Below are 67,427 nucleotides of genomic sequence, written 5' to 3' on the forward strand. Positions count from 1 at the left end.
GAGAAATGCAGCGCAAAAAACCCCAGCGTCCTCTCCTACATCCCCATCTATTCTGCGGTATTAGCCAAAGCAGACAGATGCCCAGGCATCATCCTGTATCAGCTCATCCCGAGAGCTCGGAGCAGCACTAACAACACACGAGTAATTGTAAGGCACAAGGTTGTTTTGTTTTGCATGGAGCGTATCTCCAGTTGATAGTAACCATTTTAAAGTCTGGAAGAATTTTGCACTCACTAAGCTGATTTCACAAGCAAAGAGAAGTGCTTGTCAGCAAAGGTTAATGTAGCTGTCACTGCAGGAGAGCCCTGTGGGTAGAAAGAGTCTCATCTGGCTGTTTTTTAAAGGGCAAGAGTCATTACTGTGAAGGAGGAATTTTTCCATTTCTAGGACCCTTTCACGTTGCTGTAGTGAACTGCTGCAGAAGTTACCATTTCTCTATAGCTTTTCTATTTTCATGATTACCAATATTAGTTTCTATTACTTCTATTTTAAAGTCTTACAAGACGTTCTTGTCAAAAATGAATAAAATCTTTATTTGAGAAGAGGAAAAGAGAACTTCTGGGTGTTTCTATGGCTTGCACTGGTACAATATCAGAGTGCTGTGAAGTAGGGAAGGACTGTCCCCATTTTACTGTTGGAAACAGGGGTAAGGAGAGACTAAATCCTGAAATCAGACTATGTCCTCCAAGCTCAAGCCTTGCATATCACAAGCATCTTTAATACATGGTGGCCCCATTACAAGGGAATTCAATCCAAATCTTCAACTTTCAGGCCACCCCTTCACCACTGGCTGGACTCAACCCTCCTTAAAGCATCAAAGGTGAGATCCATGCAGGTATGAGGTGAATACCCCTAAGTTGTAATAGAGAGAGGTTTGGCCATTGCAGGCTGGCTTGACCATGGGAGGGTCTCACACTGGAGGCATTCCAGCCCTGTGGTGAGCTCTGATTTACATCCCCAGGATGTCACCAGCACAGCCAGGGGACACCCACGCTCCATGTATCAGGAAAAGCCCAAGAGTGATCCCAACTCCCAAATAGCAGCTGGCTTTACTTACCCCTGGTTGCCAGGAGATGGAGTCATGCAACATGAAGTATAAAGCAGAAAACATTTTGCTTCTTAGACAGGTCCTTTAGTCAAGATATTCAGGAAATCTTCTCTTGGAGCATCCAGAGAAGCAAGCTGGCAATGCTGTGCACCTGGATGAAGAGGCATGGAGGGGGAAAAGATTAACCATGGGCATTCTCTTGTGTGGATGATGCTGTGGACAAGCCAGTTCCCCATCTGCAGCAAGCTAGAATTGAGGTTAATAAAGATACCATTGGATACAGCCCACACGGCAGCTATTTGTGCAGTAATAGCTCTTAGATGTTGCTGAATTTGATTTGAGGCAGACACTCTAAGGTGAAACCTAGATTTAATTCTATCAGAGACTAAAACTCTGTACACATGCTGCATAAAAAGCAGGGGGGGAAAGCATTAATACTAGACCCAAATCCATCCTTTTAGCTCTGCCATGTCAGATACAGACAAAATCCATACAGTAGCCAGCTATGCATTGTTTGGCATCTCCATAGCCTGCCTGAGCCTCTGCTGACAGAAGTGGTTGTACCCTGGTGGAGCTTCATGCATGAAAGCCTGGCATGGCTACAAGATTTGCATTATCCAAACAGGTCAATCGTTTCTTCCAGTGCAGTCCAGAGACAACCCATCCTGGAGCACATCAAGGCCTGCCTTGGGCTTTGAGTGACCCTGCAAGGCCACCTCCTCTGCTCCCCATACAAGACCATTTGGGGGTATGTGCTGGTTTGGGCTGGGATAGAGTTAATTTTCTTCACAGTAGCCAGCATGGGGCTATGTTTTGGATTTGTGCTGAAAACAGAGTTGATAATGTAGAGAAGGTTTCATTATTGCTGAGCAGTGCTTATACAGACTCCAGGCATTTTCTGCTTCTCACACTGCCCTACCAGTGAATTGATGGGTGACGTGGTGGAGGACACAGGAATTTGGAGGGGGACACGGCTGGGATAGATGACCCCAGCTGAACAAAGGGATATTCCATACCATATGACATCAGCGTATAAAGCTGGAGGAAGAGGAAGGAAGAGGGGGGTGTTCAGGGTTATGGCATTTTGTCTTCCCAGGTAACCATTACATGGGATGGAGCCCTGCTTTCCTGGAGATGGCTGAACACCTGCCTGCCCATGGGAAGCAGTGAAAGAATTCCTTATTTTGCTTTGTTTGCATGTGTAGCTTTGGCTTTACAAAACCTTGCGTTGAGGGCTGACTCCCAATAGATCACAGATAGTGAGTTGCTCTGCTGCATACGAAACCCTGGCCCAGAATCAGGTCATCTACAAATCATAGAATCATAGAATGGTTAGAGTTGGAAGGGACCTTAAAGATCATCAAGTTCCAACCCCCCTGCCATGGGCAGGGACACCTCCCACTAGACCAGGTTGCTCAAAGTCCCATCCAGCCTGGTCTTGAACACCCCCAGGGATGGGGCATCCACAATTCATGTGGGCAACCAGTTCCAGTGTCTACCCACTTTCACAGTAAAAAATTTCTTTCTAGTATCTAATCTAAATCTCCCTTCTTTCAATTTAAAACCCTTACCCCTTGTCCTGTCATTACACTCTCTGACAAAGAGTCCCTCTCCGGCTCTCCTGTATCTCCCTTCAGATATTGGTAGGCTGCTATAAGGTCTCTTGGGAGCCTTCTCTTCTCCAGGCTGAACAACCCCAGCTCTCTCAGCCTGCCTTCATAGGAGAGGTGCTCCATCCCTCTGATCATCTTCATGGCCGTCCACTGGACCCGTTCCAACAGTGACCCCACAATGATTTGGTGCCAGGAGCCCCACAATCATGTGGTACACAACAGGGGAGAGATGGCACCATATCTATCCACCCCTCTGGTCCCGACCACGAGCAGCGCTCCGCACCGAGCTTGCCCCGCAGGCCTCCCCCCCCAATAGCTTTTCCTGTTAAACCCAAAAGTTTTCTCATTTTCAGTCTTCCAATTCTCTCCCCCATCCTGCCGTGGGGGGAGTAAGCAAGCGGCCACGTGGTGCTTGGTCGCTGGCTGGATTAAACCCATGACAGGGTAGTAAAGAACTGAGGGCCCCTGAGGAGCTATTCCCAGTCAAGGGATAAACGGTGGCTATTTCATGGAGCATTGCCTGGGTTTTGTAAAACAGGGTCATGGTTTAGAAACGGCACCGGATGCTCCGCAGCTGATGAACAGCCAAAGCACCAGAAGCAGCGATGCTTTTTTCGCTGCTGATACTGCTCAGAGGGGATTTCCTTCTGCTCCTCACCCAGATGTTGGCACAGTGAACCAGGCTGTGCTCGTTCTAGCCTGGGTTACCCCAGCACGCCCCAGGGGCATCCAGAAATAGCAATGCTGTGTGATCTCCAGTGACCTCTCCGTTATCTCTGTGTGTAACTCGGGCTGTTAATTTTGACATATATTAGCTGTAGTTAGCTCAAGACCTCCTTACCTCACCTCCTCCTTGCTGTGATGGCTTGGCCATTGGGGCTGTGGGAGGAGATCAGCCCATCATTTCCCAGTCATGACCTGCTCGGGGCTGGAGGCAGGTCGCTGCCAAAGGGGAAAACCCCTTTGCTCCTGAGCTTTGCTCCTTCCTGCCTGCAACAGCCAAAGCTGCTGACCCAGGACACCCCCCAGGCCCCCCCTGAAAATGCTGCAGCCAAGGGGGAGGCCAGGGAAGAACCAAGGCTAGAAACTACTTTGAACACATGTACTCCTACAGCAACAGATACTATTTCTCATGAATTAAACATCAAATAAACACAGCCTCTCAATTTATGGTTCTTTCCAACAGATCTTGGAGAACTCTGCGAACATAAATATTCTGTACAGCACTGAGAGTTTCTACCTGAGCCTTGGACTGTTGGTGCAGCTCTGCCTTTTGGGCTGTCACTGCTACGTCGCTGCGTTGCTTTGTAAGTGCGTGGCACGTTTGTTTTAGCATCTTGAGCTACGTCAGGTTGACTCATAAATCAGAACTGAGATACGGAACTATGAGATTATGGAACTTTTTGATTATGGCAAAATAACTCTAAGTGTCTGAACACAGGATTTTTTTTAAACCTAGGCTTTAATCCTTTAAGTTAATAAGAGTTTAGAGCTGGATTTGCAAAGGTCTAAAGGCAAATATGGAGAGTAGGAATGCCAAAGATGCTGAAACACGTCAGACACTGAGCCCACACAGAGACCAATGGAAGGCAGGAATCTAACCTGCTTGGGACTCATTATAAAGGGCTTTTTCATCATGAATTTAACCAGATTTAGGCTATGAGAGAATTTAATGATCCGCTGTACTGCTGCTCCATTACAGCCTTTTCTGCAGGGCAGAACAGACAACAGAAAGGGAAGGAATCTGAACCTGTTCAGAACTTCCCTTAAGTTTCCATTTATTGCACCCAGAGTGGGTTTAGCCTGAGGCTACGAGCCCCTCCGAGGCTACGAGCCCCTCCAGTGGCCCTCCGAAGCCAGCCAGCAAGCTCTGCGATGTCCCCAGACCACTGTGGCACTTGCTGTTACTGGGAGAGATGCTTGATGGTACCCTGTGGTGGCAGATAACGGTTCTGGGGCCAAAGCCCTCCTCAGCTCTGGGGAAGGAGGTAATTGCACGCTTCTCTTCTTGACTTTTCCCAGAGAATGTGAAAGAAGAGTCACAAAATCAGTGGGTAGAGGAGTGTGATCCCCTTGGCCTTCTTTAAATGCCATACTTCTCTAAATAAACTGAAAATTTGCATATTCCCTTCGCAGAAAATGTTGTTCCTTGCATATTTCATGAAGACACTGGATTTGATTGGAAACCAGTGGCAGTGTGGTTACTAGCTGCTTGCTAGTACTGGGGTAGTTATGCAAGGGACATAACTACCCCAGAGCTGCCAATTTGGGTCAGGATTCTCTGGGGCTCCTACGCTGCACATGGTACCGGTCCCTCCAGAGGAGAGCCCACTAAGTTGTCCTCATGGACTTGTGTAATTTCTGCTTTTTTCCTTCCTCTTTTTCCCTTCCCTTCCCTTCCCCAGATAGGTCTTTTATGAAACACGTGGCTGAGGGCTTTGGTAGAGCTGGCAATGTTATGCACCTCATTGCTCAGTCAGAAAGGTGTCACAAATACTCCATTTGCAATCTCTGTTTCTTCACCAGCACTGATTCTCTTTTGCCTCAAGACTTGATTACTTTGGCGAAGAATTTTTTGAGTTACAGCTTGCTTTTACTGGCTATGCCTTCTATTTTCAGCTATTAGAAAATATCCAAACAGCCCATTTATTAGCTCCTTGTCCTCCAACAGGGGTGGAGCAAATGGCAGCATTGGCTGCAGCTAGCTTTGTTCTATAAAAGTAACATTTTTTGTGGTTGTTAATCAAAAAAAAAACCCTTGCTATCTCCAAACTAGAGATGGGACTGAATGCTCCTGGGACAAAGGCATGGATCCAAACTGGATTTTTCCTTTTCAGAATGGGCTCAATCTACGATTAATCACCGTTTCTTTCAGCGGAATATACTTGCTTCTGTAAGTGAGCTTTTTCACCTCTCAGAAGGAACTAAAAAAGCAGTGTATTTTATTATGCCTTGGATCACTGATGAGGAAAGGCTCATTTGTACAATTCACTGAGCAAGTCTTTTGGTCTATTTCTTGTTACAGACAAATTATATGGTTATATGTAATCTACAACACAAAGCATTCAGATGTTACATAAAAATCAATACAACACTTTCTGAAAAGAAACGTACATTTTAATGCCTTCATTATTTTTCTTGTGACCAAAAAGGGGAAAAGATCCTTGCGCTGTAAAATAGACAGAAACCATTCAAGGGTTGTTACTTATTGTTCTATTGCTGTTACTGCAGGGAAAATAGTAGTGATTTTAAAAAAAAAATAATTTCTGCATGATCTGCTGTTGCGAGAGCCGATGAGAAAATATGTTCTTTCTGTACGCGTGACGCATAGGGAATGTTTACTGCCCATATGGTCTCTGTAAGGCCCTTATGATGGCATTTCTAGGGTAGGAAGTTGTGAAGCAGAGTAAGTGAGGGAGTAACTCGATTGCTGCAAAACCGTGACATTTACATCCTGCCTGTGCATCAAAGGAGCATAAGGAGGACAGGAAAAGCATTCAGGAGCAGGTCACCTGTATGGGAATGCTGGATATCACAGGCGAGGCCAGGGCTGAGCTCTGCTGATGGACACCATCCGCGGGGCTCCATACGAACATTTGCTGTGACATACGACACAGCCCAGGAACGTGCACCGGAGGGGATTGCTGCAGCAGGAGGAGGTGCTTCATCACAACAGGATCCAAGGCTAGGAGGGACTCTGCGTGGTTCCATTACCGGGAGAAATGAGGTCTTCTCTGTGGCAGCGGTGCACTTCATTCCACATCTGAGTCACCCCAGCATGTCCAGAGGCAGCAGGATCTCCGCTTATCGAATCCTCTGACAGGATTCTCCATAGGACACGTGATATCTCCTGCCCTGGGCTGGCTCCTCGGGCTTCTTGCATTAAACGCTTCCTTCCTGCCCAGCATGGATGCTGTTTGCTGAAAGGCAGGAGACACCTTGCTCGCATCCGTGGGTCTGTGTGTACATGCTATATACATACACACACACACATCTTCTTTCTCTCGCTCTCATAATCATAATCTGTCCTCAGTATCTCCGCCCGTAAGGAAAATAAAAGAAGACAAATGAAGAACAGAAGGGTTTCACGATCAGATGCGTAATGAGAAAGCAAAGCCTAATTTCCTCTACAAAGAGTTATAGCTCTGCATTTAACTCCTGACTGTTATGTTTTTAGGGATGGTGTTCACACTTGGCTTGGCTGTGAGCAGTGTGTCCTTTGGCTATTAAAGCTTAGAGCATTAAACTCCTCTTAAGGATGGAGTTCCAGACACTGGGTCAGACATTGGTCATTTGATCAAATGCGATTTGATGACATTTCTAAGCAATGTGCCCACATTCCCTCTGTCCCATGAATGCTAACAAATTCCAACACATGCAGAAAGAGTGAGAAAATCCAGATGTTGCACATTCAAGGAGCTCAGCTTGAGGGAGATAAGGCTGTCATTTTGAGCTGCAGAATATCTGCAACTATTAGTTCCTTTAACCGTCTCTAAGGATTTCAGGTTTGATACCTCAAAATGACGGATTTTTTTTTAAATGTAGGCTTTTTGTGTCCTAATGTGGTGTTGTTTGCAAGAAAATACTGCACTCTCATGCCTGGCTTCTTCAATTTCATCCAAATTGACGGCATTTACAAATGCTGATTGTAAGAATTAATTGAAGTCAGCTACTACAAATCCCATGGACTTCAGTGTGAATAGGAGCAATCCAACACCTTAACAAAAAAAAACAAACCAGAAACAAAACAAAAAGACATGTTTTCAATAGCTGATATACAGTACAAAATATTCAATGGATTGGTTTAGGTCATTAAGCACATGGATGAATGTTTGAATTATCCGAATTAAAAACAAGTCACTTTAATACGAAACCTCCTGAGTGACAAGTTATGAAACTACAATGTGATCTTGGTGAATGTTGCCTAAATCAAACCTCATCCCCACTCTGGAATCGCTCCACAGATGCATGTTACTGACCCCAGGCAGCAACAAGGGTAACTTCAAATTTAGCACGTCGGGTCAAGGGCAACAGTTCCCCTCCTGAGCTTAGTTTCTAGCGCTGGCTCAGCAGAGAACTCATAAAGACTAACAAAGCAGTGATTAAAATTATCAATAAGCTACACCTTGAAAGGTTTCCAAGGGGTGGGTGAGCATGGACTATCCTCATTTTAGGAATGGGAGAATCTAGGCAAAAAGGTAGGAACTTGGGAATAGACTAAATTAAGATTCCGGGCAGGGCAGGGAAGAAAATAGAGAGCTGTGTGCTCCCGTCCACCACAGCACAGATCCCTCAAACACAGCCCATGAGCTCCTACCTGTGGCCTGGGAAGCCTCAAAATACAGCTGACGAGATGTAAAATAAGCCATCCTTGGCAGAACCAGCTCGTTATCGAGGCCAAGGCAGCTACAGTCTCCGTTTCAGCAGCGCCGTGCCCAGGAATCGCTGTGCAGTCCCAAGCCTGAGGGGTAACCAAAAAACTGCCCTGCCTGAATGAACAAAACAGTGGGAGTCCTGGCCTGGGGACATGTGGTGTAAATGCACACAGAGGAATTCTATGCCGTTTTGCAGTGATGAGCTGATCAAATCTGTAGTTCTTGTTCTACAACTCACTGCAAAATACGCCCAGCATTTAATTTTCCTTTTATTTCTGAAATGTTGCACGACTGCCAAACTAATCAAGAGCTGTAATAGCAAATCAAGAGGCTATACGATAAATCTCATTATCACAGAGTATGTTTCGTTACTGCGATCCATTCTTTGTATATTAAGCATTGTTGCAATGTTAATTAGCGATGGTTAAAAACCATCACAAACACTGTGACAACACCCAGTGGTAACCACAGGAATAAGGCATTAACTGGGATGAACAGGGACACGCATTTACATCGGTTCTTTTTACACAAATATGGAATTGCCTGACTGCGTACTTGGTTTTTTTTTGGTGGCATGCAAAGTTTTCAGGGGCAGTGGCTAGATCACATGCTTTCCAACGGGCTTACCAAGGTCACCCATGAAAAAGCGGTTTTAAATGACCAAAAATAAAAGGGCAGAGAATTCTCAAGCGAGATCATCAGGTATTCCGGTTGCCTACGCGTATGCAAAGTTTGTAGTGACCTTAGCAGCAGTTACATAAGCATATGGAGAGAAAAACAAACTCGTATTAAGTGCTGTAACACATATGGTCTCCTGACGGGATGTTCCAAGCCGTGCAGTGATTTTACAGTCCATATGCACTGTACAGCACTTCTTTGGTCTCAAAGCAGGAGTCAAAAATAGCATATCAGCATGAACTCTACATTCTTTGTCTTTTATGGGCAGTCTGCATGTTAATAATGAAATACCCAACACACTGTGGGTAGCTGCGTTTCACAGGGAAAAAAATGCCACCTACTTGGGACTCGATCATACCAGCTGATAACGTCACATATGACGTACAAAAAAGCCCCAGAATTTGGAGTAAATATTTTCCTGGGGCACACCTTGAAGCACTTTAAGGTAAGGGAAGTATCATCAGTAATTTTATTTTGTTTGGGTGAGGAGTACCTGGAGAGCATGGAGGGAGAGCCCTTCTGAATGGGAAGAGTATCTTCATAAAGGAGAATATGTCTCCCAGGCTATCTGGGGCCACCCGGTGTAACAACTACATCAGAGCTCTCCTTTCCAGCCTCAAAGCTGAATCTGATCAGAATCTCACCCCAGGCTGAGATTGCCAGAGGATGCCAAAGGACCTAGAAGCACTAATTGTGCCAAAGCTGTTTTCTTGTTTATAAATATGTCTGTTGGCCGTGTAAACGCAGAGGGCTGTTAGCTGAATCTGACCAGGATCTCATCCTAGGATGAGATTGCCAAAGGACATGGAAGCACTAGTTGTACCAAAGCTAAGTTTTCTTGGTTATAAATAGACAGATGGAGTGATTTAGGCTGGAAGGGGCCTTAAAGAACATCTAGTTCCAACCCCTCCCACCAGATTAGGTTGCTCAAAGTCCCATCCAGCCTGGTCTTGAACACCCTCAGGGATGGGGCATCCATAGCTTCTCTGGGCGACGTGTCCCAGCGTCTCACCGCCCTCAGAGGGACAAATTTCTTCCTGATGTTTAATAGAAATGTACCCTCTCCCAGTTTGAAGGCGTCACCCCTCGCCGTATGAACTCGGGAGTGCTACTAGTTGTCATGTTTGGGTCCTTCAGAAGATCCAACACCCGAGCCCAGCGGCCAACACGCCAGGCGTCAGCCTAAGAACTGGTTCCCAGTATGACATCGTCCAGTGTTATCTGCCCCAGTGTGACACCCCGCGCCGGGTGCGCGGCCAAGTACCTGCCGGCTGGCGGGAGGGGGGGGGGAATCAGACCCAAAAAATCCGCCTTTCCAAACCCGACACCGCGAGGGTGCAGCGAAGGAAGCGGCGGCCCCGACAGCCCAGCGCTGCCCGGCGCCGACACCTCGGGGCGGCCGCTCTCCGCGCCCGGACGGGGACGGGGACGAGCGGAGTTCGGGGCGGCCACTGCACGGGGGGCTGCTGCTGTGCAGGAGAACTCAGCTGTGTAAGGGGCTTCCACTGCACGGGGGGCATCAGCCACACGGGAGGATTCAGCCACACAGGAGGATTCAGCTGCATAAGGGGCTTCCACTGCACAGGGGGCTTCTGCTGCACAGGAGGATTCAGCTGCATAAGGGGCTTCTACTGCATAAGGGGCTTCCACTGCACAGTGGGCATCAGCCACACAGGGGTATTTAGTCACACAAGGGGCTTCCACTGCACAGGGGGCATCAGCCACACAGGAGGATTCAGCCACACAAAGGGCTTCCACTGCACAGGGGGCTTCTACTGCACAGGAGGATTCAGCTGTGTTAAGGGGCTTCCACTGCAAAGTGGCATCAGCCACACGGGAGGATTCAGCCACACAGGAGGATTCAGCTGCATAAGGGGCTTCCACTGCACAGGGGGCTTCTGCTGCACAGGAGGATTCAGCTGCATAAGGGGCTTCTACTGCATAAGGGGCTTCCACTGCACAGTGGGCAGCACGGGGGGCATCAGCCACACGGGAGGATTCAGCCACACAGGAGGATTCAGCTGCATAAGGGGCTTCTACTGCATAAGGGGCTTCCACTGCACAGTGGGCATCAGCCACACAGGGGTATTTAGTCACACAAGGGGCTTCCACTGCACAGGGGGCATCAGCCACACAGGAGGATTCAGCCACACAAAGGGCTTCCACTGCACAGGGGGCTTCTACTGCACAGGAGGATTCAGCTGTGTTAAGGGGCTTCCACTGCAAAGGGGCATCAGCCACACAGGAGGATTCAGCCACACAGGAGGATTCAGACGCGCAAAGGGCTTCCACTGCACAGGGGGCATCAGCCACACAGCAGGATTCAGCCACACAGCAGGATTCAGCCACACGGGGAGATTCAGACACACAAGGGGCTTCCACTGCACAGGGGGCATCAGCCACACAGGGGGCTCCCACTGCACAGGAGGTGTCATCCACACAGGGGGCTTCAGCCACACAAGGGGCTTCCACTGCACAGGGAGGATTCAGCCACACGGGGAGATTCAGCCACACAAGGGGCTTCCACTGCACGGGGGGCATCAGACGTGTAGGGAGCATCTGCCACACAGGGGGCTGCCACTGCACAGGGGGCTTGCACAGCACAGAAGGCATCACCCGCACAAGGGGCTTCTGCTGTGGAGGGGTCATCAGCCACACAGGGGGTTACAGCCCCTGCACCGAAGGCATCAGCCACACAGGGGGCTTCAGCCCCTGCACGGCACTTTGGTCACACAGGGTGCTCTGGCCCAGGTGTGGGTGCTTCAGCCCCATCACGGTGCTCTGTGGGTGCTTCAGCTGTGCAGGGTTGCCTCAAGCCCAGGTATGGATGCTCCTACTACCCAGGCATGGGTGTGTTGGTCCATGGTGGGGCACTGGTCCAGGCACAATACTTTGGACCTCACAGGGGTGTGTGAGCCATAACATGGGCACATCAGCCCAGGAATGACTGTGTCTACCCATGCAGGGTGGCATCAGCACAGGCACAGGGGCCTTGGACAGCCCGGGGGGTGGTGAACCGTGGCATTACGCCCAGTCCAGATAGGGTTACATGGACCTCCCCACAGGTGCATGAGCCATGGCATTAGTGCCATCAGGGGTTAGAGCAGCAGCCTAGACGTGCCGAAAGGCACTGTGAGGAGCAACTCTCCATCACCTGTTTTCCCAGTGGACTTTTCCACCTCTGGCAGAGGTTTGAAAGAGGAGTAGGGATGTTCTGCTTTGATTTATGAGCAGCAGTACTCTGAGATGGGTGTGTGGGCACTTACAACCGCAGACTCCTCTCACCCTGCCAGGGTTAGATCCTTGGACCTGGTGAGGACAGCCAAGAGGGTTCCTGCCTGCAGAAAACATGTCCCTTGTTACACCCAACTCATGGGATCAGGTGTTTTTTTGTACTGGGTTACAGCATCTTGGGATGCTTTTAGCACGTGCCAGGTGCTGACAGTCCTGATAATGGGTGCAGAGTGGTGCCTGAGGATGTGGCCTGGGTGGCCATCCTGCACAGGGGAAATTTCCACTCGAGGTGGCTGCTCTGTGGCCAGATACGGTGGTAGTGGGATGATCACAGTCTGCACAGAGCAAAGCGTCTGACCCTGTCGTCAGCGGTGGCCTCGCATGTATGAAAATGCCCCTGAGACAGAGCAGTGGCAGCTCTGTGCTGTGCCAAGTGTAAATCTTAAATTAATTCAGACAGTGGAGTCTCGTCTGCTGTGCTCAGGAGGGATCAAAGTGGCTTTGCAGAAATCCTGCTCTTAGCATTTTGCAGGGTACCTCTTGTGGTCCTGAAAGCGTGAAGAGAAAGACAACCCTTTTCCACACCACCTTCTAGAGATTTGACTTTTATTTCATCTCACATTTTACTGGAAGCAAAAAAAAAATAATAAAAAAACACCCTTTGAATATATTCCTGAAACAAGCAGTGTCCAAAAGTCCATTTGCAGAGGGGAAACCAGTTAGCAGTGCCTGCTAAGCGCTCCTTCTGCCACTGGAAGAGATAAGTAAGTCTCCTGCGTACATCAGAAAGCCGACCGTTGAAAATTTGTTCAGAAGCGGTGAAATATTTCAATGTGGGGAAAGATGATTCACTGAAATGTTCTGATGAGCTCAGTGCATCAACCAGCCCAGACGCGGCTGCAAACCACCGCCTCTGGCCACACGAGCATGAAATGGAAGTTCAGGCATTGCAAGCACTCTGCTTCCATTCATTCATTATAGATACAATTTATATCCTAGCCCTGAATTAATAAGTGGGTTTCTGTGACTTATATAGCACACTTCTTGCCTCTTTCTGCTCACAATTCGTGATTTCTCTCAAACGTGATCAAATTATTTTGACAAGTGTCTCAGCTTGTGCTTGTGGTGAGGATTCTTATCTTCTCTTAAATCATGATTTGCTACATGGTGCTGTTCCTGTTCCTTGTGGAAGGGCAGAAACATCCTTTCCTTAGTGCTGCCCGTCATCCCCCGGCCCCAAAATAGGGTTTCCCCCCACAGAAGCAGGCTGAGAGGATGCCTTTGGCCATGGGGGAGAGGAGGGCAGTGGTGGGACATCCCCCTGCCTGCCCCACGGCCTCAACACCAGGGAGGAGTTTGATGGGGGCAGCAGGTCTCGGGGACGTGTGTGGATGTGGATTACTGTGGGGTGGGATGCAGGACACCAAACTGCAGGAGAGCAGATGCCTCATCCTGTTTCCAAGGAATAGCTCGCCTAAAGGCTTGAGTTTCCAGATGGAGGTGGACAGGGAATGTCAGGGATTACGTGCAAGTTAGATGCTTTCCTGAGGAGTCCCGTTGCTTCCTCCTGGCTGATAGCAGCAGTAAATAAGCCATTGTTTGATGTGGGTGTTCTTCCAGGTTCAGACTTCCAGATTGCAATTCCTCAGATAAATAGCTGCCTCTGAATTCCTGGAACAGATAGGATGGATTTGGCTAACTTGTCTTAATGTTACTTGTTTTGTTTTCTGATGGGTTGTTTTCATGGTATGAGCTTGTTCCAGCCCTACTGAAGTTACTGGTCACCTGCCCATTAGTTTCCTTGGTCTTTGGACCACATCAGAATTTAAAATGAATGAACAGTCCATGTCATTTGGAAATGAGAATTTAGATCTATTAGTGATGCTGACTGTGTTTTGAGTTAGTGAATGTGACACGATGATGCAAAGGGTGAAGGACCACAACATTTCATTCAGAAGCGGGGAAATTCAGAATCAGGTGTCAGGCTCCATCTCTTGTGGAATAAAAGTTGGAAGATATTCCAAATGTGTCCAGAGACTACCCTAGACACACGCTTGGGCACAGTCTGGCTAGTGGTAGATCTCTGTACATCACCACCAGCCTAATGGCACTGTAAATAGCTGTGTGACACCAGGAAGGTGGTGAGGAGTGAAAAAGTCCACAACTGCTGCTCAAACACATCTGATGCTGGGGTAAACAACCCGCAGCAGCAAAGGGACAGGGAAACCATACTCTGTGCTATTTTTAATTCCGATGCTGAAGCCAGGAACATTGCTTTATAACGCCTAAGATCACTGCATGCTTTGAAGGAGGCTTTCAGAGGACCAGGTACACCCTGGTACTCAGGTGGTGGTCTTTCTTGCTGAGTGTGAAACCTCCGTAGGCAGCAGCAGAGTGAGCTCCTGCCCAGCCCTGCCTTCACCTGCCCTTTCTGGCTCCTTTCAGTTTGTATTCTAGGGCCAAATTTTTAGTCATAACAGCTGCATCGGCCAATGCTCCATCTCTTTCTGTCCCTTGTCCCACCTTGTGTATCCGACCCCCGTGCCGTTACCCAACCCGCCTGAGCCATTTCACTGTCCTGTGTCACACGCGGTCTCCTATTTACCACATTAATTGCTGCTCATTTGAAGGCATAATAACCTTCATAATGAATGGCTTGACATTGCAGGAGGAAAGCTTATTGTGCACTAATGATCTGTTATATAGCCTCTCAGGTTATTATGGTATGTAAAGAAAAATAAAATAAAAATTAAATATTGTGTGTACTTACCAGCTAATTTAAATACTTCATTATCTTGGATGTTATATCTTTCCAGCTATTGAATAGTGCTCCCTATATTTTTTTTTTAACTAAGCTGGTTTTGCTTGGAAGAAATACCATCTACGAATTAAAAAAATGCAGAATTTATTCAAGAAGGACAGTTTCTCTTCCTACCTTTCTTGCCTCTGTTGTTTATCTGCCCTGTGAAAATAACCCAGCCTCAGTTGAGTCATGTTACGTTATTTGGAGAGCACACTGGAGATGCTTGTCGGGAAGATGCAGTACAGCTGGAAAATAGTATGTGTTTGTTACAGGGGAAAGTCCTTGCAAAGCAGAACTGAGTCACTTTGGTCAGTTTTTTGTTTATAGACAGATTTACTGAATTGCAGTGGCTTTTTACATAAGGAAAATGTGCTTGTCGGAGATCTTGTCATGGAGAATATAATGAACTACGTGATCTTGATTCAGCCCTGAGGTAGATTTCCAGGGCTGCACCTTCCATAAAGCAGGGCTGTGCTGCAGCCGCTGCCAGTGGATCTTGCCTTGGATTATGGCCAGTTGGTGCTCACCATCTGAAATCCTGTAGCCTGAGCATCCCCTGCAGAACTTGGTGAGCAGTGTCATGATCACGAGGTTCATTTCACCACTTCTGATCAGGTATAGAAAGTGTCTGTAGGCAAATACCCACCAGCAAAGGCAGCTGGTCACCAGCAAGGCTGGTTTATGCACTGATGGCATCCCAGGGCTGGGTGCACTGTGGGGTACGAAGGATGGGTGTCCTCCTCTCCTACACCTTCTCATCCCGCTTCTTCCAACCTTCCTCTGTGTTTGAGGTGCACATCTCAATTGTCAGAACGATGAGGTGTGGAAGTCACAGGCTTTCACCCCACCAATCTTTCCTGTTCTCTCCTCAGTGTGGAAATGCAAGACCTGGGTCCTCTCAGCTAACTCCTTGGTTTCGCTGCTTTGCTTTGGTGAATCTGCTTGTTATTTCATAGATAAAGTCAGACCATCCAAGATAGAAAAGTCTCTTTTTCCCCAGTAGAGTCTACCAGAGTGGTGTAGCAAGATACATGTCATCGCTGGTTTTCTTGTGCTGATGCTATGGTTGGAATAAATGAGTAACAGGATGAGGAAGCCAGCTTTCACCAGGAAAGCTGAAGATAATTTCTGTGAATGCTGAGATAAACCCCGTTTCTCAGATCTTTTCCGCTGTTAGTATATCTTTAGAATAAACCGCAACATATGTTGTAATTAAGGTGAAATTTCTCCAATTAGTATTGCTGCTCAGCTGTTTCAAATCTTCTGCAAGAAGTAACTTGAGGCTTTTTCTCTCTCCCTCTAGGAATGTTCTCCATATGCTGCTCACTTGTACGACGCGGAGGATCCCTCCACCCCCGTGCGGACGATACCAGGGCTTTGCCAAGACTATTGCCTGCAAGTGTGGCAAAAATGCCGCTCCATTTTCCGCTCTCTCTCCTCAGACCCGGAGTTAATTGCACTGGAGAACAACGTGGCAAAATTCTGCCGCTACCTGTCCTTGGAGGACACAGACTACTGTTTTCCACACCTGCTGGCTAACCAGAACCTTAACCAAAACCTGGGGTTGGTGACCGCCGACGCGGAGGGCTGTCTCCAGCTCTGCCTCGTGGAGGTGGCCAACGGGCTGCGCAATCCCGTTGCGATGGTGCACGCCAACGATGGTACCCACAGGTTCTTCATTGCCGAGCAGGTCGGCCTGGTGTGGACCTACCTCCCTGATCGATCCAGGCTCGAAAAGCCATTTCTGAACATCAGCGAAGCCGTACTTACCTCACCTTGGGAAGGAGACGAGAGAGGTTTTCTAGGTATTGTCTTCCATCCTAAATTCAAATTTAATGGTAAAGTGTATGTCTACTATTCAGTTGAAGTTCGTTATGAAGAGAGAATCCGAATCAGTGAGTTCAGAATTTCTCCTGCTGACATGAATGCTTTGGACCATGGTTCTGAAAGGTATTGTACACACGTTTCTCTGGCAAATGTATTTAAGATCTCAGAGGGCAGCTTGTGCATTTTTAAAGGCTATTAATTAATGAGGCTTATTTAGCTTCATATTGTTCTCGCATTCCAGTGTGGTAGCAAGTTACTCCAAGTCCATGTCTAGCATATTGAGGTAGAGAATATGCCTGTCCTCCGTGGAGGAACTGCAAGTGCTCAGGGATGAATCTTCTGACATGTCTCAATTCTGCTATGTCAGAAGATTTAACTGAGCATTGATTAAACTTCATTTACAGTTAGTATTTGGGGGTTTGGCTTTTGGTTGGGGGTTTTTTTGGTATTGTAATGATTACCCTTTAAAATAGGCTTGTGCAATTCATGAGTGAAATTCATTCCAAAGCCAAAGGTTTCCAAAATCATTATAAACAAACGCAGTGGTACCGGGCCAAAGATGGGTATGACTTCACATTCCTTTATCTGAATGACAGCTCAACCCTGTCACATTACAAATTTAATATAAAATTAGAGAAAATGCAAACCGCTGTGCTGTTACTGAGTGCATTTTGATTGGAAATGTCATTTGTTTGAGTCTGATCCTGCAGCTGATCCCCGTTAACGTGGACAGACAGTGGGAGGTTTGTTTGTGGAGTCAGTCTATAGATTTATAACTTGTTGCAGAACCATGGAATAGAATCGCTATTTTAAGAGACTCTTAAATATTATTAATGTTAAGATTTTTGCTTTGTTTACATGGGTTACATTAGGGACTTTCCAAATACTCAGCAGTGGATGATTCTAGCTCAAAAATGCATGTAGCCCAATGATAGAAAGGAGATGTTGGTTTATGGAGCAGTCACAGCAGTTCAGTGTAACCAGCACTGTGGGTGACAGGCACGGGGAATTCAAATGTGGTCCTCAGGAAAGCAAGTCAGGAGCTTAAACCTGCAGAACTCAGGGCCCGTGAGCTGTCTGGTTTAAAAATCCTCGGGCTCTACGCTGGTAACATTTTCTGTGCTTATTTAGCTGATGGTTAGTACGGCGAAAGCTTAAGAAAACAAAATTGTGGTCCTGTTGTGCTTGTGTAGGCACGAGTCCCACTGACTTCATCCCGAGATGCTGCCCAAGGGGGAGCTCGGGCTGACACGTGGTGTGCGTTGCCTTAGCAGGAGGGCGTGCGTCTGTTTGTCCGCAGATTTTTGCTCAATGTGTTTGGTTTTCTTCCCTCTCCTTTGGGAGGCTGAGGAGGATTCACCTTCGTGTCCATAGGGGACCCTCCCTCGCTCCCGCTGCCTGCTGGAGCCTGTGTGCCCCTGCACAGGTACCACGGGTGCTGTGTAGCAGCAGGTGACAGAATAATCACATAGTCGGGTTCCTTCCCACAATTTACAGTCTGATCACCAGCTACCAGTACTTTCAGAAGGGAAAAAACCTCACTAAAAATGAGGTGGTACGAGTGATGACTGTCATTTGGTTTTGCAGCTGTTAAGAGGCACTGTCGGCATGAAATCTGGATGTTTTCAAAGTTGGAGCAAAATAAACTTCAGTTATTAAACCTGGGAACCTCCACTGCATGTGTTTGTGCCTTTACCTTTCTATAAAGTTATACTTTTATATATTTTGCCCTTTTCTTACTATGAAAGGGATGCCAGGTGCGTAAAACAGACAGATAAAAGTAAGAGAAAGGTAGTTATTAAAATTAAGGTAAAGGTTGTTGGTACTGCCTTGAAAAATCTTTGCCAAAATGTTAATTTGTTGGTGGCGGTGCTTTTAAACCACTCTTTAAGCTTGTAAAGTCCTGTGTATGCAATTATCATTTAAGGATTCTTCTCTTTTTAAGAATTTAACTGTTACTTGGTGTTTGAAAAGTTTTAGGTTGGCCTTGAATGCCCCTGTCAGGATTGTGCCAAATGCTGTACAGATGCACTGGTGGACTGGAGTCCTTTCTCCTGCAGATTACAGTCAGATTTAAGTGAGAACTCCTTTCTTAAATAAAATAAAAATAAAATAATAAAAAAAAAGAAGTTTAACAAGGAGGAAGGAAGAATCAGAGGAAAAGTATAATTAATTAAAAGTATATTCTGTCATGTGATTTCCCAGATTTTCCTTATTACACAATTTGGTGTTTCAGTAATCTGGAAAACATGTTGGAAATATTTAAGGTTAGAAAATCAGCTATGCCTAAGTAAAATTCAGGAAGTGGATATGGAGGAACTTGCATCAAAACTGATCTGTAGCCTTTGCCATGTGTCAAGGGCAACTTTGGCGTGTTGTTGCTCTCCCCTTTGCTTAGGGCTTGTGCAGTAGGTAACGCCTCCCTCCTCCCTGTCTTCGGTTAGGATAATCCTGGAAATAGAAGAACCTGCTTCCAACCATAACGGAGGAGAGCTGCTCTTTGGAGATGATGGGTATCTCTATATATTTACTGGAGACGGAGGCATGGCTGGGGATCCTTTCGGGACCTTTGGAAACGCCCAAAACAAGTGAGAGCCCTTAAAACCTCATGTGTTCCTCCTGTCACCCTGGGGTTGAGAAGAGAAAAGGGGGGAGGTCAATGGGGGTGGATTTTCTGTCTTGAGTTTACTTTTTCCCTGGCACCCATGCTGATGCTCATGCACAAATATGGGCACATAGACCTCCCATGTAACTCCAGTTTCCTTAGGGGAGGTTGTCAAGGTGTGTCTTTTTCATAGAATGATAGAACCATAGAATCATAGAATGGTTTGGGTTGGAAGGGACCTTAAAGACCATTGACATCCAACCCCCCTGCCATGGGCAGGGACACCTCCCACCAGACCAGGTTGATCAAAGCCCCATGTAGCCTGGCCTTGAACACCTCCAGGGATGGGGCATCCACAACTTCTCTGGGCAGCTTCTCTTTGCCCTGTGAGCAGTGATAGCTCTCTGAGCCTCCCAGCTGTCTGCGTGGAGCCCGGTTTTCTGCAAGTGAAGGGGGGGTCCATGATGTGGGAAGAGTGGGAAGCTATGGCATCTCCAAGCCACCAGCCTGTGTCCACGGGGCAGCAGCTTCTGAGAAGTCGGTGCCACCTGAAGGCTGTTCAGTGGCCTGAGACCGGGGAAATGGCCTTGAAATGCTTGTCTTTTTCAGAGATATTGAAAGACTTGTGTCCAGTTTTGGGCCCCATACCATAAAAAAGACATTGAGGTGCTGGAGCGGGTCCAGAGAAGGGCGACAAAGATGGGGAGGGGTCTGGAGAATAAGTCTTATGAGGAGAGGCTGAGGGAGCTGGGGTTATTCAGCCTGGAGAAGAGGAGGCTGAGGGGAGACCTTATTGCTCTCTACAACTCCCTGAAAGGAGGGTGGAGAGAGGTGGGGGTCGGTCTCTTTTCTCAAGTCACAGGCGACAGGACAAGAGGAAATGGCCTCAAGTTGCGCCAGGGGAGGTTCAGGCTGGATATTAGGAAAAAAATTTTCACTGAAAGGGTTATCAGACATTGGAATGGGCTGCCCAGGGGGGTGGTTGAGGCACCATCCCTGGAGGTGTTCAAAAGACGGGTTGATGTAGTGCTGGGAGATATGGTTTAGTGATGATGCTCCTTGTTTGTTGTGCGGGTGTCTATTTTTGTCAGTTAGGTTGACGGTTGGACAAGATGATCTTTAAGGTCCCTTCCAACCTAGAAGATTCTGTGATTCTCTGATTCTGTCACTTGTCTTTTCCAAATCAGAAAAAAATGAAACCCTTGAATTTCCAAAGACCCATCTCTCATGTTTAACCGAAGTCTAGTTTTACTCCTTTTTTTTTTTTGTCTTTTCTGTCCTTTCTTCTCCCAATACAGATCAGCCCTGCTGGGCAAAGTGCTGCGCATCGATGTGAACAACAACGACCGCGGGCCTCTGTACCGCATCCCTCCCGACAACCCCTTTGTCGACGACCCCCAGGCTCGCCCCGAAGTCTATGCCTACGGAGTGAGAAATATGTGGCGCTGCTCTTTCGACAGGGGAGACCCTCAAACCAAGGAAGGGAAAGGGCGGCTCTTCTGCGGGGACGTGGGGCAGAATAAATACGAAGAAATCGACATCGTCGAGAAAGGGAAGAATTACGGCTGGAGGGCACGGGAAGGCTTCAGCTGCTATGATAAAAAGCTTTGTGCCAATTCGTCAATGGGTAAATAGATGTGCTCTGCAAATTGCCTGTCTCGCAGCGTGCAGTTTTCCGCGCCCTCGTTTTTAATTCCTGCCTTCAAAGCCTGGCTGCTTTGGTGGAAAACACACATTTCTGAGACGTAAATCTGTGCAGTCTCAGTCCAGAAGGGAGCTGACTCGGGGATAAATATTGAAGGTCCAAATGTTACCAGTTCTGAGTTAGGTAAACGAAACATGCTAGCTGGTGTTTTTCTAGGCAATCTGTGTTGTTAGTCAAATTGCTCAGTGATTCTGGGATTTAGGGGGACAATTTCATCTTTCCCACATAAAATAAGATTCCCTGCAGTAGCAAGAAATATTTGGAGCAATTGCATTTTTCTCCATAACTCATAAGTAGTCTCCTTAATTAGAAAGAGAAAGAAACCTATTGGGTAAGCTGGGCAACCAGTGTGCAAACTGCATGCTTTGCAGGTAACTGAATGGTCAGTTTATTTGTGTTTCTTTCAGCTGTGTCAAAAAGGAAAACCTTAATTTTATGTTTTTTGGTTTTTTTAAATCAGCTTTTTCAAACCTGGCTTCACAGTATTTGCTGGCTGGTTAAATTCCAGTGCACGTGTGAAGTCAGAGTGTGTTGTGTTGCAAGGTCTGAGGCAGACCACGTCTTGTGCTGGAGCATCTCCCCAGAGATCCAGGGGGGCAGTGGGCTGGCACTGATTTGCACTAGCTGAGATTCGGATTGTTTTTTTCTCTTCTGTGCTGTGTGTTGTTGGTTAACTTCCCTCCTTTTGTTAACTTAGTTTAACTTCCTTCCTTTTATTAACTTAGCTACAAGTGCAATGGTCGTGATTAAGTATTTTTATAAAAATTTCGAGAGCAGGCAGCAGGTTTTTTGCACTCCCTTTGCTGAAGCAGTTGTCAGAGAGTGCTCTCCTGTGTGACAGCACCTGCGTGAGTGCTCATGGCAAGCACTTCACTGAGGTCTCCGGGGATTCAGAACAATTTCTGATGCCTTTAGAGACCCTTTTGTTAGAACAGTGAAATGTCACAGCCCCTCTAAAACGGTAAGTGCAGCTGAAGTGTAGAAAACACCTGCTTCAGATGAAATGCCCTTGGTGCAAGTTCCTCCTGGCGGAGCTGCTGGCTTGAGGCATCTGCTCCATGGGCAAGGAGAAAGGCTGTTGAGGAAGAGGAGGGATGGGTACCACGAGGAGATAACTCTAACCCAAGAGCTGCAAAAGAAAGGGGAGGAAGCATCCAATGGAGACCATCAAAATAAGGGCATTTTCCTCTGTTTTCCTTCTGTCTTGTGTTTTAACTTGCATTTTACAATGAATGTGCCAGAAATACATCTTGCTCCTGCCACGCTGTAAATATTTGATGGCCCTTTCAGGATAAGCTCCCCTGTCTCAGAGAAACAGAAGCCATTCACGTTGACACCTGACATACCTCTTCATCAGTGCCTGCAGTCTGGTGTTACCCGTCTCTTTTTTCCCTTTCACCACCAAAACAAAGCTGCATTGGGCCAACATCTCCTGCATGGATGCAGTGACTCTTAAGAGCAACCTACAAATTGGTAGCAAAACCATGCAGGCTGTGTAGGAATGGGCCAGAAGCAGCACTAACAGCGCTGGGTTGTAGAGGGAGGTGAGGGGCTCAGGAGAACGGTGAGGTGTCCAGGTGACAGAAGCACTCAGGTTTATCAGGGATCCAGCTTATCCTGTAAGTGAAACGCCAGCCAGTCTCTCTGAGCTGGCTCATCCCTGGTTAGCACAGCCAGCTAGACAGCGCTGTCAAACACGGGGCTGAAACGGTGAAAAACTTAATATGACTCTATTGACACTTCATTTAATTAGAAGATGTTCAAGTGAACCTGACTGTGTGGTGCCAGTAGGTTCCGCCTAGGTTCTAGGTGGAACTATCTAGATAAACAGCTCTTCTGCCCCATGTGTAAAAACAAGGCAAGTCACACATCTTTCTTTTCCCCACAGATGATGTGCTTCCAATTTACGCGTATCCGCACAAAATGGGGAAATCTGTTACGGGAGGCTACGTCTACCGGGGCTGCGAGTCTCCGAACTTGAATGGCCTGTACATATTTGGTGATTTTATGAGTGGGTAAGTAAATACTTCCCTGTACCCCCAGCCAAAGTCCTCCAGCAGCATTACAGGAGGTGCAACCAAAACGCTCTGATGCAATGTTTCCAGACACTGAAGATATGGAAAGAAAAAAAAAATAATAATACTGTCCAGTAGTGAGTCTGCTGCCAACCTGTGATGAGGCAGGCACGAGACTGCCTTGTTTTCCCCCACCACCTCTGCCTTTGCTGTGTCTGCATCCCCCGGGCCTGTCTCACGTGCAGCCAGGGGGATGCCCTGGTCCTGGGCGCAGGAGAGGGGCCACAGAGCTGTGGTGGAGCCACGTGCTCTGCACCTCTGACAAGGTCCCCCCGGTCTGAAATCCCTTAAACCCTCCCATATAATTTTTTTCTTGTGCTTGTGTTGCCCCTGAAAGACAAGGTGTTGCAGGGGTGTATGATATATGTGTTTTAATATTAACAGTCTTGCGTTTCTTGGAGGAGCTATGGTTCCAATTGTAGCTCATGCGGGTAGGAAGCATTAAACATCCTTTCAAGTGTCTCAATTCATGTTCATAAATCGTCCTCTCGGCTGCTTGGTGCAAGTCTTCTTTTGCCTTGCAGGCGCCTGATGTCTTTGAAGGAGGATCGTGCTACGGGAGCGTGGCAGTACAGTGAAATCTGCATGGGGACGGGGCAAACCTGCATGTTCCCTGGGCTTATCAATAACTACTACCAATACATCATCTCCTTTGCTGAAGATGAAGCAGGTAATCTTTCAACTTTGCATCGCACGGAGTGGCGGGGGTTTGGTTCCTCTTTGGAGTCAAACACCTGAGAGGGAGGCAGAGCATGACTCTCGGTCTTTAGAACATGGCATCTCCACACACATCAAACCAAAGCTACAATCCTAATTTTGAGGCCAGCGTGCCTGTGGGGGGGAGTTGGATGGGCAGTTCCCTGCAGGACTGGCTGTGAGGGCACTGGGTGTGCTGTTCCCCACGCACAGGAACAGCGTGGGGACAGACAAAGTCAAGCTCAGGTTAGAAATGAAACCTCCTTCTTCACAGTGCCGTGGCGTGGGGAATGCAGGCCCTGAGGGGCTGAGAAGCTGATAACCAAGTGAGAGCAAGTCTGTGCCCTCGGCTGGTCGAGAAGGGTGTTGACGTTATTAATGGATACAGGAAAGCAGATGTAATGAACAGTAATTATGAACCTGCTCACCCTGGCCTGGAGTATGTGCAGCGCTTGGGGTGAAGCAGAATGAAAGCCCTATGTTATGTCTCCAGTGAGGCATTGGCAAGAGGCTGCTTAAGTCCATATTTTATTAGTGCCAGCTGGGATTTTGCCTAGCATAAGACTGAAGGATGCAGTCTCAGTGGAGCTTTGCACAGCTGTGTTTTTTAAGGCTGGAGACATTTTGCTTTCTAGGAGGGAGCTGCTGTGATTTGCAAAGGAAGGAATCAAGAGTTCTGGGGTGAAAGCTGGTGGCAGCTCCCTTTGTTCGTACAAGGGTATAGTGAATTGCAGAGCCTGCAGCCCCCACCTGGGGACAGGGAGAGGGTGACCCACACAACGTGTAGTCCCATTGCCAAGTAGCCTCGTGTGCAACTCAGCAATGCAGGAGCTTGTGGTCTGCCCCATTGTAGGGAGGTCCTGGCTCGTGGTCACAAGTACCCGCTTCCAGAAAGCCCCAATTGTTGAATGTAAATTTTTCCTGCAGATTATGTCAGGTGTGGATGTTGCATCTGTGCATTGCATATCAGATAAATGCAGATTTTATGACGTAAATGCAAATAATCTTAATTCAGCATTAGCTCAAAAGTTTGACTGGGGAATTTTATTGTTTTTTGGAGTTAAAATCCATTTTCTTTGATGGTTAATGTTCACGGAAGGTAGAGCTGTTTCGCAGTGCTGTGGTGAGGAGGATATCTTAGCCTAAAATCAGAATAACTTAGTTTAAATCAGCTTTATGCCAGGGCAGAGGGCTGCCAAGTGCAGTATCGAGCTGTTTAATTGCAACCTTTGCTCACACACCTGGGGGAATCCTGTGTCTGTGGGCAGGGTCTGTGCAAAGTGGGGTGAAACACCACTGCCCTTCTTCTGCCCTGCGCCTTTCACGGGTGCTTTGCGTAGTATAACAGAGCTGGGTGGAAATTTGGGCTGGAGTCTGTTCTCAGAGGTATTATTTGCCTTGTGCTTGCTTTATTATAATGGCAATAAATCTGTTGATAGCAGTTCAGTGAGTTCTCTTTATCCGCAGTGAACAGTCTTCTCTTGCACCTTTTTCCCGTGCTGAGAATCTCGTTTTTTACAAGTTTATCACACAGTTTATTTTAAGAAGCTTTTCTTCAGGGAAGCGTTTGGTTTTGGGGGTTGTTGCTCTGCCGAATGTTAATCCAGCTGGGGCAGTGGGTGTGTTTATGTGGTGGGGACACCTACGTTTTTGGCTCAGGGCACAGCCGTCACAAAGCCAGCAGCCCCATTCCCTGGCAGCTGAACGTGTCAGGGAGACCCCAGGCCCTGTGCTGTGGCTGTGGGGCACACGTGTGCCATGCCCTGTGTGTGCTTCACGGCCACTGCATTCCTATTTCTGGCTGCTGATTCCAGGGAAAGAGGGGTGGGATGTGAAGGACACATCACTGTGCAGCACTGCCAGGTGTTTCCCATCCCTGGCTTGGATCTAGGTTAATGGAGCCCACCAGAAAAAGGGAGAAACCAGGCAGGGGTGGCCAGGGATGGCTGGTTTCTGCCCTGGGAGCATCCAGGGGAGCTCGGCCTGCGACGGCACAGGAGAGCGGGGAGGAGGAGGAGGATGGCTCAGCTGCCACCGACTGCCCACATCTTCCTTGGCTCGCTCTGACCTCTCCACTCCTTCCCTTCTTCCCTTTGGGACACCTCTAGGACACCCAAAGAAATCTGCCTTACGCACTAAGTAGGTCTCCGTTGCCTCTTTTTCTCTTTTTTTTTTTTTTTGGAGATATTGCAAATTTATCTTTTCTCTCCGACCCTTTTCATTGCACCACTCAAGCACTGGCAGAAGAGAGAGGAGAGCGCTAGAGGGACTGCTTCTCCCAGCCTCCCCTGCTCCACAGAGAGGGATGGAAATGCAGTTAAGAGAAAAGACGTCAAATAAATGGTGAATGGAAAATGTTTGGCTGAAGGTCGAACCCTACCCATGTGACCTGGCCGAGCTGTGACAAACCAAATGCCTTTCTCATGAGGTACATCTCACTTCGTGAGTGTGCTACAGAAAGCAAAAGCAAAATCTTGTAATTCACCCCAAAGGAGCGCTTCATCCAAAAGAGCAGAAGACAGTGTGAAGAGAATTCCCTTTCATTCGGTTTGACAAAGGGAATTCGGGGTTTGACTGGTTTGTGTTAGTGAAGCTAAAGGACACAGGTCACTCCGAGAGGACAGCTGAACTCTGGGCAGCCAAACATGCAGTGGAAATTTGTCAAAATAATATTTCATGACAATATGCACAAGCTCCCACTCACCAAGAGTGTTTTATGCCACTGGACTTCAGCTGAACCCTCACTGCAAACCCTAACACAAACCTGCCTTGTCTCCTCCAGTAGCCCACTCTCCAGGTCAGTCCCAGGCTTCTGATGCCCTCAGACCTGTGATGCGGAGTTAATGCCCTCATGCTGTACACAACAGAAGCACCGTGGAGAATTTTCATGGCTGTGTTTGTTTCTTTTTTCCCAGGGGAACTTTACTTCATGTCTACTGGCGTACCAAGTGCCACAGCTCCCCATGGAGTGGTGTACAAAGTGGTGGACACCTCTAGGTATGAGATGCTCTTGTTGCAAAGCCTAAGTGTGGTGCAGTGTGTCCAAGTGTGGATGTGATGAATGATGCTGACTGACTGACGAGCGCTTCTCCTATGGTGGGCCCTTCTGCGGAGCTTGATCAAGGAATGGCTGGAGCAACCCGCTGGGTGTCTGCTTTCCTCCCATAGTCATCCAAGTCTATACTGCCTGGTGACCACCAGCTTGTTTGTTATGGGGCCTGGTGGTACTACGTGGCTTGGGAGGTTTGTTCCTGAAAGCTTATGGAGTATTTTATGGGTGGTTTGTCTTTCTCGGAGTTTTTTTAGATTCCTGCCAAGAAGGAGGTGTTTTTTCTCAAGGTGTTTGTTCTCAGCTCCTCTCCCTCCCTTGTAGCTGCATCTGCAGTGCCCGGGCAGCTGGAGCCAAAGCTGGCCCAGAGTGTCCTGCAGTGCTCTCTTGGGCAAAGCAGAAACGAATGGCAAAAAGTACATTGCTTTTGTGTTCAAAAGAGGAAAATGTCTTAGACAAGGAACTAAAGCCATTGTTACACCTTCTGGATCCCACGTGCACGTATCTTCAGACTGGGCGAGGCAGGGAATAGCTGTGTTTTATGGGAAGACTTATAGCTGTTTTTTCCATCTTCCTGTTTTTTACGCGTTACTATTATTGGCTAAGCATCAAAATACTTTCAGCCAGACGCGTAGAGTGGGACTTTTGTAGCTTTTATTTTTTTTCTAAATGGATTAAATGTACAGCTTTAGCTATCTGAGCGCTTTAAACCAAACCACTTTTCTGTTTTGTGTTGGAAGCAGACCCCAAAGTTAAACAGCCCCCAGAGCTGCCGCGTGTTTTCCTCCGGCTCTCCTCTGTCAGGAGCATTTTCCATTATCTAACACAGCGGAAGAGTTCCTGTAAACTGTGTATTAGGAGGCTGGTATTACGCAACCTTTGCAAAAATAAAGAAATCAGAAGTCAAAAGAAAGTCCTAAGTCTAAGTTTAAAAAGAAGTTTCTTTAGTATGTCGGGTACAGAATATGAATAAGAAAGAACTCAGGAAAATTCCTAAAAGTAGGGAACGTCCCTGTGGCAGTAGTTGAGAGGGGAGCTCTTTGCCTTCCACAGACATGCAAATGCAAACAGTCCTAATTACGAAGGAGTTATACCCTCCAAATGCAAGCATCATGCATTTTTGAACCAGTTTGAAAACCTCTGAAGAAGGCTGTCGATTAACGAGCCAGCCAGCATAGGAAAAAGTGATGCTGAACTAGATACAGCTTCTCAGAGGTGAGATGACCTCCATGGCAAAGAAATTTGTGTCAAAACAACGCATCATACTAAGAGGAAGCCTCTGTGGGAGACACCGAGAGCTCCTGTTTGAAACTGAGGCATTTTTGGTGCTGCTTTTGTAGTGGTTAGTCTTTTGTTTGGGCTTCATATACGAATGATAGTGTGTTATTTTGCTTCTCTGAAGACAGCATGAAAACTTGTGTACACATGATCTTTATGTCAGATGTTCAACACACGCTGTCTAGTTTTGTGATTTTTATTTTCAGTTTGCTTAATCTCTTTCTGTAATGCTTCAACCTGCCAATGTTCTATTTTCTTAATGGATTGAGCAATGGCAAGTGAAAACAGAGCCAGAGGACTCCACTGCCTGGTGAATATTTGGACTTTGATCAATGGAGATATGTGATTGTTTAATTATCTTTTCTACTGTAAGATGTTACTTGAATCATTTAAAGAGACCTTTTTTTTTTTCCATTTTTTTTCCATTCATTGAAGAACAATGGGAAGCAAAGGCTCACGATGCCAGGGGAAAGGAATTAATTGTGTGCTGCGTGTGTCCCTTTTTTCACAGGAGAGCACCACCAGGAAAATGCCGAGTTGAGCCGTCGTCAGTGAAAGTAAAAAGCAAGCGCATCCCGTTTGTGCCAAAGGAGAGTAAGTGTCACTGCTGCTGTTTATTATTGGTGCATGTTATCTGGCAGTAAATATAAACTCCAGGCTCACACTATCTCTGCCTGCGTGGGGACCACCCAGAACTTCACTCTTCAGAGTGTCCTCGAAATTAATTCTTACCAGCTGTTTTGGATCTGAGGAGTTGGTTCAAGTAAGGCATAAGGTATTTCCCCTTTCCCGGCGGTGTGAAATTTTCTGTGTAGTTTCTGCCCCTGTACATTTTCCCTTTCCCATGCTATATTGTACCTGTTTCATTACCACCAGCTTGGTTTCCCTGTACTGAGAACCTGTGCTCGATGATGCTTTTCAGCGATAAGCGATTTTTTTGCAGTGCCTTCAGGTAGTGAGGAGCACTTCAGGAGCTGAAGGATGCGAGGGCTAAAGAGTTGGGAAATAGCTCATTGAGCAAGGTGAGGGCTGAGTCATTGTTAGTTGCAAGTGAGAGAATATGGGACGAGAAAATGCTCCCAAAAGAATCAGCCATTCAGGTGAACTTTCGGCTTCTCAAACATTTCCTCCAGGGCTTTTTGATTGCTTCATGCTGAATGAAGTATTGTACTGCTAAAGCTGGAGTAGTCAGTGATGTAGCTGAACCCGCAGCAAGCCAAGTACTATTTATGTTAAAATGCTCTTAGGATCTCAACATTAGATTAGGCAGCATCACCTTTCCCCTGTGCATTTTGTTTATGCATATAAGTAGCTAGGCAGTACTCTAACAACTTTGTCATCAAGTTATTATTACTGTAGGATCTGTAATGTCAGAACACTTTTATTTAATTTTTGATTACATGAATCCTGTTACACTGCATTTGAGTCATTGACAGTTCCTACAGCTTTTACTTCAGGGGAGGAATGAGGGCACTCAGCATCTCACAAGATTGAGTCCTTAAGGTGGAACAAGATCTAAGGCTAATTATTAACTGTTGGCATGCCTGAGCACTCAGCTTCAGTCTTCAGAAACATTCTCCTTTGCAAGCTGTGCACACATTTTCCAAATATTACTAACTTGGTTTGTGTTCAACCAGCTTTGTCTCTGTTTCTGCGTGTGCGTTATTCTCTAGGCAAGCCCAAAGTTCAGATTTTTAAACTGCACATATCACTACATCTTCTGGATTTGTTTACAAGGCAGTTTTCATCTCAAAATAAAATGTGGAATCAGCGGGACAGATTCTATTAAGTGCCTCAAGAACTAAATTCATGTGTAGGTGAAAATCAAGCATGAAGGTTTTGATTCAGAAGCATGCAAACGGGATGTGTAGCTGTAAATGCTTTGGTTTTTTGCTTAGTGTTTAGTGTGAAGGTAACAGAATCGCCAAGGCATGCAGATGGCGTTAGCTGGACGAGTGCAATTCTTGGAAGTGTATTTAATAAATGGCTTGATGAAGAGTTATACATAAAAACAACTTGATTCAGTGAGGTGAAAAGCACTCCCGGGTGACCATTAGCTTTCATGCAGTCCTACGTATCATTATATGACTTCCAGGATTTTTAAATGCTTTTCCAGATCAGGCTCCAGCAACTGAGGCATGCACAGGTAAGGCTTTCATGTTTTTGTCTTGCCTTCAGAAACTCAGCTTCCAAAGAAGGGAAACATTTTCATGCCACAAATACAATTCCTTTCCAAAGTGTGTTATTTGGAAAACCTGGACAGCTGCAATGGTTTGTCTTTTGGGGGCAATTAAACGCAAATAAAGCAGTCATATTTTTCTTCGTCTCTGTACTACAAAGCAAATGATGAATGAGAATGGATAAATCTAAGATATAATTCAAAAAGTCATGATGTCTTTGCAAATGTATGTGACACCGTCCCAGCTCAGTAAATTGTTATTCTGAGTAGTTCTGAATTGCTTCCTTCTGACAAGCTAAAACTTATTTTTAAGCTAAAAATAGAGCACATGTGAATAAGCAAGTCCAGTAATGCCTGGAAACTGTGACAGCAAAGAATTTTCAGCTCTTCAGAGTTCAAGGCTCTTTTACTGTTTTTTTCATAAGGAAGAAAAAACCCAACCCCAAATCCTGTTTTATGTGTTGTCCTGGCAACTCCGTTCCTTTTTGCACATTCCACTTGCCAGAGAGAATTGATTTTGAATGTTCCTGATTTCAGCTCCTCTGAATAAACCATCTGACCCAGTGGGGAGGCCGGCGCTCTCTCTGGTAACGATCCAATCATTAGTAATGAAGAGGAGAGCAGAAATAGCGCCTGTCTTTAAAATGCTTTCAGCAGGGGAGAAGGGTATAGCAGGGAACTCCTCTTCTGACTGTGAAACTCCAGCGCCCACCCTTTAATGGCCGGGCTGAGGTTTTGCCAGTAAACAGCTTGGAGTTTCCTTCTTGGGAGATGCTTATTAGTTGGCATTAAGCCTTGCAGTCCTCTCTGCTAACTAAAAGCGGCCGACGTTTTTCACTGAGGAAATCATGGCTCACCAAGAGCGGTGTCACTTCTCAGCAGGGTCAAGTAAGCAGATTCCAAGAAACGAGTTAAGTCAGTCAAAAATCAGCACTGGTTTCATATAGATGTCTTTAAGTAGTGTCTGTAGAGTGACACACTCATGTTTTCCTGGGATTTTCCCCCAACAGAGCTTATTGTGAATACACCAGCGCCGCGTCCCCGGCTGAAGGCCACCACTGAGGTCCCACAGGGAGGCAGGCGAGCCCCCGACACCTCCCGTGCACCAGCTGTGGACTGGGTAGACCAGGTCCCACCACCGCCGGGGAACCGAAGCAGGACACCCACCACCTCAGCACCGAGCGGCAGGACCCCCAAGCCCAGGAAGGGAGGAGAGAGGAGGGGGCAGCGCAGGAAGAAGAAACCCCCCAGCACGACCCCACCACTGCGAAATGGCGACGTGAGGCTGATGGAGAAGCGGGGCCGTGGCCGGAGCCGGGGCCGGGTGGAGGTTTACATCAACGGCGAGTGGGGCACGGTGTGTGATGATGGCTGGAGCTTGCCTGCTGCCACCGTGGTGTGCCGCCAGCTGGGCTTCCCCTACGTGGTGAAGGCCAGCAAGAAAGCAGAATTTGGGGAAGGGACTTCCCTCCGCATTCTCCTAGATGATGTCCAGTGCTCCGGGCAGGAGAAGACGTTGCTGGAGTGTGACCACGCTGACATTGGCACGCACAACTGCTCCCACGAGGAGGATGCTGGCGTGGTGTGCAGCCGGGAGGAGGTGGCAGACTGGTGACAGAGCAGCTGAGGGACTCAGAGCACGTCATCTTCTTGCCCGACCCTCTAAACCAGCGTCAGTATTGAGGAGGGTGAGCTCTGCCTTGAGGATGCTGTCTCTGCTCAAAGGGATGTTGCTGTTTTCTTCGTGTTCATCCCCATCCATCTGCACTGGAGGGAAAGAAAAAGTAAAATGAAGCAGTGCTGTGAGTATGTCACGGCAAGGGCTGCATTTGTATGGGTTTTTTTATAAGAAGAAAACCCCAAACATCAGCAGTGACAGATTAGAAGAAAAGATGCATCCTGTTGCCCTTTCATCTTTTGAAACAGAACCTTCCCCAGCCATGCTTCACAATGTTTTGCCAAAAAATAACTTCCCAAATGACCACGTTTCACGCTTGCTTATGGAGGTGTTTGCGTTGTCTGGCTGGCTTTACCACCTGCAGCTCTCGGTGGTGGTTTCTAACTATGCACAAATCTGTGCCTTTCTTTACTGAATGTAAAAGTAGGATTTCTGGTTAACTTTCCGTGCACTAGTTTAAAGGAAAATTATTCTCCTGTAATGCTTTGTATTGGTATAAGCCTGTACGTTCTCAACGATAACTGTGTCTAAGCAACAGTCAGGTAAATTAGAAAAAGTTATAGCATACCATCTGGAAAACACTTCTGCAGTTTGCACTACTCTAACTGAAAAGAGGATTTGGCCTCTTTTCCATGAACAGGATTGCTATTCAGCTTAACCCTGAAGATACTTTGTACAAGTTTCTCCACTTTCCCAAACATTGTGAAGCCACATGTTTTTGCATTCAGTTTTTACAGGTGTGAATGACTAGACAAGAGGTAATGTACTGGGGCAATAATCTTGTAATACTTACCCCTTTTTAAAGGATATTAAAAAACCCACAGAACTCATTTTGTCTGAAATGTGTTTTTCACCTGAGTGCTGATTGGAGACAGATGTTCTCTCTTGTGGGCTCTCTGCATTTGATAGCACTTTGCCTGCTTATTTTTTTTTCCCAATGCAATCAGGGTAAGTTTTATCTTGCTGCTCACACAAGAACATAAGAAAGACAAAATGAAACAAGCGTAAAATGACTCGTGCATCCAGAATAGTTCACAAGCAAAATCTTGTATCTAAAGCTTTTACTGTGGATATTTAATTCCCCCATTTCAAGTTGACAGTGTCACTTTAAGCCTTTTAAGCATTGATGTATATAGTAAATGAATTTGTTTTAAATATTTTTCCTGAACTTTCTGATATGCCTATTAAATACTTTTTGATATTAAAGAATACTATAAAAAAGCAGGTGATCATAAGAGTAGCGCTGTCTCCCTAGTCCTTATTAAGTATAAAGGGGAAAAGAGATGTATGAAGTGCCTTTTGAAAAACACTACTCTTATTATTATTGGAAAACCAGAAATGCCATCAGGAACCAGAGTGTCATTAGGCTTTTCCCACTGCAGGGAAGGTGCCAATGCATTTGTTTAAAGTGCAGAAATTCATTTCAGGCACATGAAAAAATCCAGGAAACAAGAGAGTCCTTTGTAAATTCTTCTGTTAAAAGAGTTGGCACCTGTTGAGCTGGTGGGACTCGAAGGCTGGAAGAGAACGGAGAGCGGAGATGTAATCTTTCTTCTTCCAAATTCCTCTTCCGCTTCTTTTGGCTCCTTAGCCAAATCACAGCTTGCTCGAGCTGCGAGATTTTAAGGAGAACCTTGGTCGTAGTTACGCTTAGAAACTTCTGGGTAAAAAAAAAAGGCCTGTATAACAAAAGTTACTCAAAAGGAATGCAGATGATTCAAGACTGTCTGCCACAGGCCAATTAGACAGGAATTTCCCCATCATTTTCCAGGTGCTTAAGTATTCTTTTTCTAATTTAACTATTAGTTACCCCATTCTGCTTTAGCCCATTTGAACCTCCTGAGTGTAAGCAGAGGCTGCCTGGATGTTCCATGTTGCTGGTGGTGGCTGCCATGAGCACCCAGCTGGCAGGCAGTGGGTGGCAGGCGGTCTCTGGTGACAGCTAAAGGCGTGTGGAAACCAGCCCACGGGAGCAGCTGTGGGGAGGAACGAGCTGTGCCATGGCTCAGCTGATGGCAAACACAGAGCCCTACACCCCCAGTGTTTGCTGCCTTCACGGGGGAAATATTTATCAGCACAGGAAGAGAGAAGACTTGCAAATAAGTTTTTTCCCCCGCCTTATCCTTTCTCCCAACCTACACTGAGTGGGAAAAGTGTGCATGTCTGTGCCTGCCAGCTCAGTCCGCTCTTAGGATGCTGGGAAGATAACTCTGACCACCGTGGTCCCTTCCAAGCTTAAAACATATCTGCTCTAAATCCTGGTATTTGTCAGTCTACTTCCCCGGTATTTAAATAATGAGCCTGTACTATTCAAAGCACAGAAGTACATGTACATTTAAATGCCTGATACATCATCTGCTGTTTAATAGGATTCTTATTGATAGCGGTTTTCTTAATTCAAAAATGCGTTTATAGACCAGGATGTCACACAAATTGAGCTTTAGATAAACTGATAAGCCCTTCTGCTACATTTGAACATGCCAGTATATCACCTGGATGCTGATTAAGGATAAAGGTCTTAAAATAGCCCGGAATGATGCTGGTTGCCACACTGCAGCTGCTCTTCTGCCTGTGTTATGTGGCAGTCCCAGACCTTTCTCTAGTAGCAGCATGGTTTATTGCCTTCTCTCCTGATCCACCCCTATGACTGAGACTGCAACACCTGCATTTTCCTGACACTTTTTTCCTTTCCTTATGTTAGCACAGCTGTATCACATGGATGACCCAGTGTATCTCTAAGGGAAGCATAGACCCAGCCTTGCTACCTCTTTTTCTCTGCCTCCAAGACAGAGTGGCTCTGTGCAGAGCTCAGGGGTTTTTTTCACTTCCATTGTTGGTACCCAGCAGCCAGCCTGACCCCCACCACACTGTGTTGCACTCTGTGGTATAGACATTATTTTCAGGTCAAAATCATTTGAACTCATCATCATGTTCTTTCCAAGGCATCCGATAGACAAAGTCTCCCACAAATATCTGGGAAAAAATGTCAGAGCTTGTTGCCAAAGCAATGGAGGGATAGGGAAATAGGGTGTTGCAGCTCACTCAAATGCTGGCAAAACCCTCTGGGTGTGGAGCCCTGGAAGGAACACGCCACGAGGACATCTCCCACGTGGTGGGAGCTTGGGCTCTGCCCAGCTTCTGTGTGTCAGGTTGCAGGGTATGAATAGCATGAGACACATATATCACATTACCAAGCACAGCAGCCTATAATTAAATAACTCTGAGGCCATGACTCGAGTTCAGAAAGCTCAAGTGGTGGCACTGTAGGTGACGCACCAGATGCAGGGATGAGCCTGGGGGCTCAACTTCACATACTGCCATGGTGTTTCTCCTGCCTTCACCTCCCCTACCAGCCGCCCCCCAGCCCCTCAGCAGTTGGCATCTATGTGTTGGGCCTCAGCATGGCCCAAGGAGCAGCTTGTGCAGTGCTGCCCCACAGCCCAAACCCAGCAAAACCCTTCCAGGACTGCACAGAGCAGAACCTGCCTCTTCTTTAACCTGTTAGTAGCAATATGGTCGTATGGGGGGGGATCCTGCTGGGCACAAGCTCAGCCAGGCACTGTTTGGTTATGGTCAACATAGAAACTCAGAAGTACAGAGGAGAAAACCAGTTACAACATATCAATATCCAAGCCTGCTTTTCCTCTCTGAAAAATGCCGATAGACCCCCTTTAAAAGGTCAGCTTGGCACATGAGATGCATTGGACCCCTTAGGTATTCTCAGGCATAAGCACACATTTTATATGAAAAGAGGTGTAAGCACCGTTTGATAACTAATAACTGCCTTCAAAATTGAAGTTTTAAGAATTCATAGCTTTTCCTCTGTCAAATAAATAAGACCTCAAACCCATCTGACATGCATCAATACCTTGCTGCCTTGTAATGACTTTCCTGAGGTTTTCATGCCTAGACTTTACTCTGGGGCATAGGTGCAGCTATAGAGCTGCCTTAAGCAATGTCTTAATGTAGTCAGAAAAGCAGCTACAATGGAAACGACAATCATTCCTTAATAATGTGGTAAATAGGGATGCTATCTTTAAGGAATAAAAAAAGTCTCTAGTGTGCAGCCAGCTGTAAGCACTGACATCAAGTAGCTTGTTCCTTAGGGGCATTAACTGTTGGCAATGAATAAACCCTTGGACTGTTTTCATTATTATTAACCATTTTGCCAATTACTTGCCCACTCCATCCTGGAAAATCTTATTGACTGAGAAGGATCAGCTTTCTTCTTCCAGTCCTTATGGACCTCAGTATATATGAGCTGGGTGACAACCGACTCGGGGTGAAAATCACTGCAAAGGTCTGTATGTGGCAGTGTTGGGTAAGTCACATCTAAGTCCACTGTAGATTTTGTTTTGCAAAGGTATGGTTGACTCCTGTATCCAGTGTTGCTGAATCTGTGGCAAAAGGTCTGGTCAGCTCATTTGTCACAAGCAGTTACTTTTTCTGAGAGTTTTCCTGTCTGTGTCTGCCAGGCGTGGACAGGAGACAACAGTATGGCTGTGCGTGTTTAGCTTCAGCAAGGTCGCTCTGATGGCCTTCAAAGGTGCCAAGGTCCAGTGCTGCCCGTGAGGGACCTTATCTCCACACCCCCCAACAGAATGAAACAGCAAAAGTCTTAATCCTGATCCGGTCAGGACGTGATGCCCCCAAGCCAGAAAAGAATGGAGCACATTTGGTTGTCAGTACCTCCACATGAAGGATGATTTTTTTTTTTGGCTGATAAATGAAGGGGCACCAGGAAACATTTCCTGGCACTAGAAGGCCATGTGCTGTGCTGCTAAATCTTCAGAGCAGCCCCCAGCATGCCTGTGGCCCGGGCTAACCCACACCCTCCCAGAGCACCCTGGGCTAGTCAGCACTGAGTTGACCTGATAACCAAGGAATGACTCTGATTTACTAGTGTAGACAGAGCCTTTGTAAAATCTAAACCCAAGGTGGCTGATTTTAGTAAAGGACCGAACTTTCCATTGCTGTTTTGTGAGCCATGGTTCCCAAGGCTCATGCCACATGTGGGATGATGAGGAAAGTCCTGAAATGTGAAGGCCTTCCAGGGCATCTGCAGTTCTGCGTAGGCAGGTTGAGAAGATCTTGCATCACTTGAGATTTCATGAAGAGCAGTGGGAAAGGAAATCATCCTTCAAACCTTATCACAGAAGAAAAGATCTCATGGCAGTTTTTGATCTGCCTCTTCCTGCATGCCACACCTTGTGACGTGCCACAGCATGCCACCATGCAGTCTCATCTCACACAGTCCCGTCCCTGGAGATGTCCTCCAGCCTGTCCCAGCTGCAGCCCTGTCTCCCCAGCAACTGCTGCTGGGTCAGCAGTGAAGATGCTCTCGTCTTCCCCAGCAGGTTTTGTGACTCAGGACTGCACTCAGGGAGCTGCTTTTCCCAGTGTCAGACAGAAGGTCAAGTTTTTGTTACTAACTTGATGCCACTTTTCAATTTCCCGTTCCTTGATAATTAGGTTAAAATAATGGGTCATTTTCTATTTCCAAAAATATTGTAACTGCCCTCACCTAGCTTTGGCTTGGCTGGATTTAATTATTATTTACACTGAGACAAATAACAGCAGAATTGGCCTAATACTTCACATTTCATATCCATATATATATGTATACATATGCTGAGGAAAGTTATGTACTTACTTTTGAACAGAAGTAACATTTTTCTTTTAATTTTATTAATAACTTAAAATGGGGTCATGTATTGAACTGTGCTGGTAACACAAGTCCATATTTTTTGCATTAGTTATAATACAGCAATTTGTTTTATATAATAAAAATAACCAAATGCTTACATTAAAGCATGCATTTTATTTTTTTTTTTGCTTTGAGCTGTTGTATGAATAAATGTAACTGTAAACACACAGCAGCAAATATGACATGCATTGCAAATGACACGTTAACAGATTAAAATCACTGATTGTTTAAGGCAAGGGATGTTAAGGTAAATGTCTCTCCTATATTTAGCTAAAAATTCAGCATGGTCTTACTCTAAATAAGTTCACCTGTTCACATTGGCTATCATAATGATAGGAAAAAAAAAAAAACCCACGGGAAATGAGATAGTCTTACTTGGCTATGAGAAGAACCAACCTCAGACTTGGGGTTTGGAGGTGTACTTCAATGAATATTTTGAAATCTGGTTATATTCTTCACTCAGTCTTGCTCTGAGCCAAACAACTGTCTGTTGGCGTTGCGGCCTTCATATCCTGGGTTCAAAGATACACAAAATACGAATCTATCCAAACTCTCAGGCTGTGGTAGACTCAATAGTAAGCTGAGCTGCAATCATACAACTAGAAAGCTTGAGAATATACATTTTCTGCCCTGAATTTTTCAATCCTTGGAGCAGAGAACTTTATCATTTGCACTGTTAAAAGCAAATGATTATTTGCCACAACACAGGGACTATGTCAGATGATCAAATGGAGGAAGGTGAAGGCACACTGTGTGCAATGAACACTATTTGTCTTTTGTTAAACAAAATATTCAGATGCTTCACAGCCCGTCTACAAAAATCTGCATCCCTACATAAAGTCTGCATGACCGTGTGCGTTAGGGACACCGTGTCTTGGACATGGCTGAATCCTCAAGGTTTCATGGATGAGCACCACAGCAGTGCTCCCTGTGGGATCAGTGCTTCACTGCCTCACAGCAGCGCTTCCTTGCTCAACTCCAACAGAAATGACGGAGCCGGGCAGAAGGACCAAAATCCTCAGATTCCATCCAGACAGTGTTTCTGCCTAGGAAAGGAGGACAGGCCCAGTAAAACCAGACCTGAAATTTGCATTTCTGCTGGAGATGAATGAAATGCAGTGCTCACGTAGCCCCAGACCTCCATTAGTTCCATATGGACCCTTAGGCAGAGGGTTCAGGTTTTAGACTGTAAATTCTCCAGGAAAGGTACTAATTTAATCACCATCTGCACTTAACCAGTAGCACACAACAGATGGAGACATTTAACTATAAAATTAAAAGCTCTTTATTTAGAGATGTGTTTTATTGGTTAATTCAGACTGCCCCAGGATACCCAACCCTCTGGCTAACTGCGTGCTGCAGAAGGCATTTCCCAGCACCAGAGATGCCTATGCTGCACCATCCCCTTGCTGTCCTCACTTACAGCCTATATGATGCTGGACCTCTCAAGAGAGAGCCGTAAATGTTTTCAACCCTAAATAGCCATGAAAAAAAACAATCGAAAGAGAGCAGGAGTTTGGACTTAACCCTATGTCACGTCATTATTTCAAATCCGCCCTGCAACTTCACACCAACTAATGGTTCCCAGCTCTGTTGTTCTGTTGGGTTCCCAGGTCTCCCTTGTGTTTATGGGATTGTGCAAGTTGGTGAAATGTCCACGCGATGGCAGTTCAGTCCCCAGCAGAAAGGGGACAGAGGGGAAGTTCAGCGTGCCCAAGCCTGCGCTCCTTCCTTCTGAGGGCAGCCTGTGCCTCCCAGGCAGATAATAAACATGTCCTTCACTCAAGGGTATACAGACACATTGGAATACAAACAAAAGCTGTTATTAAAGCTTGTTAGAATATAAACAAAAGGATTTATTACAGGTTATCTTTAAAGCCTGAAATATAAAGTAGTTTCTGCAATCTACACAGGCTGAATACTTAGCGGAGTTACCAGCTGATAATTACATCTGCATGAGAAGCTTTATTCTGAGAGCTTGCCTGTTCCAGACAGCAATCTGAACTATATTATGTGTCCTCTCTATCCCGTCACAATGTATAAAATGGCAAATATTTTATCACCTCCCTCAAGCTGCTCACAAACAAGGCACAAGTAGGAATTTTCCATAGGAATCATTCTGAGAGTGATTCCAAATGAAATAATACCTTAGAGTTATCATCTATTCTTGAAGTATGTTGAAAAAAACCAAACTCAGAAAATCAATGTTTCATCAGGAAGTTCATTGAGTGGCTTTAAAGATGTGCCTTCATTAGTTAGCTTTGGTTTTTAAGCACTTTCTCTGTATGATGTTATTCTTAGCTATACCTTTCCCAGTGATTAGTATTAATATCATGGGACGGTGATATATATTGCCTGACCAAATGGGAAGGAAAGGCAGCTTTTTTTTCTGAAAACAAAGATTATAAAACCCCAACCTTAACAGGCAAAAAAAATAATCTATTTTCAATTTAGAGAAATAAAAACACCAGTTTGATAATATTATTGGTCTTTGAGAGTATAACATCAACGTACTTTCCAGATTAAAAAAAAATATCTGTGTGAAAGTATATGTACCCAAAACAGAGGGGAAAATCATTCCAGGGTTGCTGCAATTATTTCAAGTCAAAGAAGGAGCTATGAGTTCAAGAAAAATCAATGTTAAGATTAAATGTAACAGAAAGCCAGACGATGTTTTAAAAAAAGACAACCAGTTTTTCCTCCATTGTGTACTGACAGCTGGAGACTTGTTTCTGTTTTCTACCATTTGCCTGTTACCACGAGTCAGTGTTTCTCTGGGGGTCATACCATGGTATTACCACCAAACTCTCCTGCAATGCAGTGTGAAGCCAGAAGAGCAATGCTGGCCACCAAGTGTGCCTGGTGGAGCAGCCCTGCCCACCCACAGCTGGAAGGCCATGGATGAAGTGACCAGGTGCTCACAGGGCACCTTGGGCATTCTTCCTCCCCTCTGCTGAGCATGGTGGTCACCCAAAAGGAAAAGCCCAGGAGCTCCTGACAGGCTTCCACACTTTTATGATGAGTCTCTGGTCCTTCTGCTTCCCCATGGACTTCCTGGGCTGGCGGCACCCAACTCCTGCCCTGCCCAGGCGAAAAAACCCAAATGAAGGCAGGCTTCAGTCATGTCTTCCAGGAGAGCTGCCGGTTCCTGGGGACTTCAGAAGAAAATCCCTGTGATTCTTTAAGGTCTGCAATACCAAATCTTTCTTTAGCCTAGCTCACACTACAAAGCCACTGCAATTCCTTTCATCTGCCTGGTTTTTGAGCATTTGTGATCTATGTTTCCATGGCAAGTTTAGTTGAAGTTGGCCAATAGGTGTTAGCCTCTAAGTTGCCAGTGACAGATACATGGGCACGCATCCATGCAGGAAAGCAGCATAAATAGCACACAGAGCCCCAGCTGCTACAGGTGCTCCTTAAATTCCCTTTCACCATTGACTCCCTGCTGTCCCTCTGTCACTAACAGCCCAGTTGAAATTTTTTACAGCTTGGAACAAAAATGAAAAAGAGATAAAAATCTCTCACCTTGCACCAGCATGTGCTGTTGGTTTTTTTGATAGCCTTTCTCTGCTCTCTCTGATCCACTAGTCTCAAATGCAAGCAGGAACGACACAGGAAAACCAAGGAAAACCTGCAGATTGTGGCCTTTTAGCATAGTCATTACTTCCATTTGGGAAGTGAAGCGAGCTGACTCTTGGAGGTGCCTGGCAGATGATTGCTGCATCAGATGGACAGAAACAGAGGGTGCCGTGAGTTACATCCTCTCCCTCCTGCTGTGGAGAGGCACAGCCATATGGGAGGTGTCGCGGGAGGGGAGCAGGGGGAAGGCACCCCATTGGAAATGTTGGGGATGAAAACTCCTGCAGCAGCCTTACATGGTGCTGAGAAATGGCAGAGACCCACAGGCAGCAAAACAGACATGATAAAAATCCAGGTACAGTATCCTGTCTCCAGCGGGTTGAGTAAAGCTTGTATGGAGAAACAGTGGATGAATGGAGTTGTCCTGTGAAAGCCTGACAGGTAAGTGGTGTGCTGCTTTTCTTTAAAGGGCAGCAGGGTGTCCTGCTTCTCCTTCTCCCGCTGCAGTCAGAGCCATGGGGATGGCGGTGAGGATTGTCTGCCACCCTGCACACAAGGTGGGCAACTTTCAAAGGGATGGACTGGACACGGGATCCAGGGGGCTGCAGCACGGGAATGGGCCTTGGGTGCAGGCAGCAGGACTCAGAGGAGGGAGGAAGAAGGCAGGGGGTTCATAGGAGACTCTGGAGAGTGTTGCGGGGATAAAGAGGCTGGTGGGCTGAGGGCAGGATGGGAAGACAGGAGGATGCAGTGGGAGCTTTGTGGATCCTCAGAGCTTGAGCCATTCGGGGGGTCTACTTGAGCCATTTGGGTTCTTGCCATTTCTCCCAGGATTCCTCAGAGCTCCTGCTGAGACCAGTGATGGCTCCTTGATCCATCCCCCAGCACTTTCCCTGGCTTCTCATGAGCCAATCTATTCATTAGCCTCCAGAACAGCCTGTTGCAATGAGTTCCTCCATTTAACAATTTGTTGTGAAACGTTTCTTCCTCTTTCATACTTGCTGCCAGATGATTTCAGTGGGTCCCTCCTTATTCTTAAATTATGCAAGGTAATGATTAGTTTGTCTCTATTCATCCGCAAACCACTGATGATTTTCCAGACCCCTGTCATAACCTCCCTCAGTCATCCTTTTTCCAGTTTAGAGGCCGTATCTCTTCTGTCTCTGTTTCTACACCTCTGCTGAGCTGGGAGGAAGAGCACGTGTGGTATTTGTACACAGTGGGTGTGCTCTAGATTTATAGAGTACTCCATATAGTAATACAGTCAGGCATCTTGCTTTGCTCACACTCCCATTTCTAATCACTGCTTGCTTCTCTTCTTCCAAACGCTGTCCGTATGGAACGTTAAGCTGACATTTTCCTGAACAGGTGCCACCATTGAATATATATCACCGGGTTGGATGTATATACACCATTTATCTTTCCCCATGCATTACTTTTCATTTACCAGAAATTAATTTCCACCATTTTACGGCTTGGTCTCTTGTGTCCTGTGATCCTTATGCAATTCGTTGCTATCAGCTTTAGATGGCCTATTTTGAATACAACTGTATTCATCTCTTCAATTCTCTTGTCTGGATGACGAATGAGTACGTTGTGTAACACTGGCCCCAAAGCAGACTGCTCTGAAAATCCTCATCTACTGACTCCTACAGGCATCAACAGTATGTTCCCTTTGCCTCTTATGTTTTAAACAGTTGAAAGTCAAGAAAGACCATCCACCCTCTTTGTCCTGTGATGGCTCAGCTTGTCTAAGAGCCTTTAGCAATGAGTCTTACTTAAAACACTTCTGTAAACAAACACATAAGAGTGCAGCACCCTTCCTGACCTCCTCACGCACTTCTGCAAAGCACCACCTCCACCTAGGAAGTTAAGAACACACACATGCACATATATATAACAACTCCAAGCTGAGTGGTGCAGTTGACATGCCTGAGAGACAGGATGCCATCCAGAGGGACCTGGACAAGCTTGAGTCATGGGCCCATGTGAACGTCATGAGCTTCAACAAAGCCAAGTGCAGGGTCCTGCACCTGGGTCTGGGCAACCCCTGGTACCAATACGGGCTGGGGGATGAAGGGATTGAGAGCAGCCCTACTGAGAAGGGCGTGGGGGTACTGGTGGGTGAAAACCTGGATGTGAGCCACCAATGTGCGCTCGCAGCCCAGAAAGCCAACAGCATCCTGGGCTGCACCAAAAGAAGCATGGCCAGCAGGTCAAGGGAGGTGATTCTGCCCCTCAGACCACTGGAAATTCCAGGTCAGGCTGGAGGGGGCTCTGAGCAACCTGATCTATTTGAAGAGACCCCACTTGGAGTATCCTGCGTCCAGCTCTGGGACCCCCAACATAAGAAGGACATGGACCTGTTGGAGCGAAACCACAGGAGGGCCACAAAGATGATCAACTGGATGGAGCACCTCTCCTGTAAGCACAGGCTGAGGGAGTTGGGGCTGTTCAGCCTGGAGAAGAGAAGGCTCTGGGGAAACCTTATTGCAGCCTTTCAGTACTTAAAGGGCACCTACTAGAGAGATGGGGACAAACTTTTTAGCAGGGCCTGTTGCGATAGGACAAGGGGTAATGGTTTTAAAGCCAAGAAGGCTAATGGCATCCTGGCCTGGATCAGGAATAGCATGGCCAGCAGGAGCAGGGAAATGATGGTGCCTCTGTACTTGGCACTGGTGAAGCCTCACCTCAAGTGGTGTGTTCAGTTCTGGGCCCCTCACTACAGGATGGACATTGAGCTGCTGGAGCGTGTCCAGGGAGAGCCACCAAGCTGGTGAGGAGTCTGGAGAACAAGTCATATGAGGAGAGGCTGAGGGAACTGGGCATGTTTAGTTTGGTGAAGAGGAGGCTGAGGGGAGACCTCATTGCCCTCTACAACTACCTGAAAGGAGGCTCTAGAGAGGTGGGGGTTGGCCTCTTCTCCCAAGGGAATAATGACAGGACCAGGGGAAATGGTCTGAAGTTGCAGCAGGGGAGGTTTAGATTAGGTATTAGGAAGAATCACTTTACTGAGAGAGTGGTCAGGCACTGGGACAGCCTACCCAGGGAGGTGGTGGAGTTGCCATCCCTGGAGGTATTTAAGAAACGTGTAGGCACAGCACTTCAGGGCATGCTGTAATGCCTGAGATTGTTGGTTTGCGTCTGTCTGTGGGTGTGTGTGGTGTGGGTGTGTGTTTTTGTTGGTTTTGTTTTGTTTGTTTGTTTGTTTTTTTCTATGGTTGAACTCCATGATCTCAAAGGTCTCTTCCAACCATGAATATTCTGCTAGTCTGTAAAAGAGGGAAGATTCAGACTAGATATAAGGAAGAATAGTGAGGGTGGTGAAACACTGGCCCAGGTTGCCCAGGGAGGTGGTAGATGCCCCATCACTGGAAATTCCAGGTCAGGCTGGAGGGGGCTCTGAGCAACCTGATCTATTTGAAGATGTCCCTGCTCATTGCAGAGGGGTTGGACTAGATGGCCTTTAAAGGTACTTTCCGCCAGGCAGTCACCCCGTGTGGGTATACTCGGGCCTGCAGGCGGGCTTCCCCCTCAGCCCCGCCACGCTCGCTTCCCTGCCGCCCATCTCGCTGCCGCCGGGCTCTTTAATGGGGCCGGCCCGGCCATGGCCCTCCCCACAGCCGGGAACTCTCTCCTTCAGCCCAGCCCTCATAGCCGGGGACTCCGCCGGCCCGGCCCGCCCCGGCCCTTCCCGCAGCCGGGCGCTCTCCCGCCTAGGCCCGGCCCTCCTCATAGCCGGGGACTCCGCCGGCCCGCTCCGCCCCGGCCTGGCCCTCCCCGCAGCCGGGGACTCTCCCGCTCCGCCCCGGCCTGGCCCTCCCCGCAGCCGGGGACTCTCCCGCCCCGCCCCGGCCCGCCCCCGCTGCCCGGGGAGGGCTGGGCGCTGTCAGGCGGGCGCCCGCGGGCGATGGAGGGGTTGTGGGCCGCGGCGGGGCTCCTCCTGGCCCTCGCCCTGCTGGCCTTCGGCCTGGTCTGCTGCTACGTGAAATGGATCCACGCCAAGTACGACCACATCCCCGGCCCCCCGCGGGTGAGGTAAGGGGCGGGCTGAGGCGGTGGGGCCCGGGGCGGGGTTTTCAGGCCTCTGCAGGGCATTTCCCAACATTTAGTCCCGACGCCCCGTTGCCGTGGCCGGGCGAAGCGGTGGACCTTGCGCCCCGGCTGCTCTGGCTGCCAGGCTGGAGCTGTGAGATAAGCGGTCAGAGAACAAGATGAACACTCCAGGATGAACTGGGGACAGGCCAGGACCGTGCTGGTGTGGGCAAGGGCAAAGTCGAGGAAATCAGGCTGGGACTGGGACAGCACACCGTATCCACCTGCTTCCCGGGGAGGGATGGCACCATGGGGCAGTGCCGGGGATCCTGGATCACTGCCTGGCTTGGGCTGGCGGGGTGGGATGTGCTCACCCTCATCTCCCCGGCTGGTCATTCCATGTGGCCACAGCGGCATGAAACAAGCAGTTTGGAGTTGCCCATCTGGGCTGTGTGTTTGCTTGGGACACTGGGACGCTGAAGGCTCCTGGCCAGCAGCACCAGCCATGCAGGAAGGGCTGTCTTGCCGTCCCACACAGCTCCAAGAGGCACGTGGACACTAACTCCACCGGGCACCTTCCCTGTTCTCCCTCATGAGCTAGGTGTTTGGTTTCTGCCAAAAAAAATTATAAATAAAATGTCATAAGTGATCAAGGGCAGTGAGAAGGCTGCCAGCAAGGCAATGGCAGCATTGTCACAAGGAGGCATGGGTTTTGCAGGAGAGCATGGGCTTCCCATTCAACCTCACCTTGCCCTCCATAACATGCCATGGAAAGAGACACCATGCCAGCACTCTCTTATACAAGTAGGGACCCAAACTTGGCTGTGTAACTCCATGTTTCAGCCTACTTGTGTAATCAGGGTCAGATACTAGGATTAGAGAAAGGATTGATCTTGTCCTACCTGAACCTGCTTGTCCTTAGGTTCATTTCAAGGTGTGAAGTAACACCCTAAAGTAATGGCAGCCTGAGGAACCCTGTTGCTGCTTTCCTTTCCCTTCTTCAGGGTTTGAGGCTTAATGTTGGTGATCAGCCTAGGATCCTTTCCAGGAAGGTTTCTAGTACAGATATGTCTAGGTGGAAGGCTGCACGTCGTGTGAGCCCACAGCACTTGATAGCATTTCAAAAGTGTAAATTACCAGGGACAGTCCAAAACCCCCATTTCAGTATCTGTTGCACAAACACTTCCACTCCTAAATGTCCAAAGGTAAGTAAAATAAAGTACCTCCAGCTCTAAAAAGTCATTTATAAAAACAGACACAAAAAGTAAAGCCAAGGGCTGTGTGTGGTGGTGGTCTCCCCAGTACAAGAGAGATATTGACAAACTGGGGTGAGTCCAGTGGAGGGCAGCCAGGGCTCCTGGAAGGCTGAGTGTTGGGCTGACTTTGCATGGAGAAGTGGCCACTGAAGGGCAGAGGGGATCCACTGGCTGTTTTCAGCTACTAATGGGTGGTTATGAGAAGATGGAGCCGGACTCTCCCTGCAGTTGCAAAGTGAAGGACAAAGGGCAATCAGTGCAAGTTGCCTGAAGGGAAATCCCAACTAGGTGTAGGGCAAAACACCTTCACCACAAGGGTGCTGAAATGCCAGCACAAGTGACCGGCTGAGGCCCTGAGCCATGTAGCACAGCTCTGACTTTGACTGGTCTGGAGCAGGGGGCTGGACTGGTAGCCTCCAGAGGACCCCGCCAACCCAAATTACTCTGAAATGGGATTCATCCAAATCTAAATAGTTCTCAGCTGAGACTGTATCTGGCAAACTGGAGAAGAGCAGCACCAGAAGTAAAGGCTGGCTTGCTTGTCCACCTGGACCAACTCCCCAGGTTGTTGTGGTCAGCAGACCTGCCCCCCAGCCAGCCCACCCACTCACAGCCTGTATTGTTTCAAGCTGTTATCCTCTCTCAGGTGCATGACTTTCCTTTTGCCCTTGGCTCGTTTCCTTTGATACAAGCTTAAGGAAGTCTTCTTTTAGGATGAAGCACAACACGATCTTATCAAAACCTCAGATTTTGTCTAAGGTTTTATGGCTGCATCATTACAAGATTACGTTAATGCCCTTGATTTCCTGGGCTGATATATTGTATCAGAACTAACACAGCATATCTCCAAAGGAGATTTGTGCAGGACAGGCTGGAAAAGTGGGTCCTAGTGGCTTTGTGTCAGTTTTACCGTGTGAATGGCTCACCTGTGAAGAGAGGAGGTCATCTCTTCAAAGGTTTGCTTCGTATTAAAGATTTAATAGCAAGAAATGGGCAAAAGGGATTTCTTTGCAAATACGTGTTTTCAGATGATAGTGTCATGTAGTTATATATACCAAACCAAGCCCTTACTTAGTTTTTCACATGGCATGCAGTAAGTAATTGGGACGTCTCATTAGCGGATGAATCTTTTAGGCCTGTTGTAACACCTGACTTAAGTGGGTAGCAATGCGACAGGGAATGAAAAATATTTCTGAGGATTTGTGTCCCCCACACAAAAAGGGGAGCCATGAGTAGCACCTGGCTTCATGCTTTGCAGATAGAGCGCTTTCCAGAGCTTTAGCTAACAAAGGACTAATCTATCATATTTGGGGCTTTCACATCTTTCTGGAGTCCAGTTACAATGGAGGAGTCAAGCAAGTGAAGGATTAAAAGTTTTTGTAGATGTTGGGTAACTTTGTGGAGTGCTTGTTATTTTAAGCGCTTCCTTGTTCCAACAGAAATAAAGTAAGAGGCTGTTTTTCCCCTATAGCTTGTTTATGCTGAAATGGATGATAGCATGGCTGTCCGTCTCTCAAATGGAAAACAGATCCTGAGCGCAGCTTTCTTCATTTAGAGAGGAGCTTGGCCAAATCTTCCCTCAGATGCACGCAAAGCCAGTGGGAATTTGCCCTCACAGCTGAAGGAATTGATCTCTAACTTTTAATACAGCTATTGTATTTGAAGAGTTAACCCTTTCGCTTATTTCTGCAGTTTACATATTAACCACTGATTATCCTTCTAGGTTGTCTTCTTTTTTCCAGCATTTGAGGTGATGTGGCTTTAGACAGAAGGAAAGCATTCCTAATTTTACTCAGTTTAATTCTATTGACAGAACTGAAGTTGATCTCATCAGTGCGTATTAAAGAATATGTGATGCAAATGTCTGTTGCCTGTACAGAAATATAATAGTTGCAGTGGACATTCAGTCAGCTCAGCAAAGGGCAAAGCAGTTTGCTGGCAGCTCCCACCCAGACCCAAACATCTCCTATAATACAGCAGCAAAGAAGACCTTACCCTGTGTCTCTGTGCTGGTCTTCCTGGCTGCACGATGCACCAGCCTTACCCACGTGAGGGCTGGGCATCGGCACAGCTGGGTGTTATTTTTGTCTTTCCATGCAAGGAGAAAAACATAACCAACGCTTGTATTGCATCACTGAGGAATAAGGATTGCAATCCATACAAATCCCTATGTTGGCATCTTCGTGACACTCTTTACCTTCATTTTCTGCAGCTTTTTATTTGGACACCTGCCGATCTTCTGGAGAATGCTGAAAAACGAGGAGTTTATGCATGATCTCCTCCTGCAGTGGTAAGTTGAGACACATCAGGAACACCAAATGGGGTGGCCCTGTAGCACAGATTGGGTTAGCAAGACACAGAGGCCCCGAATTACATATTTAGCATCACTCAGAAGGTCAGTAGAGGAGCTAGAGAGAGAGCATTGATCTTTCTCTTAATGGCTTTATTTGCTGAAGACTGCAGTAGTTCCCAGTACACACTGATTTGGTTCTTTGGGGTTACTAGGTCTGAACTGTTATATGTTGGTGGTTTGTACCATAATTCTCTTTTTTTTCCTACTCTTCTTGTAGGGCAAAGAAATATGGACCTATTGTACGGATTAATGCCTTCCACAGAGTCTCAGTAATGATTCTGACTCCCGAAGGAGTGAAGGTACTGTGAAATGAAGCTGAATTAACACTGGGGATCAGCCCGTCCCTGCAGAAAGAAAGAGGTGGTGCCTGATGTTCAGGGTAGCGAGGTGCAGCCAGTCTGTGCCTGCAGAGAGGGTGGCTCCGGCCACCAGGAGGGTGAAATACTCTGCTGTTCAGGCTGTCCTGCTTTATTTTCTTCCTTGATTTACCTTGTTACCTTTATTTAAACAGCAGATAAAGCAAGCATCCACCATTTCTGAAAAGCAGGCTCCTCTGCAAGAGCTTAACATCTCAAATGAGTGAGGCACAAGGGATTGAATTTCTTCCTCTAAATCTTAGCAATAACCATGGAGTGAAATTTCAGGTCACTGGGCAAAAAGTGCCAGAGGCATGCAAAACAAGCTAGCAGCACAGGAACTGGGGAATCAGGGGACGCCAAATAATTCATGTAGTCTTCAGACTAATGCTACGGGAGGAAAAGAGTGTGAGTGGCTTTTTATGTTTTGTCTGGGAAATGGATTGCACTCACTATTCACTGACCTGAGATTTGATTTTAGGAGTTCTTGATGTCACCACAGTACCCAAAGGATCGGATGGTCTACAGACGTATCTCCAACTTATTTGGGGAGAGGTAGGCGAAAACTGAAACCATTGTGATTGGAAAATGGTTGAAAAATTAATATCGTCACAGACGTGACAATTCCTTGGACTCAGACCATTCACCTTAGTGTTGGGGCTAATAACTTAATTGCAGACACATGTAGGCAACATGTACCTACTAAATTATGTGTCAAGTCATATGTCTGGATTTTTTTTTACCTTGATAGTACTTTTTCCCTCCCTGTAGATGTTCAGTTAGTCTCAGAATAGTTTGCTTAAGACCATCATCACTTAAATTTTAGAGCACCGAATTATTCTTTAATGCATGGGAGTTTCCAGCTCTTAAGCTCAATAACAAAATAGGGGATTTTTTTTTTCTGTTAGCCTGAAGCTTTTAAAAATATAATTAACCAGTTGTTATATTAATTATTTGCATAACAGCTCTAATAAACCAACATCTTATGGAACTCAGCAGTCCACATGTGCCAGGCAAAACATATCTGCAGTTCAGTTATTGTCCACAGTGGTGCAACGAGTGTGTACTCAAAGCAACGTGGTACTCCCTGCACATAAGAAAAATACAAGAAAGTGGATGTGGAAGAGTTGTCTTTGTGGCTACTCAGGGTTCAGCTGGCTCCCTTGCTGAAAACTGTTCTTTTCCTTGTTTTTCTAAATGCTAGGTTTATAGGGAATGGCTTGGTAACTGTTTGTGACCATGAGCAGTGGCACAAGCAGCGGAGGATAATGGATCCAGCTTTCAGCCGAAGGTAAGGCAAATATCTCTGGAATGATCTAGCTGCTATTTCTACTGTATTTTTTATGATTCTGCCTGTCATTGATTCATTATTTGATATTTAGAAAGAGAAAAAACCCATTTAGTGCCAAAATGACATTTTAATTAAGAGTCCAACACACCATGTCCATCACAAGTATAATTTGATCCTACTTCCCATGGGGAGATGACACCCATATGGGCTCAGCAATGGCAGAAAGGTCCCAGGGCTGTGTATGCAGGAGTGTGGTGATGACTGCCTTATCCTGTTGAAAAACAGGCCTTGGGGATTTGAAGTGGGCAAGCCTCATCACTCACCTGCCTGAGTGATTCCCTACAGGAGATACGGCGTGGTTGATGAGTGGGGAGTTGGTCTGGTTTGCCTGTGTGTGCCTCGATGCATTGCATTTAGGGTCTGAAGATAAAGTCCATTTGAATTTAGCTTATTTTGAAGTATTAAGGCAAATTTACTATAAAGTAAAAAACAAAAATCCTTTATAATTTTCAGTGGAAAATAATGATGCAAATCATCAGCAAAGATGTCCTTTCCAGAGCCTCCGTCACTCATTTTTATTAATTGTTCAGCTACCTGATTGGTCTGATGGAAACTTTTAATGAAAAAGCAGAGGAGCTGATGGAGAAGCTAGAGGAAAAGGCAGATGGAAAAACTGAGTTTAGCATGCTGACCATGATGAACCGGGTGACTATGGATATCATTGGAAAGGTACCAGCTGTCCACTTTCTTGTTTCCTCTGCAACTGGCAGGAAGGAATGGAAGTAACAGGTACCGGCAGCAGGATGGGATCAGGAGCTGCATCCGGGGCACAACACCTTGACCCAGCAGTGCCAGAAGAGCTGAAGGACTAATTGTGCCGCTTCCATTCAGGCTGAGCTGTAGGAAGAGACAGTTAGGGAAGGGTCTGCACAGCTTAGGTGTGGCCTGCAGGATGGGGACCCTTTGCAAAAGCCAGTACAGCCTCATAGCTTCCACCCCTCCGTGCCAAAAAGGGCACAGCAGTGCTTGTTCACCCATGAGTGTCATATTATTATCATTATGTGTTGGTACAAAGTCTGCCTTATGCTTGCTTTTCTCTTCTCTATGCAAAACAGTTTGGGATGAATGGAGAGTAATAGTAAATAATTAATCTCCCCAAATAAGGTGGAAATGTAATGTAGATATTACTCTTCCCTCGCAATCTCCTGCAAGGTAGGATCTAGCCTGAGGTATTTTTAGGGGAAAAGGGGGTGTGAGGCTGTCCTGCTCTTTCACCCCAGAGCCAGGAGGATACAGCAAGTTGCCTTTTTCTCTCCCACTCCTCAGGTGGCCTTTGGCTTGGAATTAAACGCACTGAGCGACGACCGGTTGCCTTTGCCACATGCCGTGCGCATGGTTTTGGAGGGAATGACCAAGGCACGCATCCCCCTCCTGCGGGTCTGTATCCTCCTCTCTTCAGCCCTCTCTCCTCACGTCCAGCTGGAGCCCCTGCTCCTGCACAAGTGGGACAGGGCCCCGAGAGGTCCATGTACCACAAGGAAAGAGCCATCAGTCATTCTTTCTCTCCATTGTGCATTGAGATAAAACTCATTAGTGCTGGCAAAAATGGAGATTTTTGCCATTTGTTCAAGGAAGATGGCAGCCTACACTCAAGGTGGAAGAAATTTGAACTTTCTTACCATAAAAAAATATTGTATTTTTGACCACAGTTCATATGCCAGGAAATTAGGGATGTAATCTGAAATATTTAAGTTAAAAATCATTCCACAGTTACTCGTGAAAGCTGTAGTTCAGGCTTTTAGAGCTCCTGTTTTCCTTTTTGGGCTCTGAGGTGAGATTCTGTATCACATACTGCGGTTTCTCTCGGTGGAGATGTGAGGAATTTTGCTCACAGAGCTCAAAACGTCAGCTCTGACAAGCTCAGATTGGGCATGCCCAGATTGGAATATTTCTCATTTCAACCCAAACCCTTCGCCTGGGGGACATTTACTTTGTTCCATGGAGAAGAGATGTTTTTGTGACAAATGCCATTTAGCAGAAAACAAGGTGCTCACTTGAAGAATAACACTTGGCAGTATTTTTTACCAGCAAAAAGAAGAAAATGACTAAAGAAATTCTGTATTCAGTACATGCCAGGGAAACAGAAGCTGGTAAAGGAGGTCAAAGAGAGTGTGAGGCTGCTGCGGCGCGTGGCGAAGGAGTGCATTGACCAGAGGAGAAAGGACATCCAGAATGGGAAGGAAGCCACGCTGGATATTCTTACACAGATACTGAAAGGAGATGGTAGGGGACACATTGCTGTGGGAGTTAATTTGTCTGTTACCTGTTTTGCCATGAGATTTGGGGAGATTTTATTCTGGGGATCTGAGCTTTGATACTCTGATGTCTTCAGGAGGGTTTTTTCATACTGAAGAGAGTGAGAGTTGCTTTGAAAAATCTCTGTTGCTTTGAAAGTTCCCCATTCCTTTGTGTAGGATCAAATATTGGTCACAAGTCACCACTGAGGTGCCCACTCAGCATCCCCTCCCGATGCCACCTCAGACAAAATGTGCAAAACAGGGCAGAGCATTCTGGCTGTACCAGCTGGGGCACGGGGACATTTTCTAATCCCATTTGCTTTTCTCTCTTGACAGCTCTGGAGGAAACTAGAGATGATGAAAACATTCTGGATAACTTCATCACTTTCTTTGTTGCGGGTTGGTAGCTATTTTAACACTTTGGATATGTCATGTGGGAAGCTGTGCTCATTTTTGGGCCATCTGTAGGGTCATGATTACTGTCTTTGTTGACTCCGTGTGATGCTGCTGTAACCAAGAAGTCGGTTGGGTGGAAGACTGTAGTGTTCTGCGTAGGACCAGATGGGTGAGGTCTGAAGAGAACCCTTGGTTTTCTCATGGGCAAGTTAAATGTTAGCCTCCTTCAGTCATATCAACACAGCAGATTAATTCCAGGCCAGTGGTTTCCAGCCTGCAGTGCAGAGGGCAGCACGGCTTGCTGGGGTGCAGGGCTGTTCCTCACGGGGTCCTGGCCCTTCCTCCCAGATCCTGCTAAACCCCATTGAAAGCATCTTGAATGTAGTCCACGTGTCTTCATGTCACCTCACCTACAGACTTAAATGTCATTCTCACCTGGGGAGCATTACTCAATGGTTGGGAGGAGAGGGCACTGTCACACCTATCAGAAAAATGAAGGGCTGAGATGCTACATGAGGTAAACAGTGTAAACAGATCAGTCTTGCAAGTCAGGGTTTAGGTTCCTAAGAAAGTGAGGTCAAAACACTGTTCTTTCACAAGAAAGACGTTATTGCAACAAATCCATCTTTGCAGAAGTCTGTTTTCTGTAATGTTTCAAAATAATACATATGCCTGCACATGAAAAAATGAAAACTATCCACATAAAGCAGACATTTCAAAGAAGCTGTGTTTTCCCTCAAAGCCAGTAAATGCTTGCTTCTTTGCAGAACCGTGTGTCCCATAATATGACAAGGCAAATATTGAACCTCACTGGTCTGTCTGTCAGGGAACTCCTAACCAGTAGGTGCCAGCTTTGAGTTGAGCAAGATGGCTTGTATCTTTACCAGCTATGTCTTGTTCTTGTTGTTCTTGAAAGCTCCTTATGGAGACTTTACACCCTTTTTAGTGTTTCCTTTAATTTCTAGCATATTTGAAATAAAACATTTGGGGCCTGATGTTCAAGGTGGCCTGTGCCTGTTCGCAGTCACACCAGTAGACCATCTTTGTATCGTGTAATTATTTCATACTAACCTTTAAACCAAATTTTTGTGTTGTTAGGTCATGAAACCACTGCCAATCAGCTGTCATTTACAGTAATGGCACTGGCTCAGCATCCTGATATACTGGAAAGGTACGTGCGCTCCAGTTTGCAAACCCAGCTCGTTGTTAATTTCAAGCCAAACTTAATGATAAGAGTTATTAAAAGGCTAGGATCAATTCCCAATAAATTCTAGCCTCCCTTTCAAAATAAACAGTTTCATAGTCCCAATATATTTAAAATTTTAAGAAGCTTAAGATTAACTACTTCAATTCCATCTAAGTGATTTTTATTCAAAGCCTTTTTACAAAGCTGATCCCGAGTCCTGCCTGGTTCAGCTGCGCTGTACGCACGTTGCTGCATCCTGGTATGAGGCACAAGTTCAGGCAGGCTGGCTGGGAATCAGTAGGCATTTTGCCTGAGGATGGGAGTCAAAATCCAACTAAGTGTCTGGAAAGTAAAAAATGTAGCTTGTCAACTTGCCTAGCAAGAAATTGGCGTCTGCGACTAACATTTTTTAATTTAACTGCAGGGTTCAGGCCGAAGTGGATGAAGTTCTTGGAGCCAAGAGAGACATTGACTATGAGGATCTTGGCAAACTCCAATACTTGTCGCAGGTACCGTAGGAATGAGGTAAAATACCAGCTAGAGCTGTTTGGTGGCACTCCTGCCATCTCATGGGACTGCAAAGAGGAGCCCCAGACTTTAAGCATTTTAAGAGCAATGCCAATATTTGATCCTGAGAGTGTTTGTCCCCAGAGACTCAGCAAGCAGGTACTGTGAGCCATTTGCAGCAGCCTGGCCTTTTTGGGAAGGATGCTCCTCAAATCTCTTTCCAAAATCCCATGATTCCTTCACTGCTTGCTTTAATTATTACCAAGCTGGGAGCTGGAGTGGAGTTGTTTAATTCCTACCTACTCAAGCTGAAACCATAGCTGTATTTTAAGAAAGGTTTGTGACTTCAAGCCCAACCTGTGCGTGAGTCCCAGGCACTTCCCAAACTCACAACTCTATTTTTGCTTGGTTATTGTTAAAGCATTTCCAGCTATGATCTCACTATGCACCATAAACTCAGCAGGATTTGAGGACATCCAAAAATAATAGCTATTTTTTGCAATTTCAGTTTTTTATTATTCTTGTCTTGAAACACTCTCCAGTCATTTGGGGGGGGAATAAAAGTTTGATCTTAAAAGAGGTCTGGTGTATAGAAATGCTGGTTGGTAATGAACTGCAAAGCCAGGGCTTGGCTACTGGCCAGCGTTTGTGTTGCGTGTCCTTTCTTTACAAGATGGGGGACACCAGTAGCCCTCAGGAGAGGCTGAATCGCAGTCCTGGCAGCTATTTTCCCTGCTTGAATTCCCTGTGATTTTAGTAGTCTGCCATGATTGCTCTTCTCTTCAACTGCCCTGTCAAGGTGGGTGATGGTGTTTTACCATTTGCCATTATCCCATCCCACAAATCACTGTGCTTTGACAGCAGATAGATTTCAGAGGTGTATTTCTCATAAGGAAAAGGCATCTCAGTGTGATTACAGAAATCGACAAGTTTCCTTAGGCTTCTCTGAACACCCTTGCAATTATTCCACTCCAATTAGGACGAGGTATCTAAGGCTTTCAGTTTTAGGACAGATCACATGAGAGCCTCTCAAAGCAGACCGTTATTTAACACAACAAATTTGGATCTGTACAACCAAACTCACAATCACGCTTCGTCAAAGGCAGTCCATCACTGGAATATCAGAGACCATGGGACTCCTCTGCTGTCACAGAGGCAATTCTGAACCCTTTTGTCCATGCTTCTTTTTCATTAATCCACTTGTGCATACACACTGTTAATTGCATTTGCATTGCGATGCTAATACAGACTGTTAATTGGGTTTCACTTTGATGAAATAAAGCATTCTTACAGCTCGCTGCCACTAAAAGAAATGGTCTCATTTCATTTTTTATCACTGTTCCCTATTCATTTTCCTTTGCCAGGTTGTTTTTTGTCATTTTGGTGCTCTGACCTGGCTCAATTCCCTTCGCAGCAGCAGCAGGACAAGGGCAGGAGTGGGAGTGCAGTGCTGGGAGTGGGAAGGAGGTGGGAGCAACCCTTGTGGCATTTGGTGCCACGAACAGCTCATCAGGGACATGAGGCTTCACTCTTCGATATTCCCTTTGAATTTGCTTCCCAGTAATTTTTTCACTTAGTTGTTGGCCTGACTTGAGATGTTAGAGCTGTTCAATGCATGGTATCTCTTATGGGTTTTGCTTCTTTTTCTCTGTATTTTATCAGCTATAACGAAGAATCAGTCCTGAAGGAACTGACTTAACCATTTATTTTGCCTAGAGGAGTCCAAGGCTTCTGTTCCACAAGTCAAAAGCTTCCATGTAGCCAAAGTGAAAGGCCATAGGGAGGTAATTAATTTTCCTCTGCTTCTTACCCTATATTAACTAACTGACCTTTTGTGCTTTTTGCTGACAGGTTTTGAAGGAATCCCTGCGGCTGTACCCGCCTGTGGCAGGGACATTACGCTGGACAGATAAGGAGCACGTTGTCGATGGCATCAGAATTCCTGCAAAGACAACACTCATTGTGAGTCCCAGCCACCAGCAGCAGCTTTTAGCTGCTGCAGTCGATCCAAATGTAATGGATCTATGTATCAGACAGCCAAAATCCTCCCTGGGCGTGTTTCTACAGGCCTTACTGAAATTTTGACCAAAACGGGGGTACGAATTGGGACTCTGGATCGGTTTTGCCTGGGGAGTGGAAGGCAGTTACGGGTTTGTACCTGTGACAGCAAAGAGTCATTCTCGGTGTGCTGCTCCTGACTAACACAAATAAACTTTTTCTTGACAGTTCAGCAATTACATAATGGCGAGGCTGGAAAGGTACTTCAAGGATCCACTCACTTTCAATCCAGACCGATTTAGCAAAGATGCGCCTAAGTGAGTTTCTTTTCACTGTCAGGTTATTAAATATTTAATAACGAACCATTACAGGAAGAGATTTCAAGGGGAAGAAAGCAGAATAAAACTATATTTCCATTCCCATATGAATAACAGTAAAACCTTATCCAAATGCAAATAGAGAGCAATAATGTGCGGCTTCTGTTCAGAAGTTCTTTATACCACACAATACCTTATAAAAAAAGACCAGTATTAGTGTTATTTAGTGGTTTTGTTGAGGTAAAATACCCAAGGTTTGGGCCAAAACCAGGTTGGATATTTGCCTTAATGCAATACAGATACTTAATGCGTGGCAGCCCTGGCCCCAGGATGCTTGAAGTGTCTCTGGGTTAGAGGGGGCACAAGGGGAGAGAGGACATGGGGCCAGGGCACAGAAGATGCTGTTTGGCCACATGGGCAGGCAGCCTAAGCCTAACTAGAAGTGGGGAGTGCAGTAGGAGGGACCAGTGCTGATCCCTGCATTTAACTACTTCATCAGCCAGGAGTTTTACTTCAGCCTGGAGTTAATCTGGTCTCCTGAACCAAACGCTCACTCACGTGGTTCAGAGCTGCCCAAAGGAGCAATAATTGGGTGGATCATTACGTCACCATGATGGGCTGGAGAGCATTTAGAGTATGCTTGACGTTCAGCTTTGAAATAAGGTTTAAAACAGCTCTATGAGCTGAGCCGTATAGTAAGCGGAAACAATGAGGAAACTTGCTGCAGAGCACTATTGCTGCTCTGAAGCAGAAAAAAAATGTTAATTTTGGAGATTGTCTTAACGAGTCAGTCAGGTGGCATGGTATTTAGACCATTTCCTTGCTGCTGTGGTGAAATATTAGTTTTGTTTCTTTGCAACCAAGCCATCAGAATGATGGATTTGAACATTTTTCTTTGCAGGCCCTATTACTGCTATTTCCCATTCTCTCTGGGACCCCGATCCTGCATCGGGCAGGTGTTTGCACAGGTGAGCACAGGCCTGGAATGATGCTTTGTAGCAAGCACTGGGCCAGCTCAGGGTATGCTGACTGTGGCTAATGGTGGGGGGCCAAAGGCCACACTGATGGTGTGCTGACCATCCTTCCTCTAGAGGGAAGATCACCACCGCGCCCACAACAGGGCAGGTCTCCCAAATGCTATTACTTGAGCAGGAGCAGACATAGATGTACCCAGCTGGTCCCATGTCATCCGTGCCAGCATGCAGCCAAGGTGACTCCAGGGGGGAAGGGGCAGCTCTGAACTGTCCTGGGTCACGCTGCTTAGATCCAAACCGACTGTGAATCGCAGTCAACATCCCTTTGTCAGCCAAGGTCAGACGCAGGGACTCCTAGGGACCATCCTATGGCTGCAGCCCTGCTTAGATCCAAACCGACTGTGAATTGCAGTCAACATCCCTTTGTCAGCTGAGATCAGAGGACTCCTAGGGACCATCCTATGGCTGCAGCTGGCAGAGTCAAGGCAGGGGAAACATCAGCTGGCAGAATGGCACAAGCCAGTAGAGGGTGAGGAGGAGGCTGCGTAGATGGAACAATTTAAGGAAGTCTGTCATTACCTGAGCGTGGCAAAGAGGCTGGCAGAGTCAAGGCAGGGGAAACATCAGCTGGCAGAATGGCACAAGCCAGTAGAGGGTGAGGAGGAGGCTGCGTAGATGGAACAATTTAAGGAAGTCTGTCATTACCTGAGCGTGGCAAAGAGCATTTCAGAGGGACAGCAGGAGGGCAGCTCTTTGGGTGTGCTGTTGAGCTCATCTAAGACCCAGTGCTCAAAATCTTCATATTAAAGTTCTTGGTTTTACCTCGGGTTTCCAAAAAGGGGTTAGCACATGAACACGGGGCCAGATCTTTGTGTCTGTCACTTATCTTCAAACCCAGGAGGCCCCAGGCAACTGTTCTTCATGCCCAAACTCAGTAGTATTAAGAGTAACATTTAAGTTTTACATCTCTATATTGACAAAGCAGCATGACTTAAATACACTGACATTAAGTAGCTGCAGTCCAAGCTGTATTTGCTGTTACTGATGATAATTTTACTTTTTTTCTTAACAGATGGAGGCGAAAGTGGTGATGGCAAAACTGCTGCAGAGGTTTGAGTTCCAGCTGGTACCAGGGCAGAGGTTTGATTTCGTGGAGGCTGGAACCATTAGGCCACTAGATGGAGTAATATGTAAATTAAAGCCAAGGAGCCCTGCAAGAAGCTGCTAGGAGTGACTACTCAGGGATGGGAGCATGACATGGTAGTCGTAGCATTTCTCCTGATTTTGAAGATCATCACACTAATCAAAGGTTAGATTTTTCAGACCCCTTTAGAAGATTATTAGACTGAAATTTTTCCTAGCCTCATCATTCACTGAAGAAAACCTTAGGAGAGTCACTTTGGATATGTTTGAGCATCTTTGATCTGGAAACATACCTACAATTGCAAAGCCTGTTATTTTCCTGGGGGGAATATTTGGTTTGACCAGACTTGGAAAAGAACATCCTTTCACTGGAGTGTTCTAAACTCAAATCCTAGCTGATAGTTTCCATTAACTTGACTTATAACACAATGTGGTCTAAGTTAGCCCTTGTTTGGGGAATTACATAGTAGAGCTCAAGATTTGGGATGAACTTGGGAAGAGAAGTTTAGTGCTGTTCTCTTGGTCAAAGTGATTTTCCCATCCTCCCTCTAAAAGAGAACGATTGATAGGAGCAATCTGAAACAAAAGTCAGAGACTGTGGCCAGTACTTTTCGCTGTTGCTTGTGCCTCATTTTTCTTCATTCTGTCCTACTTCCAATATTTTCAGAGTGCAGATTCCCAATCCATGCTGTAGAAAGGGGACCTCCTGCATCCTCCTACCCCTTCCCACAGCCCATCCTCATCTCCTGAGATGCTGTTCTCTCGAGGGGGTCTTGTTGGGTTCATTTTAACCTGGTTCATTTTCCCCATCTGGCTTATCGCAAAGGTACATGAATGCTTGGACCAGGTGGTCTAGTAGGTACAACAGGGTTGGAAGTAAGTACCTAGAAACAAATGCTGCTGAAAATGATACTACTGCTGAAGAAACACCTCTGCGATTTGGGCCAGAAGCAGGAGAAGGTTCTGCACCCCCATTTTCTGCAGCTGTGCCAAAATTGCTCGCTGCGTGAAGGCTTGAAGCCTGGCTCTGCTAGAGAAAAAAATGATCGTGTCAAAACCACCTAATTCCAGAAATAAGTGGATAGTTAATATGAGCTTGGGCCCTGAAGTATAAGGAATTCAAGACATTTGGTGCTGCCACTTTGAATTAAAATGGCAAGAACCTGGTCTGTATGCTGTCAAATTCATGTAGTGGTTTCCACACCAGGGGACTAACATCCCAGAGCTTTCCCTGGTTCAGCTGCTGCTGTGCACTGTCTCACTGAGTGCAGCAGTGGGATTGCAGCCAGTAAGGTTTGTGTGGCATTTGATAACGTAAGCAACGTTACACGGTGTGTGAATGTGACTTACAGCCAGAGGTGCCAATACTTGTATTGCTAGGGAAGGTTTAGTCCATCTATTGGTAGACCAGTAGACCAGCTCTTCAGTCCCTTGTGCTGGAGATGTGATTATATCCTCCTAGACATTAATAAAATCTGGTTGGGAAAACTGAGGATTCCGACAGTGTGTTCCTGGGAACTGGTGGGGTCGGGAGCAGGATGCTCGATACCAGTCAGGCTTGAGGTGCTGGTGGAGTAACAAAAACTGAAGCCCGGGAGTGTGTCAAAGGGAGGGAAGTATCTCAGCAGTTCAGGGAGTGGCGGGCGAAGCTGTGAAGAAGTTGACAGCTCGACAGACACGCTGGTGAACCGTGCTGTGGAGATGTGAGATGCCACCATGTCAGTTCTCCCCTCTGCTAATGAATGAGATAAGATGCATTAGTTGCACAAATGTGTTCCCTTCTGCTACCTCCACAAAGGGGACGGGCATCTCCAAGGAGGGCTCAAGGGGGGTGGTAGCATGTTAAAACCCTGCACTGAGTTTTGTTGTACCTCATCTGCTCGAGATCAGTGCTTCTTTCCCTCAGAGGATGCTCCTCCTGCTCTCTCTGCAAGCCCAAATGCCATCCAGCTCTCCAGGGACTGCTGACACAGGCCTTTCTCCTGTGTTTATGCCCAAGAGCTCTTGCCAGACCTTTGTCTGTCAATGCTGATTGCTTTCCAGCAGATGGCAAGCTCTCCTTGTCGATGCACCCAACAGGATCAGTGCTCCTCAGCCTTGTCAGCTCCTTCTCTTGAGAGACAACCTGTCCTGGGCTCCTCCAGGGCATCATACGGCAGGAGTAGATGATGCCCTGTGAAGTTGCACAAACACTCTGCAGTGCTCTTGCTGGTTCATCCTGCACTCCAGGCCAGGAGGTGATCCCTTGTCTGCCAGAAAAAAAAAGGAGCAGGTACAGGAGAGCTGCTCCCTGGGGCTGTGCATGCCAGTCGGGTGCTGACACAGGCTCTGCCAAACCCCTGTTGAGGAGCTTCAGGCCACAAATGCCCAGGAAGACCCAGCCACATGCCATAGGGTATGAAGAAGCTGGAGGCTGCAGCTTTCATGGACAGCACGGAGAAGGATAGTTTTTCCTTATTCTGGGGAGGAACGTTATTTCACTTCTGGGCAAGCAATCCTTATCTGCGCCAAGCACTCTGGCAGGGATTGTGAGTGATGAGGCAGAAAAGCAGAGCAAGGTCTGTCTCCCCTTCGCAGTACTCTTCCCAGCTGCTTGTAAGAGCAGTCCCTTTTCTTCTTATTCTTTTCCTGGCTCTTGGGCAAAGCAAAAAAAAATATAATCTGGAAAAGGCTGGTGGTATGATTTTTCCCTGGGTGCCTTCCAGCAGGGCCCAGCACAGCCCCCTGTGGCATTCCTGGAGGCTGGATGCAAAAGGGCTTCTCAGTTGACACGGGGCTGCAAAGCCAGGCTGCTGAGGATGGCTCCTGCCCTTGCATCCTGCAGGTAGGAGCCTGCTCTCCAGTAGCTCCTCTTGCTTTCCCCCTCCCCACATGTCCATGCTTGCAGATGGACAGGAACTCTTTGGAAGCAGCCAGAAGCTCAGCTGGCAGGAGTCAAGGTAAGCAAGATGATTCAGGGATTGGAGCATCTCCCTTATGAGGAGAGACTGAGAGAGCTGGGACTCTTTAGTCTGGAGAAGAGAAGGCTGAGGGGAGACCTTATCAACGCCTACAAGTATCTCAAGGGAGGGTTGAAGGAGGAGGGAGCCAGACTCTTTTCAGTGGTTCCCACCGAGAGGACGAGGGGCAACGGGCACAAGTTGGAACATAAGAGGTTCCACTCAAATATGAGGAGAAACTTCTTCACGGTGAGGGTGACGGAACCCTGGAACAGGCTGCCCAGGGAGGTTGTGGAGTCCCCTTCTTTGGAGATTTTCAAAACCCGCCTGGATGCAGTCCTGAGTAACATGCTCTAGCTCTAGGCAATCCTGCTTCAGCAGGGGAGTTGGACTAGATGATCTCTATGGTCCCTTCCAACTCTAGAAATTCAGTGAAATTCAGTGAAATTCAGTGAAACTGCCCCCAAAGGTGAAGGTACCGATGGCAACACTTGGTCCTAAGTCTTTATCAGAGGTGTCTAAGTCTTCCTCCTGTTCTGACGGGTGGTTGCTGCAGGTTTCTTTGATGCCCCTCCCAGGCCTATAAACTCTTTGCCTCCCTCTTCTGGATTGATGCCCAGGACTTTCATGTATGTGCTTAGGGTGAGGACTTTCCCCCAGGTTTTTTCTGCTAACCCAAGAGCTTGATCTTATCCCTTTTATGTGAGCATCATAGACAAGAAACAGGGAACAGGCTGCTGCCTAGAGACAGGAGAGAACCAGTTAGGGGTCATACACCCAGAGAAGCCTCTGTCTTTCAGAGGAAGGCAAACCCCTTCACCACTGGCATGAGAGGCAGAGACCTTTCTCACCCCAGCTAGTCTGGAGCACCCCTACACCTCATGTACAAACTCTGTCCCTGGCACTGAGGTGGACTGGTACAGAACAGCTGTGTCTATTGAGCTCTCTTATACTTCAAAATATGGTGGTCATATTCAACCTGTGTATCAGGAATGGTGTCTGGCACATCTTGACTCCCAGATCATATGAGGAACTGTCAGGAGAGTGCTAGTGGCCAGGGGCTAATAATGTGGCTACGGGGAAGAGCAAGTGCCAGTGTCCTAGGAATGTACCTGGCACTTAAACTTTTCAGGTCTGTACTGGTCTGAAGACTGTTCATCTTTAGACCCAGTCTGTACTGGTGGACCCACCTACCTAGTTATGGTAGGGCATTTAGTTCCAGTACAGAACTTCTCCCTCATCCTTTCTCTTCAGTTCCATGCCTCCCTCCTCTCAGCGATGCTGCTTTCCACACATCTCCTCTCTTTCACTCTAGAAACATCACCTCCTGTCCTTCTCCTCTTTGGTCCACCTATAGGATTTGCTTTTTATCTACAGTGCCCCCACACTGAGGTCTAGGTGATGGTCTTGGACTCTTTACCCCATGTCAGTGTCCTCACTGGACTGGTGCAAGCAAGTACCTCCAGTACCGACCCATTATACAAATATTAAAAGGACTACTTCCTTCTTTTCAAATGGACTTTATTCAGTTACCTTTGCTCTCACTCCATTTCCTCAGAAGATAACAGTACTGTACCCTACAAGCAGAGACTGGAGCAGCTCCAGTGTCCGAAGCACCAGCAGCATCCAGTAAGAGGTTATGCTGGATCCACCCCAGGGACCCTAGCAGGGGATACTGGTGCCAAGCACAGAGGAAGAGTCCAGTTCCACGGGGCGTTTTCAGCTCTTCTGGTAAGGTTTAACCCTTGTCTCTCTCACCAGCACCTTCCATCTTTTCCTCCTTACCTCCTCCCCCCTTTTGTTTGCTCAAATCCTCCAAGGAACTAAAGGACACTCAAATGACCACCTACTCCTCTGTGACATCCTTGCGGCAGCACTTCATGGTGTTTCCCATTGAAGGTGTCAGCTCTACCAGGCGAGGCCACCTCTTGTGCCATTGTCTGTGAGAAGCCTTGCACAGCAGAGCCATGATCTTGGCAGGAATCCTTAAGTGCTACTACAAAGCAAATAAATAATCAGTCATTATTATTTTCGTGTATCTGTGAGTCTTCTCTAATAGGTCTTGATACTATTACGGTGCTGAGGACAGGCTGAAATTAGATAATACTACACTCAGCTGGCATCTATTCCCTTGGAAACACAGGTAAAAATGCATTTAATAGCTCTCCAGTGACAATGAATATTCATTAATGTGACACAGAGGTATACTTGATTTGAAAATAAGGACAGTAATTAAAGAGCTATTAAGGTTAAAAAGCAACAAAGGAAATTCAGCTACAGCAAGAGCTGTTCTGGGCTCAGCCTCTGACCGATAGGTGCAGGGATAAGCACAGGCAGCCTGAGATTTTCTACTTTATTTTGTCCTTTTATTTTACATGTCGGCAGACCACGGGTTCTGCCTTCCCTCCCCCAACTCTGTCATCTGGAACTCGATGGTTGGACTCGATGATCTTAAAAGTCCCTTCCCAACCTGGACGATCCTATGATTCTGTGAAATGTCCTGGTGAATTCAGAGCTGATTTTTCATGCCGTCTCTCTGCCGCGGTGCTGCCGCCCGTACCCTGTTTCACAGGCTGCTCCAGTGACATGGAACCCATAAGCAGTGGAGGGGAAGCTTCCTGCAGGCTTTTGGGAAGGAATCGATTTATTATTAAGCAATCGCTTGTGTTCATTATTTCTATTAAAATAGTCTCGGGGATCACTGGTGATGGTAGCTGCCTTGCTGTAATCTCTGAAAATCTCCATCCCACAGGCTGTGATATTAGAGTTGAGTTTCTCGGGGAGGTTTCACAAAGGTTCCTTTGCAGAGGTGGCTTGAGAAAGCGACCTGAGCAGTCAGGAGAGAGGCACTGGCACGGCCGTACGTGGAGGGAAGGCGGGAGGAGCAGCCCTGTCCAAGGCCACCGCAGGACCTAGTGGTCGCACAGCTTGCTCACGGCTGGGACAAACCCTGTGTCACCTCACCCAGGCTGGTGTTTGAGGCCATGCAGGGAGGAGAGCTGGCTGCCTGTCACCTAAATGAGCAGCAGATAAACCACATCTGCCTTTGCCTGTGCCGTGACCAGCTGACTCACTGCACTCCCTTCCTAGACACCCAGCCAGAGACTTCTCAGAGGCACGGGGTCCTGGGTTGACTGACCCAGGACTAATTTCTCTTTCAGTTTTACTTTTCACTAAAGGTCCCTTCTAATGCTTGGGAAAACTGCGCTTTTGGAAGACTCTAGTGCCTGAATTCGTGCAAATATTTCTGTTATAGCCAGCTGTGGTGTGTGAGTCTCAAGGTCTGGGTGTTTTCGAGCTCGCCAGGTGCAGGGATGAGGAGGAGCGAGATTCGGGCACTTGGCCCAAGCTGGCCAACAGGGTCGTTTCATACCATGGATGTCACATTTCATATAAATGAGAAAGTTTGCTGAGAAGCTCTCTCTCTTCCTTGATGGCTGCAATCATGACAACTCCTTGCCCCGGTGCCGGACCCCTGAGCCCTTCCCTTCCTCCCGAAGCTGGAGGGCTGGCAGTGTCCTGCATCTGCTGTCCCTGCTGGGAGAATGGGCTGAGTGTGATCCTTGGATGTTTTATATTGGTATCGGGATCGATATTGCTTCTTTAGTATTATTAATGTTAATTATCTAGTCTTGTTCTATAAATCTGTTTATATTTCAACCCTAGGATTTCCTTGTTTTTTCCCGATTCCCCTTCCTGGGTGGGGAGGGGTCATCAGGTGACAGAATAGTTGTCTAAACCACAATAAATTGTTGCGGGTTCCTCCAACGGTTACCCACAGGAATGTGATGTCTCAGTTCCTAATTCCTATCTAACTTTAATCTGTATCACAGAATGATAGAATGGTTAGAGTTGGAAGGGACCTTAGAGATCATCGAGTTCCAACCCCCCTGCCATGGGCAGGGACACCTCCACTAGAGCAGGTTGCTCAAAGCCCCATCCAGCCTGTCGGGCACTTGGCCCAAGCTGGCCAACAGGGTCGTTTCATACCATGGATGTCACATTTCATATAAATGAGAAAGTTTGCTGAGAAGCTCTCTCTCTTCCTTGATGGCTGCAATCATGACAACTCCTTGCCCCGGTGCCGGACCCCTGAGCCCTTCCCTTCCTCCCGAAGCTGGAGGGCTGGCAGTGTCCTGCATCTGCTGTCCCTGCTGGGAGAATGGGCTGAGTGTGATCCTTGGATGTTTTATATTGGTATCGGGATCGATATTGCTTCTTTAGTATTATTAATGTTAATTATCTAGTCTTGTTCTATAAATCTGTTTATATTTCAACCCTAGGATTTCCTTGTTTTTTCCCGATTCCCCTTCCTGGGTGGGGAGGGGTCATCAGGTGACAGAATAGTTGTCTAAACCACAATAAATTGTTGCGGGTTCCTCCAACGGTTACCCACAGGAATGTGATGTCTCAGTTCCTAATTCCTATCTAACTTTAATCTGTATCACAGAATGATAGAATGGTTAGAGTTGGAAGGGACCTTAGAGATCATCGAGTTCCAACCCCCCTGCCATGGGCAGGGACACCTCCACTAGAGCAGGTTGCTCAAAGCCCCATCCAGCCTGGTTCTGAACACCTCCAGGGATCCACATCTCTCTCCGGGCAACCTGTTCCAGTGTCTCACCACCCTCACAGCAAAGAATTTCTTCCTAATATCTAATCTGAATCTCAGGGTGACGGAGCCCTGGAACAGGCTGCCCAGGGAGGGTGTGGAGTCCCCTTCTTTGGAGATTTTCAAGACCCGCCTGGATGCAGTCCTGAGTAACATGCTCTGACAAGCTCTAGGCAATCCTGCTTCAGCAGGGGAGTTGGACTAGATGATCTCTATGGTCCCTTCCAACTCTAAAAATTCAGTGAAATTCAGTGAAATCCCCTCTTCCAATGTAAAGCCATTACCCCTTGTCCCGTCACTACGCTTCACCCACTCCCGAGGGTTTCACCTCCCCCGGCGGCCTCCCGCGGTACCTTTGGGAGGACGGAGGAAATTTCACGCCGGTGAAATCCGCGTCTTTGGCTACCGGCAGCCCCCGTGGGAGGGGAGGGAGGGGAGGAGCGGGGCGGGCGGCCAAGGGGATGCACCGCTCCCTCCCGGCACCCCCGCTTCCCACCCGCGGCCACCTCTCCCGGGCGGGGTGTGGGGTGCGGGGGGGACCGGGGGAGAACCGCCCGTCCCGTCCCATCCCGTCCCGTCCCGCCCCCTCGGCGCCGTTGGGCTCCCCGGGCGCGGTGGAGCGCGGGCGGCCGAGCGGC

At 46.9% G+C, this 67,427-nt stretch overlaps 3 protein-coding genes across 3 annotated transcripts in view; all 3 read left to right on the forward strand.

The window, feature by feature from the left end:
* The first annotated feature begins 15,479 nt into the window (after nucleotides 1-15,479).
* HHIPL1 (HHIP-like 1) lies at nucleotides 15,480-32,673 on the forward strand. Its single transcript, XM_014957421.1, has 9 exons — nucleotides 15,480-15,557; nucleotides 16,055-16,701; nucleotides 19,023-19,166; nucleotides 20,482-20,810; nucleotides 22,777-22,903; nucleotides 23,488-23,633; nucleotides 26,575-26,656; nucleotides 28,498-28,580; nucleotides 31,176-32,673. The coding sequence occupies exons 1-9, from the start codon at nucleotides 15,480-15,482 to the stop codon at nucleotides 31,778-31,780; spliced, it is 2,241 nt and encodes a 746-aa protein (XP_014812907.1). The 3' UTR covers nucleotides 31,781-32,673.
* Nucleotides 32,674-44,951: 12,278 nt separating this feature from the next.
* On the forward strand, nucleotides 44,952-60,730 carry LOC106897194 (cholesterol 24-hydroxylase). The gene is made up of 15 exons (XM_014957678.1): nucleotides 44,952-45,167; nucleotides 48,633-48,710; nucleotides 48,991-49,072; nucleotides 49,611-49,684; nucleotides 50,334-50,420; nucleotides 51,011-51,149; nucleotides 51,747-51,857; nucleotides 52,547-52,703; nucleotides 53,054-53,116; nucleotides 54,212-54,284; nucleotides 54,724-54,808; nucleotides 56,658-56,768; nucleotides 57,033-57,121; nucleotides 58,023-58,089; nucleotides 59,168-60,730. Exons 1-15 carry the CDS (start codon nucleotides 45,040-45,042, stop codon nucleotides 59,321-59,323), a joined length of 1,500 nt encoding a protein of 499 aa, XP_014813164.1. The 5' UTR covers nucleotides 44,952-45,039; the 3' UTR covers nucleotides 59,324-60,730.
* Nucleotides 60,731-61,635: 905 nt separating this feature from the next.
* Nucleotides 61,636-67,427, forward strand: part of LOC106897054 (extracellular tyrosine-protein kinase PKDCC-like) — a 13,839-nt gene continuing 8,047 nt past the window's right edge. The window contains exons 1-4 of the mRNA XM_014957423.1: nucleotides 61,636-61,766; nucleotides 62,126-62,177; nucleotides 62,756-62,806; nucleotides 65,434-65,538. Coding sequence (XP_014812909.1) covers nucleotides 61,636-61,766; nucleotides 62,126-62,177; nucleotides 62,756-62,806; nucleotides 65,434-65,538 — 339 coding nt within the window. The remainder of the gene's footprint in view (nucleotides 61,767-62,125; nucleotides 62,178-62,755; nucleotides 62,807-65,433; nucleotides 65,539-67,427) is intronic.

This window comes from Calidris pugnax, unplaced genomic scaffold (genome assembly GCF_001431845.1).
Source record: "Calidris pugnax isolate Ruff unplaced genomic scaffold, ASM143184v1 scaffold211, whole genome shotgun sequence".
NCBI lineage: Eukaryota > Metazoa > Chordata > Aves > Charadriiformes > Scolopacidae > Calidris > Calidris pugnax.

What these genes read in the sequence shown, in the direction of transcription:
- HHIPL1 (XM_014957421.1), top strand. Translation starts at nt 15,480, where the DNA reads ATGGGTGTCCTCCTCTCCTACACCTTCTCATCCCGCTTCTTCCAACCT. An exon ending in CTTTGCTGAAGATGAAGCAG is followed by an intron (nt 23,634 to 26,574) that starts GTAATCTTTCAA and finishes CTTTTTTCCCAG; the next exon opens with GGGAACTTTACTTCATGTCT. An exon ending in CCCGTTTGTGCCAAAGGAGA is followed by an intron (nt 28,581 to 31,175) that starts GTAAGTGTCACT and finishes TTCCCCCAACAG; the next exon opens with AGCTTATTGTGAATACACCA.
- LOC106897194 (XM_014957678.1), top strand. Translation starts at nt 45,040, where the DNA reads ATGGAGGGGTTGTGGGCCGCGGCGGGGCTCCTCCTGGCCCTCGCCCTG. An exon ending in CCCGGCCCCCCGCGGGTGAG is followed by an intron (nt 45,168 to 48,632) that starts GTAAGGGGCGGG and finishes CATTTTCTGCAG; the next exon opens with CTTTTTATTTGGACACCTGC. An exon ending in TCGGGCAGGTGTTTGCACAG is followed by an intron (nt 58,090 to 59,167) that starts GTGAGCACAGGC and finishes TTTTCTTAACAG; the next exon opens with ATGGAGGCGAAAGTGGTGAT.